The sequence below is a fragment of the Mixophyes fleayi genome, chromosome 9 (genome assembly GCF_038048845.1).
Source record: "Mixophyes fleayi isolate aMixFle1 chromosome 9, aMixFle1.hap1, whole genome shotgun sequence".
NCBI lineage: Eukaryota > Metazoa > Chordata > Amphibia > Anura > Limnodynastidae > Mixophyes > Mixophyes fleayi.
The window spans coordinates 83378993-83451081 of NC_134410.1; positions in this window are offsets into that span (position 1 = coordinate 83378993).

Below are 72089 nucleotides of genomic sequence, written 5' to 3' on the forward strand. Positions count from 1 at the left end.
TTAATTTCTCAACAAATGTTCACATATTCATGTTGGTTCTTTGAGCGCCTTATATTTAGTTGTAACCGATTACATGTTTAGCTGATGTTTCATTCTTATGTTTTATTCACAGACGGGCGGGGGACACTTTCTGTCCTCTTTGCCACGCACCCGTATGTACTGGTTCATTTTGTATTTTAAATACTTTATGCATTCCCAAACTCTGTGCCTTAGTTTAGATATTCAAATAGGCATAATCTGCCTAGTTTTTTGGCTTACATAGGTTTATTAGGCACTATCCTAGTAGGTTTCTCCTCGGCCTCTCAGGCTCGAACCTACTCCCTTACCTTTCTTCTCTATTTCTTCATACATTTTTTTCTTTCCTTTACTCTCTTTTTCCCTCCCTAGTCATCCCCTCCCTCCCTCCTCCCTCCTCCCTAACCCCCTTGTATTGCAGCTTTGGAGACTATTTCTCTATTTCTTGGTATTCCCCCCTAGAATACTGATCATAGCTTTTACGTCACTCTCCCTTAATGTTAAAGGGCACCAGTTCTGACAGCAGCTTATCTTCTCTCTGCTCGGCTGCACCTCAGCCCCCCTTGTTCCTTCTACCATGCTGCTATCTCTTCCTCCTCCTTTCTGCACAACCTCTTCCTGTTACTCCCCCAGCCAATCAGGGCCTTCATCCTCCTCCTGTCAATCACTCCTGGGCACAAGTTTTCAGGAGCACAATTACCCCTTGTAGCCCTGCATTTTAACAGCGCTGATGCACTCCTCTGTGCTGTTCAACTGGGCTTTGGGGCACCACATTTACCCCATGTGCGGCAGCAGCTGCTGCCACCACTGAGGCAGTGGAGATCACCAAAGGAGGAACAGAGATGTCTACAAAAATTACAGTTGAACTCACTGGGACCAGCAGCTGAACTATGATGGTATTTAGTAGATACTCTAAACAATAATATATTGTTCATATGGTCAATGGTGTGATGACTGCACTACCTTGTAATTTCCCACTCCCTTCACAAATGTTTTACTCTTATATTTGTGAGATGATTATGTGGGATGTAGAACTCAGAGCTGATATAAAGTGCAGCCATCACTTACTGCAATACACATGCCAAGTCATTGACAATCCTTTGGGGCATGACCTTCAGTGTACTCTGCAGTGAAGGTCATGGCACTTAGAATTTGTGTTTTTAGGAGTGAAATCATCTGGATCTTGTCAAAATTAATCAGGTTGCAACCACTCAATGGATGCAGTAGTGAGGTTTTAACATAAGTGCCTTTTAATTAGATATGTTAACTGACCCCTGTGTTCTGGTTTTGGATCTGGATTAACTTCGTGTTTTGGTTTTGATTTTGAAAACTTGCTAAAATATGCTAAAAACACATAATTTTGCTCTTTTTTGTTCTTACATTATTATTATCCTCAATAACACTAATTTCAAGTCATTTGCAGTCAATTTTGAATAACTCACAGGTCACAATATTATTTTTATACACTTTCTATCAAAGACTGCAGCAGTTCTTGCGAGTGATAAGAAGGCCATTGTCATGCCTAGGTATAAGACCAAAAAATCCACCTCTTATGTGTGGAATTATTTTTACCCAAATTCTGACAACAGTTGTCTAGCCATATGTAGCATTGTAAAGCCACAGTTAGTAGAGGTAGGGAACTTAACCATCTAGGATTCTCATCCATGTTACGCCATTTGAAGCGAGTTCATGGGAAGCTCTTTAGAAAATCAGAAACTTATGCTAAATAAAATAACAGCAAGCAGTCCAGCATCAGCTACCTCCCTTCTCTCATCTAGATCCCATCACCTTCAATCTACACCCCCAACACTTTCATCATCAATATCCTCACAATTGATCCGAGTTAGTCCTGCATCCAAGTTGGTAATGCGAGATGACTCCTCCCCTACCCAGGACTCCTCAGAAAAATCCTTGATCGTTAGGCCCACTGCTGCTGCTCCTGCTGCAGTGGGTGGATCTTCAACCCAGAAGCAGACCAAGAAGAAGACTACTAGTAGTTTGCAACAATTGGTTGTTAAACAATCCTTTGCAAGAGGAAGCAAGTATGAAAGCTGTCACTCAGTCGAAAAGCAGATCACAGATGCCATGGCGACCATGCTAGTATTAGATCTGCTTCCAATATCCACTATTAAAGCAGCTGGTTTTAGACAATTACTTGAGGTCTTGCGTCCCCGTTACCAAATTCCATCACAATACCATTTTACTAGAAAAGCTATTCCTCACCTCTACCAGAAGTTTAGTAAAAATTTAATTATTTGGCTACAAATGCCCTTCTACCCACTGTACACTTAACCACTGATATGTGGACAAGTGGTACTGGGCAAACTAAATATTATAGGAATGTGACAGCCCACTGGGTTGCTGATTCACCTTTACCAGCAGGAACAGCAGCAGCTTGTACCCAAGTACGTCACATTTTTCAGAGGCAGGCTACTCTGTGTATCATCTGCTTCACTAAGAGGCATATTATTATTAGTAGTAGTAGTAGTATTAGTATTATTATTGTAGATTTGTAAGGCACCACAGTGCTCCACAGTGCCGTACAGTAGGGAAGACAAGGACATATATAAACCAAGACATACGTAAAGCAAGAACGGACAAGGCAGAAAAAATGAATGGAGACATCAAAACAAAGGGTATGGAGGACCCTGCTCATTAGAGAGCTTACATTCTAAAGAGGAGAGGGCACAGTTGAAACAAGAGTAGCGAGTGTGGCTTGGAGTAGAGATTGGGATAGTTGTGAGGGTGCATTAGTGTGAATAGTGTTATCGAGGATAAAGTCACCTCTAAAAAAAAATGGGTTTTCAAAGAGCATCGAAAGATCTGAAGGCTGTGGGAAAGTCTGAATGAGCAAGGTAGGGAATTCCATTAATTGGGAGCAGCATGTGAGAAGTCTTGAAGGCGGAAATGAGAGGTGGTAATCAGAGAAGAGACAAGGTGCCTGTCAGAGGTATACCGCTGACAACCTGTTTGAAAAACTAAGGGATGTCATTGCACCATGGCTTATCCTGCTTGAACTCTCCTGAGGATATGTGATTTCTGATAACACCACCAATATTGTTAGAGCATTACAGCGGGGGGAATTCCATCGAGTAGGTTGTGTGTTGGAGAGCTCCTGCAAAGCCAAATTAGCTTCCGTTTGATCCAGCAAGGATGGAGGATCCTGGGGGAGGCGAGGAGGAAAGCCCCCAGGCTCCCAGGCCTAGTGCCTCCAGATGGCCCAGCTTAGATCCAGGGTCTGGAGTGGGTTCCACTCCCAGTCAGCCAGCCTAAAATGAACTTGCCGGACCGATTCTCTGGAAACAGGTCAGCCTTCCGTAATTTCAAAGAGAGCTGCAAGTTGTACTTCCGTCTGAAATCACGTTCCTCTGGTTCTGAGCAACAACGGGTAGGGATCATCATCTCATTACTCCAGGGCGACCCTCAGTCCTGGGCCTTCTCTTTGCCTTCAACAAGCCCAGCCTTGCGGTCCGTGGATGCTTTTTTCCGAGCTTTGGGATTATTGTACGATTGTACGATGACCCCGACCGGGTAGCCTCAGCTGAGTCTCATCTCCGAGCGTTGAGGCAAGGACGTCGCTCCGCGGAGGAATATTGTGCGGAATTCCGACGATGGTCCACTGATAGTGCCTGGAACGATCCAGCATTGCGAAGTCAATTTCGCTTAGGACTTACCGAGCAGATCAAGGACTCCTTAGTCCAATATCCGGTATCCAATTCACTGGAGGAGTTGATGCAACTCGTCATTAAAATTGATTGTCGGATCAGAGAAAGGAAGACTGAACGGGATTCATCCATACCTGTTGACCTATCCTTCAGTTCCTGTACCACTCTGCCCGACTCCTCTGAACCCATGCAGGTGGGCGCTTACCGCTTGCCTCCAGATGAACGTTCCAGGAGACGCTCACTAGGTCTCTGTATGTATTGTGGTCAACCTGGCCACTTAGTACGTTTGTGTCCCAATAAGTCGGGAAACTCCAAAGCCTAAGTGCAGGCGAAGAGGTGTGCTTAGGTCTTCAGATTATCTCTTCAGAGAATTCCTTGTTAGTGCCTGGACTATTGGCCTTCCGTGGTAAATCCATGGATCTGTCAGCATTTCTGGATAGTGGTGCAGCTGGCAACTTCCTGGACATAAATTTGGCTCGTGAGCTCAACATTCCGGATATCAAGCTAGGGTCAAGCATTTCCACCTGTGGCTTAGATGGTAACCCCTTGCCCGGGGGAAGAATTCTTGCCAGGACTCCAATGGTTCGGTTGTCTGTAGAAGCCCTCCATACCGAGGAACTCTCCTTTTACTTAATTACCTGTCCCTCTGCTCCATTGATTCTGGGGTATCCTTGGCTTTGCAGTCATAACCCCATTATTGACTGGAAAACAGGGTAAATTGTCCGTTGGAGTCCCAGGTGCTCTACGTCCTGCTTGACCCTGCCTCTTAGAATTATACAGCCTAGTCCAGAATTGTTGCCGGTACCCTACCAGGACTTCAGTGATGTTTTTTGCAAGAAGAAAGCTGATTCACTTCCACCACACCCGGAATATGACTGCGCATCTGAATTGGTACCCGGTTCTAAGTTGCCCAAAGGGCGTTTATATTCACTATCCCTTCCTGAAACACAGGCCATGGAACTATACGTACAAGAAAACCTGAAGAAAGGGTTCATTCGCCCTTCTAAATCTCCTGTAGGCGCAGGTTGTTTTTTCGTTTCCAAAAAAGATGGCAGCCTGAGGCCTTGCATCGATTTCCGTGGACTGAATAACATCACGATTAAGAACATTTATCCTTTACCCTTGATTTCTGTCCTGTTCGATCAACTGAAAACAGCTACTGTATTCTCTAAGATTGACCTCCGAGGGGCCTACAATCTTATCCGAATCAAGAAGGGGGATGAGTGGAAGACTGCCTTCAATACCCACTCGGGACATTACGAATATCTCGTAATGCCATACGGTTTGTGCAACGCTCCGGCAGTCTTTCAGGACCTGATTAACGATGGATTACGTGAGTTCTTAGGAAAAACAGTTGTTGTTTATTTGGATGACATCCTAATTTATTCTGAATCCTTATCTCAGCATCGTCAGCACGTCCGCCAGGTTTTATTGAAATTACGAGAACATCACCTGTACGCAAAACGGGAGAAATGCGAATTTGAGGTGTCCACAGTGGCGTTCCTGGGTTACATCATCTCCTCATCAGGATTCGCAATGGATCCCGCCAAGGTGCAGGCAATTCAAGATTGGGTCCTACCTACTAACTTGAAGGCGATCCAAAGATTCCTTGGGTTCGCCAATTATTACCGAAGGTTTATTGGTTCATTCTCCTCGTTAGTGGCTCCTATCACTGCCCTCACTCAAAAAGGAGCTAACCCAGCGGAGTGGTCCGCAGAAGCACTGGCAAGTTTCTCAGCTCTCAAAGCTGCCTTAATTTCCGCTCCAGTCCTTAGACACCCTGACCCAGGACTTCCGTTCATTGTGGAGGTGGACGCTTCGGCTGTCGGTGCTGGTGCCATTCTCTCTCAGAAAGACCCACAGAGTAAAAAGTTACATCCATGTGCATTTTTCTCGAGAAAGTTTCTGCCTGCGGAATGTAATTATGACGTCGGAAACCGTGAATTATTGGCCATTAAGTTGGCATTGGAGGAATGGCGACATTGGTTGGAGGGAGCTGCACACACCATTACCATCTTCACAGACCATAAAAACCTCCAATATATTCAGACCGCAAAAACTCTGAATCCTAGGCAGGCTCGCTGGGCCCTATTCTTCACCAGATTTAGGTTCATCATCACATTTCGTCCAGGTTCAAAAAATATTAAGGCTGATTCTTTGTCCCGAAGTTTTTTGGCCCATCATCCTCAGTCTCCTGACTCGCGGTCTATTGTTCCTTCAACTTCAATTCATCTCGGACTCACCCAGGATCTGGGAGCCACTATCCGACACTTCCAGAAAATTGCTCCAGTTCAGACACCTCTCAACAAGTTATTTGTCCCGGTTCATCTAAGGAAACCTGTCCTCATAGAGGGTCATAACAACTGCTCTGCTGGTCATCTGGGAATTCGTAGGACTATCGATATTCTTTCTCGCTGGCTTTGGTGGCCCACCTTATCGGATGATGTGGAAGCTTACGTCCGTGCCTGTCCTGAGTGTGCCAGAAATAAATCTGCTAGAAACCGCCCTTCTGGTCTACTGCTACCCTTGCCTGCCCCAAGCAGGCCTTGGTCCCATCTTTCGATGGATTTTATTGTTGACCTTCCAGTATCTGCCGGCCATAACACCATTTGGGTAGTTGTGGACCGATTCAGTAAGATGGCACATTTTATATCCTTACCCAAACTACCGGATGCCAGGACCTTGGCTACCTTGTTTCTGACCCATATCTTTCGTCTCCACGGTCTTCCTGAAGAAATCATCTCGGACCGAGGATCTCAGTTTATTGCACGATTTTGGAGATCTTTTTGCAAGTCCATTGGGATCAGTATCAGTCTGTCCTCGGCGTATCACCCGCAGTCGAATGGACAGACAGAAAGAACCAACCAGTCCTTGGAACAGTTTTTATGCATCTATGTTTCGAAATTTCACGATAACTGGTCCTCTCTCTTGCCCTGGGCGGAATTTGCTTACAACAATTCCTGCCATTCCACAATACACACATCCCCGTTCTTCTGCAACCTCAGATTTCACCCGAAGTCTAACTCTTTCTCTACTGCTGTTCCCAGTGGGGATTCTGGAACACCTGCTTTTACGGCCAGGTTGAGATCTGTCTGGAAAAAGGTGCACTCTGCACTGGGTCAAGCCTCTCAAAAATCCAAGGCTTTCGCTGACCGCCATGTTCTCTGAAAGTGGGGGATCGGGTTTGGTTGTCCACACGGAACATCAAGTTGAGGCAACCTTGCAGGAAACTGGGGCCCCGATACATTGGACCATTTTCAATGGAGAAAAAGATAAATCCAGTGGCTTTCAGGCTGAAACTCCCACCTTCTTTAAAAATACCCTCGACATTCCATTGTTCGCTTCTGAAGAAAGTCGTTGCTCCCAGCAGATTCAGTCAGCCTTCCTCTAGCAGGCCTCGGCCTTTGGTTGTGAATGGAGACCAGAAATATGTCATTGAAAGAATCCTTGACTCAAGGAGGGTCCAAGGCCAAGTTCAGTTCCTGGTGCACTGGAAGGGTTATGGCCCTGAGGAGCGATGTTGGATAGCGTGGAGGCGTCTCCATGCTGGGAAACTCAGTAAAGAATTTTTCAGGAAATTTCCCACTAAACCTGGGTGTCGGGGTTCCTTAACCCCTCCTCGCGAGTCACCGCGGCTCGCTTCCTGGGTCCTCTGGCGTCCCGGCCGTCACCTTGACGACCGGGGCATCATTTCCAGTTCCTGGCCGGCCGTTGCCAAGGCAACGGTCCGACGCTTCTAATCTGGCGCTGCGTCCTGGCGGTACTAGTTGCCGGGCGCATGCGCGCAATTTAACACAGCCTGTGGGCTGATTAATTTAATTAGTATAGGGGCTGTGTGAGGCTCAGAGCTAGGCTCTGATTGGTGGCTTGTGGTATTTAGGGCAGTGAGGTCTGCAGCCTCACTGCCGGTTATAGCGTTCTGCCCTCAGTCCTGCTGCCTGCTTGTTCTCTCTGTTTGGTTATTGCTACCTTGGATTGACTACCTGTGTTTTGACCTCTGCTTGTTCCTGGACCTGAGAACCTTCTCTTCTGACCTTGACCTTTTTGCCTGGATTCCGGATTCTGCTTCTTTGCCTGTGTGTCTGACCCTTCGCTTGTCCCTGGATTTTGTATCTGTGCTAGTGACGTTTGACCTTGGATTCCCTCTTCACTACAGCCCGCCAATCACTCCACTCCTGGGTGCTCCTTTAAGTCAGTATACGTTACTCGACCCTTGGTCGGCCCGCAGCCAAGTCTGTCCCCACCACTAGTGGCTCCAGCAAACACCGGGCCTTCAGAGTAGTCCCCGAGTTTCACTGTACTGGCTTGGGAGTTCCTAACTCCCTGGGGCTTTTCTGAAGAAGCAGGTAGTTTCTGGGGGTCCCCCTTCGGTGGAGGATATAGCTCCTCCCCCTTTCCCGGACCCCTCTCCTCTCCCCACCCCTCCTGTCCCTGTTCCTGATTCCTCAGGAAATCACGGGCCTTTCCCTGCCGCTATCCCCCTTTAATCCCAGATTCCTGAACCAAACCTTACCCTTGCCCATCCCCCTGTCCCCCCCATGTTCCCCCTTCTGGTTCTCCCCCTACTTTCCCTCCTGATTCCCCTCCTATCCCGGGACCTAGTTCTGGAATGCAGCCCCTTGGTAGTCCCTCGCTCCCGTGTAAAGCTGAAGTCACTTTTGGGGAGGTGGCGGGTGGTGAAGTTAGGGAGGTTATAGTTGGGTCGGGGGAGGCTTCTCCCTCCGGGGAAGTGGTGGTTCTCTGGGAGGGGGAGGTTTTACCGGCATAAGTTGTAAGCATTATGGTTCCTCCGATGAGGACTCTGTTAAACCGGTGAAAAAGAAGTGAGCTGATTCCTACCTTCTATAGCTCTAAGGGATGGCTTCCCAGCCCATTAGATTTGCCACTATTAATGTGGCATCTATACTTTCCGAACGAGCTCGTTATATGGCCTTTGATTTTTTCAGCACAGTTGAGGCTGACTTTTTATTTTTGCAGGAGACCAGATTGGGTCAGTTGGCTGACCTTCACAAAGCCAAGAGGGAGTGGAGGCGCGGGCCCTCCTACTGGTCTCTTGCAGCTGAGCCATATCGTGGGGTGGCAGTGCTTTTTACTGGCATGATAACCATCCAGCGAGTCATAGAACTAGAGGTAGGTAGGTGCATGGTCCTGGATGTCAATCTGAGGGGGCACGACCTGAGGTTGATCAATGTCTATGGTCCCCAAACAAGGTGGGGTAGGAAGTGCCTTTTCGGTACGATACATACATACCTTTTTTCAGCCCGGCAGAAAGTCTTTGGTGGTGACTTTAACACCGTCATTAGGACCAAAGACAGAGGAGGTTCAAGGACTTCTCTGGGCTATGACTTCTCTTTTCTAGTTAGCATAATTAGGCAGGCTGGTCTGGTAGATGCACATATTTGCCATTACCCAGACCACACGGGGTTCACCTACTTTAGAGGTAGCTGTAGGTCTATGATAGATAGGTTTTTTTGTTAAAGAGAGCTCAAAAACCTTGGCTCCGGAGCTGAGGCCAGTAGAGTTCTCTGATCAAGTTTACCTCTCTATGTCCTTGAATGCCTCGGAGACTCTTCGGAAGGGTAGGGGCCTCTGGCACCTGAACTCTAAGCTCCTTGATGAGGAGGTGATAAGACAGTCCTTTAGGGACTTCTTTGAATCCCAGGAAACTCTTTTGGAGGCAAGTTGGAGTAGGCCTGAATGGTGGGAGATGCTGAAGAAGATGACCCGGAGCTTTTTCCACGGCCTAGTAGCTAGAAATAACTTGTTAAAAGAAAGTACCTACTTGGCACTGAGAAGAAAACTTAGATTCTTGATTTCTGGCCAGGGGGATAGTGGGGAGATCCCCCGGGTGAAGGCTCAGATGAGAAAGATACAATATGACCGGTATGCTTCCTTGATTCTGGAGAGGGACTAAGGGAAGTACCATTCGCCCGACCCCTTCCAGAGCTGTAGGAACTCGGTAGATATTAAGGAGGTGAGAGGTTTGCGCAATGCTGAGGGTGTCCTTAGGGAGGATAAGGAGGGCATCCTTGGTGTCGTGCGGTCTTTCTACTCCGATCTCTTATCGGAGAAGTCACTTGAGAGAGAGAAGATGGACAAGTTTTTGAGGGAAACTCCTGGCCTTGGAGATTTTAGCGGCCTGCTTGAGTCCTTGGGCAATGAAATAACGGTGGACGAGGTCAGGATGGCGATAGATGGTTTATCTATCAAGAAAGCCCCGGGCCCAGATGGCCTTACATCTGAGTTCTTTAAAATATTTGGGGACATCCTGGCCCCGCATCTCGTGGAGGTCTTTAATGAGAGCCTGGGCAGAGGTTTATTACCTCCCTCCATGAGGGTCTCTGCCCTTATCTTGTTGTCCAAGGGGAAAGATCAGTCATGTATTGTTAACTGTCGCCCCATCGCTCTTCTCAATACTGACAGGAAGATTCTGGCGAAGGTACTTTTTAATAGAGTGATGCAGGTTTCCGGACGGTTACTCTCTCCTTCTCAGCACTGCACTGTGGAGGGTCGAAGCACTTTCAGTGCTGTCCTGGCGGTGCGGTAGGCCTTTGAGCGGTGCGGTAAGGTGGGGGAGGTACCTTTTAGCATTAGATAAGTCGAAGGCCTTTGATAGGGTAAATCATAAGTACCTTTGGGCTCTGCTTCTGTGGTATAGTCTTCCGGTTCGGGTGGTGAATTGGCTCCGTAGTATTTATAGGCAAGCCGAGAGCTTCCCTCCTGTGAATGGTTGGGTGGGTCCATCCTTCGAGGTCAGCTCTGGAGTAAGACAGGGTTGTCCCCTGAGCCCCCTCCTGTATGTGTTTGCCATAGATCCCTTCGTCAGAAGGATTGGTGGCAGCTCATTGGGAGGCGTGCTGTTGGGTCCGGAGTGTCTTTTGAAGGTAGTGGCCTACGCTGACGATGTTACTGTTGTCTTGTCGAGTTCCGCAGAAACTGAGGAGGTAACAACTCTTGTCTACGGGTATTCCGAGGCCAGTGGCTCGTTAGTAAACCAGGAAAAGAGTAAAGTTTTCTGGATGGGGGAGGAGGGTTGTGAATTCAACCTTCCATACAGTCTTCCCCGGGCTAGTGAGAAGATCAAAATTTTAGGGATTCATTTCGGCCCTGGCGATTATGTCAAGCAAAATTGGGAGTTAAGACTGGAGAAGCTTCCCGGAAGGTAGAGAGCTGGAAGAGGTGGAAACACTCTCTTCGGGAAAGGGTGGACCTGGTCAAGACCTTCCTGATCCCGGTATTCCTGTATATCAGCTATGTGTGCCTCTTGCCAGAGTCTTTATGGTCTAGGGTTTATGCAGTTTTCTTCCAGTTACTCTGGGGGAATAGGCTGAACCTGGTCAAGCAGGCTGTGACCTACCGACTGAGGAAGGATGGTGGCCTGGGTATGATTAACCCAATGCTCTTCTTTATGTCAACTTTTCTGAAGTTACACCTGAGTAGTCTCCTAGTTGGGACCCCTCCTCAGTGGGTGGGGGCTTCAGAGTATGGGTGGATCCCTTCCTCAGTGCATGATATGGGGGGGGGCGCTATGAAAAGTTTCAGGGTCCAACATGGGAATCTCCCAACCTACGTTTCCTTGGGATTGAAGGTGACAAGGCGTTGGGGCCTGGGGGCGTGGGAAGTCGGGAGCTCTTCTAGAAGGGAGCTAGAAGAGTGAGTCCTGCACTCCCACTTCTGGATTCCGCTGTCACTGAGGGGATTGCCCTAATTCAGGGAGAATCCCGTTGAAGCTTTGGGACATTGCCTGGCTCTCCTTTCACGGGAGACTTTACGTGAGAGGGAACCTCAAGTACAGAAATGATGATGATCGTGGTTGCCCACGGGAGGAATGTCTGGGGGTGGAGGAGACTATGGACCATTTCTTGCTTCAGTGTCCCTTTAACGAAAAGGTTTATAAAAGAGTTTCCAGGTCGCTGGGGATCCCCTGCCTTTCGGGGCTTAGTTACCCTGAATGGGCCAGGTGGAGGGTTTTTGATTTCTGCACCCTTTTTTTAGTCAGTCTAGTGGTCAGATATTTCACGTGGAATGCACGGTGTCAAGTGTCCATCAGGCATAAAATCCTTCCCTGTGAAGAGGTGGTGGGTAACATTCTCCACGAGGTGTGGAAACTGGAGGGTATGGAGAGATGTCGGATGTCCAATGCCAACTGGCTCAGGCTGTGGAGGGGCCTGAGACCTTCTTAAGGAGGTCAAAGTCTGGCGCTCTCTTTTCTAAATGGCTTTTCTCGCTGTCTTTTCACTCCCCTAGATTTTGAAAGCTAAGTATATTTTCAAGTATGGCTTACATGCACCCACAGCTTGTTTCTTTGTGGTGGTGTTTGTGTTAGTAAGTTTAAATACGTTTGGAAATTAGTTTCGGTTTAGTGTTGGCTCCCTCTTTTTTTATGTGTTTTATCTTTTTGTATATTTATATTTAGGTTGAGGGACTTTCCTGTGAGCAAATAGCCCCCCTTTCTTTGGTCTTTGAGTTTAAACCTGATATTTTAAGAGAAGAAGGTGCCACCCTTGTAGAGTTTTTGTAATAATGTGTTGCAAGATCAATCAATAAAAATATTTCCATCACATTCCCTGTTTTGCTCACACAATCAACTTGGTGGTACAGAACTTTTTAAAAAATGACAATGACATGCAGGGGATGCTGTCTGTGTCCCGAAATATTTAGGGTAATTTTTGGGATTCTGCAACAGCATGTAGGAGAATTCAGCAGCTGCAAGAAGAATATAATTTAGGGGGAATGTACTTTAGTCCAGCGCAGTGGAGAATTCTTTCCGTGTGCTGAAACCACTCAAAGTAGTCACCTGTGAAGAGAGTGCAGACAATGTTAGTTTGAGTCAAGTAATTCCCTTAATTAGACTTTTTGAAAAGCAGCAAGAGAAGTTGAAATAGGAAATGAAACAAAGCAATTCCACTAATTATGTTGGACTTGTAGATTAAGTACTTTATTCGCTTCGCCAGGATCCAAGAGTTAGCAACATCTTGAAATTGGATTATTACATTTTGGCAACTGTGCTTTATCCTAGCTATGTCTTTTCTTTCTTTCCAACTGACCCAGATCTCAAGAGATGCAATGAGCTCCTGGTCAGCAAGCTGACAGCTAAAGTGGTACATGACACAATGACGTCTCCTCCATCAGTTTCTCTGGAAATTGCTGCTATGAAAAAACTTAGCATTCCCAAGACACCCAGTGGTGATGCAGATGAGTCTGCACAACATTCTGACATTTGGTCTAGTCTAAAAGAATTGCCCAAAAATCGTGTCAGCTCTTCCGTAAAATGAACTACAAATTCCATGAGGAAGGCCATTACCGGCAATTACATCAAAGTCGACATACTTCAGTGATGGAGGATTCCAGCGGGGATGAATTAGTATTGTTTGAGGATGATGTACACACTGATGAGGGTGAATAGGATGACAGTGTAGATTGCAGGTGCTGAGATCTAGCTGAGAGAAGGGAGCAAGCTGATGCTGGTATGCTTGGTAATATTTTGGGTAGAATGGCACGTTGGCAATTTTATGTTTTTCTAAAGTAAACTTTCACCTTTATTAGAGAGGTGTTTTTTTCTTTACAATGGTACAAGCTTTTTATTTACATTTTTGTTTCCCTGACTTAAAACCACTATGCACTTGAACATAGACTTAAGCACATGAGGTAGAGTGATTAGTATCATCATGACTGAGACTGGAGAGTAACAAGAACAATGCCACCCCTCCTGTTTCTGTATGAGCTATGGCACAATAGAATGTCACTGGAGACTTTTAAGAACACTGACAGCAATATTATTACAATTTCTGTTTCAGCACTGAACCCTGCCACCTCTCCTGTTTCTGAGTGAGCTATGCAGTAATATGTAACTGCAGATTTAGACCAAGACTACCAGCCCTATTATTTCTATTTCAGCAATGGCAATAAGCAATGGAGCTGTCCTCTTTTTGTTTCACCTATATAACACAGTACAATGTGACTGCAAATTCAGAAGACCAAGCCTGCCAGCCTCTAGTATTTCTATTTCAGCAATGACAATTAGCAATGGAACAATGGAGCTCTCCGCTTTGTGTGTAACCTATATAACAGCCTACAATTTGATTGCAAATTCAGAAGACCAAGACTGCCAGCCCTAGTATTTGTATTTCAGCAGATATAAACAAAGGAGAGGGCGCAAATAATTGCAGTTCTATTGTTACCTGAGAAGTAATGTTTATAGCTCTTCTCGTGATGATATAATGCTAACTTTGTGGCAATCAAGATATAGTAGAAATCTCCACACATTAATGATTAAAAGGAATCTTACCCTGTCTTGCCCTATCGTGGGGTCCGGGATTCAGTCTGTTAGTAATCCTGCATGGAGAACTCAATCTTCAGCGTGTTGCCGCACATGCAGTGCGGAGACAATGTAATGAAATCACAGCTACGGTGGGTGGGACCACCGATGCCAGTAAGTGGCCGGCTAGCAGACAGGGAAGTAATGTCTAGCCAGATGTAGGTGGTGGGGATTTTTGTGTACTGTTTCTAATATGATTGCTAAACCAGCGTTGGAACTGTTTTACCATCCTGACAACTGCCAATAAACAGTTAAATGGTTCAGTATACCTGTGTCGGATTCCTGTGAATGCTGTACTTTCTCACATTTAGGGCTAGATTTACTAAGCTGCGGGTTTGAAAAAGTGGGGATGTTGCCTATAGCAACCAATCAGATTCTAGCTTTCATTTATTTAGTACCTTCTACAAAATGACAGCTAGAATCTGATTGGTTGCTATAGGCAACATCCCCACTTTTTCAAACCCGCAGCTTAGTAAATCTAGCCCTTAGTGTCATCGTGGGATCTATAGGACAGTTAAAACACAGCCGTCCTCCCAGCCTCCAGACGCAAAGGTGGTGAGTGGAGTCTGTTAAAAACCACTATAATACATGAAACTGTTTTAATGCTTTATTTCAAATGTATTGCTGTGAAGAGACAAACCGTTATACTAGGAACTGATTAGCAGCTGGTTTGGTTGCAAAAGAAAGCAAAAGTTAAACACTGCTGGTCATTACCACACTTTTTAAAGATTCAAACTGTGAGTTGGGTGTGGTCCATAAAAACTAATAAAAAAATAATAAAAATTCTGGTTTGTTTGCTATGTATCAGTGAAGGTTTTAAAGCACGTCAGCTGGAAAAAGGGGGTTTAAAAACAAACAAAAACAAATGTATTTTTATGGAAATTGTAGTACCACACCTTGTGGGTCACTCAGTTGTGAATTGGGTGTGGTCCAGAAACTTTTATCGTTTACCTGAATGCTGAGAGAAGCTAGGTCAGGGTTTCCCAAACCCAGTCCTCAGGGCTCCCCAACAGTGCAGGTTTTCCATAACTCCTTGCTGGAGCACAGGTGTAGTCATTACTGACTGACACATTGTAACAGATCCACAGGAGGTCCTAATTATGTCAAATGTGATCCAGAAAACCACCACTGTTGGGGAGCCCTGAGGACTGGGTTTGGGAAACCCTGAGCTAGGTTTTATTTCCCAGCACAAACTCCTGTGTGAATGGAAGACATTTTAAGAACCCTAGTGAATGTTGCAGCAGTGCAGGAGGAAAATACCCGACTTCTCCGTGAGGAGATCATTCAGGGGAGACGGGAAAGAGAGGCTCCAGCTACTGCCACGCTACAGAAATTAACTTCTGATGATGACGTGGAGGCATATCTAATAGCCTTTGAGCTTGCCGCCACCCGAGCCAGGTGGCCAACTGGGTCTTGGTCCGAATACCTGGCTCTTTATCTCTCAGAAGCACAGCGAACATATATATATAGACCTAAATGAGGACCAGGCTGGCGATTATCAGCGGCTGAAAACTGCCATCTTAACGAGGGTTGGAGTCACCATAGCAGGGGAGCCCCAACGATATCATGACTGGAGGCTCTCCAAAGATTTACCGGTTCGGGCTCAGCTTGCTGAACTTGGTAGAACACTAAAGAAGTGGTTACAGCCAGAAAAGAACACTGCGGGAAGAATTCTGGCCATTGACCATTGTATCCGGGGTATGGACAGAGTGCTCCAAAGGTGGGCACTGCAGGCGGATCCTCAGTCATATGAGGAATTGGCTGCTGTAGTGGAGAGATACAGCTCCTTGCAGCATATGCCCAAACCTCCGTTGCCCGCTCCAAAGTTAGTGCCTTGGTCAAAATCTGGAATATGGAACAGCGGACCGGATGTTGGTGAGGAGAGATTGCTTGATAAAAAGGCAGCCAAACCTGCATTAAGTCCAATCTGCTTCAAGTGCAAATAGCCTGGGCATTTGAGGGCTCAGTGCCCAACGTTAGTAGAGCTTATGGATTGTTCACTAGCACACACACAATCAAGCTATCTGAGCTGCTGTACAATGAGTCTGGTTACTGGGAAGTCCTGCTTGTTCCATGTGACTGTGTTTGTGAATCACCATCTGATGCTGGCTCTGGTAGATTCGGGTAGTGAACTGTCCTTGGTTTCCAACTCCATATTACCGGAGCAACTGACGCATAATCTGCCCAAAGTAAAGGTACTCTGTGTCCATGGGACTGCTGAGAAATATGACAGGACTCTTTTGCCTATTACTGTGAATGGACAGACAATAACAGTGGTAGCGGCCGTTGCCCCAAAACAGCCATACCCTTTAATCCTGGGCAGAGACTTTCCGCTGTTCAAGCAGATCCTCCAGGAGCGAATCCAGCCGGACACGTCGGCAATTGAAGCACTGGCGGAAAGTACAGCCTTGATGGAGGGAACAGAATATGGAAAGCACCAGGATCTACTATGAAACCTGAACCGGACAATTCAGGAAAATACACCTTCTAAGAAGTGGGAGCATAGACAAAGAAGAGCTGCACAAGGTCCAACGCAGAACCAGACCCTGGTATCGTTCGTTCGCGAGACCTCGGGTGAAGGGGCTATGCCTCCCAATGAGGACTCAGACTGGGCAGGATTGTCTAACTTGTTTCTACTAAGATACTTTGGCCGAGACCAACTTGGAGATGTTGCCTTAGTTAATGTCTATAAGAATGTGGTTGAGATTAATGGGGTAGAGAAGGCTAACAAACCTGCAGAAGTTTTGCCTATTATATGGTAAAGAATGATCTGTTGTATAGAGTTGGTAATGTACAGGGTAGAACTGTAGAGCAATTATTAGTGCCGCAAATCTATACATCACTTGTTCTCAAAGTGGCACATACACCTCTGTGTGGGGGGCACTTGGGGGGAAGATAAAACACGGGAGCGGAAATTGCTCAGGTTCTATTGGCCAGGAGTGTACGAGGCAATAAAAAGGTTTTGCCAGACGTGTCCAGTATGTCAGAGAACATGTCCGAAGCCAGACTATCGGGCCCTGCTCGTTCCCATCCCTGTGGTGAAGACCCTGTTTGAGCGTATTGGTTGGATATGGTAGGCCCATTAGAGAAGTCGAAATAGAAGAGGGGTGGGCTACCACGCTCCCTTTCAAAATAGGGGTGAGTGATGCTGCCTGGCCATTAGAGAAGTCGGCCTGCGGCCATCAGTATGTATTGGTCATAGTGGACTATGCCACCAGGTATCCCAAGGCTATACATTTGCGCAATATAAAGTCCAGTACAATAGCAAAAGAACTCCTTATCTATTTTACCAGGTTGGGTATCCCCAAAGAAATCTTGACTGATCAGGGTACTCCCTTTATGTCAAGTCTAATGAAAGAGCTATGGAGTTTGTTAAAAGTAGAAACGTTACACACATGAGTATATCACCCGCAGACTGACGGGTTAGTGGAACGTTTTAATAGGACACTCAAACATATGGTGAGGAAGGCAGTGGCGCAGGAAAAATGTGACTGGAATGTGCTATTACTCTATTTAATGTTCGCATTGAGGGAGGTGCCTCTAGCATCTACCGGGCTCAGTCCCTTCATATTTTTGTATGGCAGGCAGCCAACGGGCATTCTGGATGTTCTCAAGGAGGGCTGGGAGCAACAGAGTCCAAAAGAACCCAACGTGATCCAGTTTGTGTCCCAGTTGTATGACAGGTTGGGGAAGATCACCCCTTTGGTACAACAACATATGCATGAGGCACAGGTGAGACAAAAAAGATACTATTATAAGTCAGCTGTAGTTAGGGTTTTCCAACCAGGTGACAAAGTTCTGGTCCCTGTACCCACACAAGAGAGTAAGTTCTTCACCCATTGCCAGAGGCCAAATGAGGTGATTGAGGCTGTGGAACCTGTTAATTATAAAGTCAGGCAGGAAGGCAGGAGAAAACCTATTCAGACATATCATGTCAACTTGCTGAAACCTTGGCATGATAGGGAGGAGCCACAAGCTGCATTGGTAAATGCAGTTGCGCAGGAAAACAAATATCCCATGAGGGACGATCTGTCCCCAGGGCGGAGACGACAGACTGAGGAAATGGTTCAGAGGTACCTTGAAGTGTTTTCTGAGGTGCCAGGCAGCACCACGCTCATAGAACACGATATAGTTACACCTCCAGGGGTCATGGCGAGAGTAAAACCATACCGCATTCCTGAAGCTAGACGTGTAGCTGTGAAACAGGAGATTGAGAAAATGTTGGGCCTTGATGTCATTGAGGAATCCAATAGCAACTGGAATAGCCCCATTGTGTTAGTGGCCAAGCCAAACGGGAGTATTCGTTTTGGAACGACTTTAGGAAGTTAAATGAAGTCTCCCATTTTGATATATATCCGATGCCCCGCATTGATGAATTAGTGTAAATCTTAGCCAATAGTCGGTACCTCAGGACATTACATCTAACTAAAGACTACTGGCAAATTCCCCTAACACCATCTGCAAAGGCCAACACAGCCTATTCAACCCCAGATGGGTTGTTCCAGTATAAAGTTCTGCCTTTCGGGCTACATGGGGCTCCACTTTCCAAAGAGACATGAATCATCTCCTAAAACCACACCAGGAGTTTTCAGCTGCATACCTAAATAATATAGTCATCCACTCCCAGGACTGGGAGACACATCTACCCAAAATGGAGGCAGTATTACCCTCGCTTAGGGAGGCAGGTCTAACCGCCAATCCAGAGAAATGTGTATTGGCAAAGCGTGAGGCCAAATACTTGGGGTATTTTGTGGGACAGGGTCAGGTCAAACCCGAAGTTGATAAAATAAATGCTGTCAGAGATTGGCCCAAGCCTATGCGGAAGACCCAGCTGAGAACCTTTCTGGGCCTAGTGGACTACTATCACCAGTTTCTAGCTAATTTTTCCACTAGGGCTTCTCCTCTGACATAACTCCTAAAAAAAGCTTGTCCAGACAAGATGGCATGGTTGGAAGCAGTGGAAGTGGCAGGCGAGGTCTTCGGGTGGCTCTGTGTTTGGCACCAATACTCCAAGCAGGAGATTGTATCTCCAAATGGATGCCTCTGGAGTAGGTTTGGGTATTGTGCTGTTGCAGAGATTTGATGGGACAGAGAAACCCATCCTCTATCTAAGCCGCAAACTTCTGCCAGTGGAGCAGGAGTGCCTAGCCATCAAATGGCCACTGAGGCTCTCAGGTACTACCTCTTGGATAGGGAATTCACCTTGGTCACTGACCATGCACCACTGAAATGGATGCACAGGAACAAGGAGTTGAACTCCCGGGTAACTAGGTGGTTTCTGGTGCTGCAGCCCTATCACTTCACAGTGGCGCTTAGGCCAGAGAGTCTGCACACAAAAACAGACGCCCTTTTCCGCCGGTTGGCGACGCTAAGGGGAGGGGTATGTGGCATATATGCCTCTTTGCCACAGTTCCCCTTTAAGGGATCTGATAAAAACACAACCAGTCTGCAGCAGCAGGGTTAAGGATCCCTCGGATCCTCTTTTAGCACACACACACACAGGTGTTCCACATGGGTTTTATTGGTTTGCTGTGATTTGTTTGTAGTGCTTGGGGTGGAGAATAAAGACACAGTATGTGTGGGTGGGACCACCAATGCCAGTAAGTGGACAGCTTGCAGACAGGGAAGTAATGTCTAGCCCGATGTAGGTGGTGGGGATTTTTGTGTACTGTTTCTGATATGATTGTTGAACCAGCGTTGGAACTGTTTTATCATCCTGACAACTGCCAATAAACAGTTAAATGATTCAGCATACCGGTGTCGGATTCTTGAGAATGCTGTACTTTCTCACAGTATATAACACCGTACAATTTGACTGCAGATGTACACCAAGCCTGCCAGCCCTAGAATTTGTATTTCCGCAATGACAATTAGCAATTGAGCTCTTCTCTTTGTGTGTAACGTATATAACACAGTACAATGTGACTGCAGATTTACACCAAGCCTGCCAGCCCTAGTATTTGTATTTCAGCAATGACAATTAGCAATGGAGCAATAAGCTCTCCTCTTTGTGTGTTACCTATATAACACTGTACATTATGGGACTGCAGATTTAGAAGACCAAGCCTGCCAAACCTAGTAATTGTATTTCAGCAATGTAACAGATTCTGTATACTTCTACTACTAATCTTGATTAGAGCTGGCTTACCTGAGGTGTGGAGTCTAACGATCTCCCAAGAACCGCCGCAAGGCTGGGTGGGCTTCGCTGCCAGGAGTCGCAGGTCGCGGTCCTCAGGTTCGCCCCAAGATGTAGTACAGCGGAGTGGAGCGGAGGTTGCGGAGTCAGACAAGCTGGTTCGGTACACAGGAATGGAGTCAGGCAGAATCAGGAGGCAACTCGGAGTCAACAAGCCAGGTTCGGGTCACAAGAACAGAGGAATGGTCATCAAGCCGGGTCGGTACACAGGGATAGGAGAGCCAGAGTAGTCAAACAGGCAGAGATCAGCACACAGGAAGACACAGCAATCCACGAAGCACAGGAGCCAGGAATAGGTAAGTGTTGCTCTGACACTCAGCGAGTGTCAGAGTAAGGTTTTTATCCTGACAGGGATTCAAAATCCCCGGCTCTAGGTTAAGGTCATGTGACCGCCTCCGGGTGCGGTCACGTGGTCTTGGATGCGGAAGTGCGGCTTCTGGAGCGGCGGGGTAAGTCCGTTACAGTACCCCCTGCCATAAAGGTGGACCTCGAACACCTAATAGGGTTTTAAAGGAAAGTTTTTACGGAATAATTTAAGTAGACGGGAAGCATGCAGATCAATGGCTCTTACCCATGAGCGCTCCTCAGGGCCGTAACCCTTCCAATCCACCAAGAACTGTATAGCACCTTGAACTTTACGAGAATCTAGGATAGTTTTAATCTCGTATTCGACTTGATCCCGATCCACAACAGGAGGAGGAGTTCTAGATGAGGTGGAGAATCTGTTGGTTACCATTGGTTTTAACAAGGAGACATGAAAAACATTGGGTATGCGTAAAGAGGGAGGCAGACTCAATCTAAAGGCTACGGGATTATTAATCTCAGAAATAGCGAATGGGCCAATGAATTTGGGAGCAAATTTTTTACTGGGAACCTTTAAACAAATGTTTTGGGTGGATAGCCATACCCTGTCACCGACTGAAAAACTTGGGGTCACTCTCCTCCTTTTATCGTAGAATTTTTTGGAACGAGTGGTTGCTTTCTTTAAATTTATCTTGGTCTGTTCCCAAATAGCGGAGAAGTTACGAAACAGAGAGTCCACTGCCGGAACTTCAGAACATGTGATTTGCAAAAAGGTGAGTAGTCTAGGATGGCAGCCATAAAGAACAAAAAAGGGGGAGTTAGAGATGGCCTCATGGAAATGGTTGTTACGGGCGAACTCGGCCCAAGGGAGAAGGTCCACCCAGTTATCTTGGTTACTTGAGATATTCTTAGAAACTTCTCTAATTCTTGGTTAGTTCTCTCTGTAGACCCATTGGACTGGGGATGATATGCGGAAGAGAAGTCAAGCTTAATTCCGGACTTATTGCAAAAAGACCTCCAAAATTTTGATATGAATTGTGATCCACGATCGGAAACAATATGTTGAGGACAGCCATGGAGGCGAAATATTTCTTTAATAAAAATATCGGCTAAGGAGGAGGAAGAAGGAAGGCCTTTAAGAGCAATAAAGTGGGCTGTTTTAGAGAAGCGATCGGTGACCACTAGCACCACAGTACAGGATTTGGAAGGAGGAAGGTCTGTGATAAAGTCCATTGAGATCTGTGACCACGGGTAATCAGGAATGGGTAATGGGAGCACACATCCATAAGGCTTTTTCCTAGAGGTCTTGTGTTGAGCACATTTGGAACAAGCAGAACCAAATCTCCTCACATCGTCCAGTAAAGAAGGCCACCAGTAACTTCGGGACAAGTCCCAGGTCTTGCGGATGCCGGCATGCCCACAGAAGAGAGAGTGATGAGCCCAGCTAAGGAGTTGAGCGCGTAGACGTGGAAAGATGAATGTTTTGCCCGGAGGACAACCCTTGTTCAGGTGTGTAGTTGCCAATACTTGGCAGGGGTCTACAATGAATTTATTGTCTTCCAAGGGTTCCATGTCGGCTGGATCAAAAGAGCGAGATAAGGCGTCTGCCTTCGTATTCTTGGATCCAGAGTGAAAGGTGACGTTGAAATCAAAGCGTGAGAAGAATAAGGACCACCTTGCTTGCCGAGGGTTAGACATCGGGCAGTACGTAAGTAAAGCAAATTCTTGTGGTCGGTATATATGGTGATTGGAAATTGCGCCCCTTCTAGTAGATGTCTCCATTCGGAGAGAGCCAGCTTGATGGCCAGGAGCTCTTTGTCGCTAATCCCATAATTCCTCTCAGCAGGTAAAAAGCGACGGGAAAAGAATCCGCAGGGATGAAGTTTGCCCGAAGGGCTTCGTTGTGACAGTACGGCTCCAGTACCAACGGAAGAGGCATCTACCTCCAGGACAAACGGACGTGAACAATCCGGCTGTTGAAGAATGGGTGCAGATGAGAAGAGAGACTTTAATAATATAAAGGCTTGGATAGCCTCAGTGGACCATATACTAGCATCAGCAGATTTATGGGTCAATGCCATGATGGGAGCCACAAGAGAAGAATAACCTTTGATAAATTGACGATAATAATTGGAGAATCCTAGGAAGCGTTGGGTGGCCTTAAGACCAGAAGGTTGGGGCCAATCAAGTATGGCTTTCAATTTGGTGGGGTCCATCTGCAGACCGGTGCCAGAAATAATATATCCCAGGAAAGGAATTTGTTTCTGCTCGAAGGTGCATTTGTCTAATTTGCAAAACAGCTGATTTTCCCGGATACGAGAGAGGACTTCCAGTACATGACTGCGATGAGATACTAAATCTTGAGAAAAGATGAGGATGTCGTCCAAGTAGATGACTACGGATTGATACAAGAGGTCTTGAAAAAGCTCATTCATAAAGCCCTGAAAGATGGCCTGGGCTTTGCATAACCCGAAGGGCATGACCAGGTACTCAAAGTGGCCGTCTCGGGTGTTGAACGCCGTTTTCCATTCATCCCCCTCCTTAATGCGTATGAGGTTATACGCTCCTCTGAGATCAAGTTTAGAGAAGATGGCACCCTTAATCCGGTCAAACAATTCGGAAATCAGTGGCAGAGGATACCGATTTTTAACGGTAATGGCATTCAGGCCTCTGTAATCTATACAAGGGCGGACGCCCCCCATCTTTCTTTTTTACGAAGAAGAAGCCAGCCCCAGCTGGGGAGGCAGACTTGCAGATGAAGCCCCTTTTTAGATTTTCTTGGACGTACTCCTCCATAGCCTTAGACTCCGGGAGGGAAAGGGGGTAAACCCGGCCCCTGGGAATGGGTTTACCAGGTATCAGATCAATGCCACAATCCCAGATTCTGTGAGGAGGAAGTCTAGTGGCCTCTTGTTGACAAAAAACATCAGAGAAGGTTTGGTATGGTTCAGGCAAAAGAGTCACAGGAAATTCTTCGGAACATCTGGGACTATTCGGAGGAACCACTTTCTGAAGGCAGTGAGAGAAGCAGGACTGTCCCCAGGACAATATGTGACCTGATTTCCAGTCTAAGGTGGGAGAGTGGAGACGAAGCCATGGAAGTCCTAGGATGACTGGGTTGGTAGATTTCTGAATTACTAGAAAAGAAATCTTCTCCCGATGAAGCGCTCCTATCTGAAGCAGGAGGGGAATGGTGCGTACCAGAATGGACCCCTCAGGAATTCTTCCCCCATCAATGGCCAGCAGAGAGATGGGTTGTTCCAAAGCTTGTGTGGGAATAACGAATTGTTTAACTATTGCGGCAGAGATGAAATTTCCTGCGGCTCTGGAATCAAGAAGTGCCGACTGCGGGAAAGTCTTTTGTCCTAACTGAAGGGAAATGGGAATAGACAGGCAATCATTACTACCAGGAACTGACTGACACTGAGAGAAGAGGCCCAACGATACAGCTCCTGAACTCATTAGGCCCTGTAGTTTCCCGGGCATTTAGAACAAGAACTCAGAAGATGGCCGCCCTCCTCACAATATAAACACAACTTGTTCCGAAATCTCCTCTCCCTTTCTTCGGCTGACAGGCAGGTCCTCCCCAGTTGCATGGGCTCTTCTGGAGGAAGAACAGGGGTTTTGAATTTGGGGGCCAAGCGAATCATACTACGCCGAGATTGTTCCTTCTCGGAATTACGTTCCTTAAAACGCAAATCAACCTTGACATAGAGAGAGATAATATCATCCAAAGACGTAGGGAGTTCCTGAGATACCAGCTCGTCTTTGATCCGGTCTGAAAGGCCCTGCCAGAATGTAGCTACTAGGGCCTCATCATTCCAGCTAAGTTCAGAGGCCATAGTTCTGAAGTGGACCGCGTACTGTCCCACAGACTGGTTTCCCTGGCGAAGACGTAATAAGCCGGAAGCGGCATTGGACACCCTTCCTGGCTCATCAAATATTTTCTTGAAAGTGGACAAAAAGACGCTGAAGTTATATAAGGCTTGACCGGACAATAAAGAAATCACATAGGCCACTTTCGTTTTTTCGGAAGGGAAGTTCCCTGGTAATAGCTCAAATTGTATGGAGCATTGATTTAAAAATCCTCTGCAATATTTGGGGTCCCCATCGAACTTTGGTGGGTTAGGTATCCGTAACTGCGAGGAAGAAGCTGCTGCTATGGCCTGAGGTTTAGGGGCCACTGCCGGCCCAGGTGGTCCACCAGCCACTAGGGTGTTCTGGACAACATCCAACCGGGTTGATAGACTATTGAGGAATTTTAAAAGTTGCTCTTGGTTAGCCTCTTGCTTATCCATCCTTCCCACTAAATGCTCCAACAGATCTTTAGCTGCGGCATCCATGGTCAGAGCAAACTGTAACAGATTCTGGATACTTCTACTACTAATCTTGATTAGCGCTGGCTTACCTGAGGTGCGGAGTCTAACGATCTCCCCGGTGTTCACCAAGAACCGCCGCAAGGCGGGGTGGGCTTCGCTGCCAGGAGTCGCAGGTCGCGGTCCTCAGGTTTGCCCCAAGATGTAGTACAGCGGAGTGCAGCGGAGGTTGCAGAGTCAGACAAGCCGGTTCGGTACACAGGAACGGAGTCAGGCAGAATCAGGAGGCAACTCGGAGTCAACAAGCCAGGTTCGGTACACGGGTCACAAGAACAGAGGAATGGTCAGCAAGCCGGGTTGGTACACAGGGATAGGAGAGCCAGAGTAGTCAAACAGGCAGAGATCAGCACACAGGAAGACACAGGAGACTGGAAGACACAGCAATCCACGAAGCACAGGAGCCAGGAACAGGTAAGTGTTGCTCTGACACTCAGCGAGTGTCAGAGTGATGTTTTTATCCTGACAGGGATTCAAAATCCCCGGCTCTAGGTTGAGGTCATGTGACCGCCACCGGGTGCGGTCACGTGGTCTTGGATGCGGAAGTGCGGCTTCCGGAGTCGCGGGGTAAGTCCATTACAAGCAATGACAATTAGCAATGGAGCAATGGAACTCGCCTGAATGTCACTGTAGACTCCGAAGAACACTGCTACCCCCTCCTCTTTCTATTCTACCTATGGCGCTGTCCAACTGTTCTGCAGACCGTGCTACCCCTTCTGTGTCTCTCTGTGAAACGGCGCCGGATCGCCGTGGAGGGTGGTAATTATAGAATCCAAAACTCGCGAGATTCGAGATCCGACGGCGTATGACATTTTGCCTCATTTTCAATTCCGAAAAAGCTTGAAAGTACCGAGTCGGCTCAGTACTCGGATCTGCTAAGTTTGGGTGTGTTCAGTTCTCGGCGAACCGAGCCTGCGCATCTCTGCTTTTAATGTCATCACTGCAGACAAGTCTTATCTGGGAAAATCAGCTTAAGTGATTTTCACCAGAGGATTCAAAAGGGAGATCCAAGTTGCTCTATTCACTCTGGACTGGTGGGATGGACACTTCACTCACTTTGTCAAGATTATTTTCTATGGAACGACATGGGGAAATAAGCACCAGTATAACTCAAAAAACAAGAGCAACTATAATGCATCCTTCTGATTACTGTGAGTTAATGGTTGATGGTAGACACCAAGCATGACATACTGGATGCCGTGAGTGACTTGCCTTACATTGCTTTCCAGGCTGCTGACATTACCTAAGAGAAGCTAAGACAATGGATAGGACAGGGAACTATTATATATGGTTCAATCTTAACTCATGCATATTCCACCAGTTTTATATTTAGATCTTGGAGGTGTGTGCAGATTTCATATCTGAAATCCCTCCCCTTATCATTATGGTAGGGAGACTTTAACTTGACAGTAATACTGATAGTAGTACTGATACATTAATCTGCTAATTACCATAATAGAAATTGTCTGACAGATTAGTTTCAAATATGCAGTGTTTGCAAATGGTAGATGTTTGATAAAGCCATCACTGTTTTTTTGTATTCTTCAGACACCTTTGATGCATTTCCAAGAATACGTCTTACGCATGCCTCCCCAAGTTTGCTGCCCTTTGTTAATTTAAGTAATTTGTTCCCCAAAACACTATTGGACCACTTGTCATCACTCGTAACACTAAACTTTAATTCCCTTTTTAGGCTAAGGGACACATCAACCCTTTTTAGTTCAAGTTTCCATCAATATTCAAATTTATTGTCGGATATCACCAGTTATTTTGCCATTAATTCCTCCACAACCAACCCACATATGATCTGGGATGCTGCTAAAGTTACCATGAGGGGTTTGGAAATTGCGAACTCCTCATGGTAAAAGCAAAAAAGATAAATTGGGGATTTCCTGACCCAAAAAATTTAAGAATCTGAAAAAAAGTATGTTACTAAAATTTCCCCTGAGAATAAAGAGGAGTGACAATGTGCAGTGCAGAGACATGCTCAACCGCTGAAGAATGATAATGATAAATACCTTGCCCGATCCAATCCAGATTTGAATGTTTGAATTCGGAGAAAAGGCTAGCAAATGGCTGGCAATACTTTGAAGGAAGACAACCTCTATTCTACGAAGTTTGTTAAACAAGGAGGTACTAAAAAAATTACAGCTCTAAAAGGAATGACAGCTCTTTTTTTTTTTTTTTTAAATTCTTTATTTTGAATGGTCAAACAGGAAAAGGTATATACAATACGAAGTCAAAAGTTTACAAAGTATACATAGAAGGGCATTAACATTGTAATGTAGTCTAAAGAAAAAGTTTTTTTGACAACATGAGAGATACATTGACCATATTTTCCTTTTATACTTTTGTATAAATGTAAGATACAATAATGGAAAAAGTAGAATGGAAGGGGGAGGGGTGAAGGAGAATTAGGAGGGAAGGGAAAGGGAAGACCACAAAGGTTGATGCATGAGTGTAATCGGAAAGGAGGTGAGATTATGAATGTTAGAGGGTCAGGGGATGGTGGGACGGGGACCGAATCCTGCCCGCCGCACACGGGTCACAACGGAGTCATTAAGGGCCAGAGGGGAACGAGCGTGCTGCGAACTGCCAAGGAGCCCACACTTGGTTGAAAGCGTAACCTCTATCATGTAAATAGTACGTAATTTCTTCCATGGCTGCTACGTGCCAGATTTGCTTTTTAAGGGCAGAGAGAGATGGAGAAGAGGTACGTTTCCAATTAAGGGCTATAAGGGATTTAGCGGCTGTGAGGATATGTGCAATTAGTTTTCTAGAAAATTTATCAAGGTCTGGGGGAGGATAACAAAGGAGGAAGATCCAGGGGTCCTTCGCCACGGGAGCCTCAAATAGAGTGTTGATAAAGCCATGGATCGCGTCCCAGAAGGGGGTGATAACTGGGCAAGTCCACCAGATGTGTAGCATTGATCCCCTGTGGCCACAGCTCCGCCAGCAGTCGGGTGACGAGGAGGGGAACATTGCGTGGAGACGGGTAGGGGTATAATACCAGCGATAATAGATTTTATAGGATGTCTCTTTTAGTTTAGTCGATATGGAACTCTTAGCTATCCCCAGTCTCATGTCCTCCCAGGCCTCCTCATCTGGGGGGGGGCCAAATCCCTCTCCCAGTCAGCTTCATGTGAGAGTTGTGGATGGATAGTGGATTCAAGAAAGATATAATAAAGTTGTGATATCATACCCCTATCCATAGGGTGAAGTTTGCAAAGCTTTTCGAATGGGGTAAGGGAACGTAGTAGAGATTTGGGTGGTAGGGAACGTAAAACGTGGGTAATTTGGAAGAACTCGAAAGGGTTAAGCACTCGAGCTGGGGGGGGGGAGGTTGGAGTTCTGCTAGCGGAAGCCACTGGCCTTGTTTAGAGAAATCTGATGGAAATTTGAGCCCGGCTTGAGTCCAATGGCGGTGTCGTACCTTGGAGAGGCCAGGAGGAAATATAGGGTTAAACCAAATGGGAGTCAGGGGGGAAAGGGCAGATGTGAGTTTCAATTTGAAGGAGTGAGAATCCCAAATCTTGATATCAAATTTAGTGGTAGGAAGTAATTTGGATGGAGGGGGACGGTGTATAGGGGATAGACCCCATAATGAGGTGAAATCAGGGAGAGCTAAATGTGCCGCCTCTAGGTCAAGCCATGAGGTGGAACCCGAGGGGGCGTATGATGTAACAATTTGTGAGAAATGGGAAGCCAGATAATATAACTTAATATCAGGTAGTCCCCTGCCTCCACTAGAGATGGGTTTTTTGAGAATGTTGAGCGAGACCCTTGGGGGTCTGTGATTCCAAATAAAACGTGTCAGAGCTTTCTGGATATTGGATAGGAGGATGGCAGGGACCGCAACTGGTAGAGTTTGGAAGAGATATAACCATTTGGGTATGATATTCATTTTAACTGCTATGATCCTACCCAGCCATGAGATGATGAGACGGTTCCAGGATGCCAAATCGGATTGTGTTTTGGAAAATAGAGTTGGGAAGTTTTCCTGATAGAGGAGGTCATAACGAGATGTAAGATAGATTCCCAAATATTTTCTTTTCCTGGTCTGCCATTTGAATTTGAAAAAGGACCGTAACAGTTCGGCCTCCTGAGGGGGGACATGAAGCAGCATGGCCTCTGATTTTGTATAGTTTATTTTGTAATTCGATATCTCACTGTAGGTCTGGAGAATCTTAAAGAGGTTGGGGAGGGAGATGGCCGGCTGAGAAAGCGATAGCAGGACATCGTCCGCAAAAAGTGAAACCTTAGAGTTGATGTCCTCCACCTGCACGCCCGAAACGTTAGGATTAGATCGAATTTGGGAGGCCAATGGTTCAATTACTAGAGCGAAAATAAGGGGAGAGAGGGGGCAACCTTGTCTCGTACCGTTTTGGATGGATAACGAATTTGAAGGTGTGCCGTTGATCAGGACTTTAGCCGAGGGCAAGGAATACAGTGCCAGGACGCCGGTGAGAAAATCACCAGTGAAGCCAAAGGCCTCGAGAGCTGCTCTCATAAAACCCCAGGAGATCCTATCAAATGCTTTTTCAGCATCCAGAGAGAGAAGAATAGTGGGGGATCTCCTGGTGTTTGCAATGTGGATGACATCAATGGCTCTCCTGGTGTTATCTCTCGCCTGGCGCCCCGGAATGAAACCCACCTGGTCATAGTGGATCAATGATGGGAGAAATTCATTCAGGCGATTTGCCAGAATTTTAGCGTACATCTTCAGGTCCAGGTTGAGGAGGGAAATGGGTCTGTAGCTGGCGCAGTGGAGTGGGTCCTTTCCATCTTTTGGGATGACTACAATTCTGGCTTCGAGCATTTCAGGTGGGAAGGGGGTCCCTTGAAGGGCACCATTGTACAGAGAGTGCAGGTGGGGAGCAAGCAAGCCCAAAAATTTCTTGTAATAGAATGCTGTAAAGCCATCGGGGCCTGGGGATTTGCCACTTTTTTGTGACTTAATAGCGAGTTGGATTTCCTCTATTGAGATTTCTTCATTAAGCTGTTGAAGGGCTTGAGGGGATAGCTTAGGGAGTTTAGATGTAGCAAGGAAGTCTGAGATCAGTGTTGCGTTGGAGTGTTGTGAAGAGGGGGGTGGGCCTGTGAGGTTATAGAGGGCGGAATAGTATTGTTGGAAAGCCTCTCTAATAGCAGTGGGGTCGTGGTGAAGTTGGTTGTTGGAATCCCGGATTGCTATAATGTTTTTGTGGGTCCTGGCTGAGCGAAGCCGTGCCGCTAGGATTTTGTCCGCCTTGTCTCCCTTTTCATAAAAGGATTGACGGAGCCATTTAAGGCGTTTGGCTACTTGTTTGGAAAAAAGGAGATCAAGTTGGGCCTTGGTTTCGCGGAGGGCTAGTAAAGTGGCAGGGTCTGGAGTGGTTTTGTGTTGGGTTTCTAGGGATTGAAGTTTGAGGGATAGATCGTTAGTCAAGGTGAAAGTTTCTTTTTTCTTCCTAGAGGCAATGCTGATTAAGTGTCCCCTCAGGACTGCCTTATGTGCCGTCCAAAGAGTAGTCCTAGAGATCTCTGGGGTGTCGTTGAGTTCGAAGAATTCTTCAAGGCGAGCCCCGAGCTGGGAGAGTATATCCACGTTGTGTAATAGAGAATCATTGAGGCGCCACGTCATGGGGCGGGGGCGGTTTGAGAAGCCGCAGAGGTCTATAGAAATTGGAGAGTGGTCAGATCAGATTATCGGATGTATTCGAGCCGTCTGGAGTCTCAATGCTAAATCATGGCTGAGCAGGATCATGTCTATTCGTGAATAAGAATGATGGGGTGGAGAGTAATATGTATAATCACGCGCAGTCGGTTCTTTCACTCTCCAGGAGTCGTAAAGAAGCTGGGATTTCATGAGACTGAGGAGCGACTTGGAGGATGTTGGGTCCGAAGCGGAAGAGGGTGCGGCCACAGGGGTGGAACTGTCCAAGGAGTTATTCAAGACAGTATTAAAGTCTCCCGCTACGATAAGGTCTCCCTGACGCAGGCGGGACACTAAGACATCTAGTTTTGAGAAAAAGCGGTTCTGGTGTTGGTTGGGAGCATATACATTAACCAGGGTGTAAAGTTTATTATTAATTCTGCCTACTAAGATAAGGTACCTACCCTCTTTGTCTGCTAGGGAATCAATGGGTTCGAAGGTGAGATGGCGGGCAAATAAGATTGTAACTCCCCGTTTTTTAGATGTGTGATCACATGCATGGTGTGTATCAGGATATGCTTTTGAACGGAGTTCGGGATGGGAATTGTGTTGGAAGTGTGTTTCTTGAAGGAAAATTATATCGCCCGAATAGAGTTTGAGGGTAGTGAAAAGCTTACCCCTTTTCTGAGGGCTGTTCAGCCCTTTAACATTAAATGAGAGGACTCTAAGACCCATGTGCAGCGAGGAGGTAAAAAATCAGGAGATGGCTTGGTGCAGTGCGGCTGGTGGGTGAATGTTTCATGTGGTCAGTTGGAAGAAGGGAAAGGTTAGTAATGGGGAGAGGGGGGGAAAGGGTAGGAAGTGGGTCACACGGCAAAGTAGGCCGGGACCAGTGGTGCCGACATCGGGAGGGGTTACTATGTGCTGGGGGAGCACATAGGTCAGCATAGGAGCTAAGAGCTCCAGGGGAGCGTGGTGAGGCATCCAGTAGACGCATCACGCAGACCAAAGAGAACGGGTCAGGGGGGTGTCTCCCCTTGGGGAACCTGAGATAGAGACATTGGAACTGGATTAAATGTGGGTATTGGGCGAAGCAACCTGGGAGGGAGGTAGGGATAATGAAATTGTATAGTATTATAAGGGGTGGGAGTTGAGGTGAAGTATAGGAGGGGGGTGGTCAAGAGTGTGGGAGGGAAAGGTCAAAGGTATGGCGAGGGGTAGGAGTATGGAGCAAAACATAACAATGTAAGTAAACATTTTAACATTAAGCATGGTAGAGTAGCATCAAGTGGTATTGCAGTAAAATACTAGAACCATATAACGATACATTTTACAATTGCTCCTGGTAAAGTGGTATCAATTGATAATGCAGTAAAACAAAGATTAGTAAGTAATTGGGTGGTCTCATGTAACAGCCCCCATTCAAAGCAGGTCAGGTATGTAAATAATGCAGGAGGATTAGACAAATGAAAACGTGGGCAATCAGAAGGCACGTGTGGTGAGGGTCTGCAACACAGGAGCACATAGCAACGATGCTAAAAAACGGTACTAGTAACGGACATAATGCAGAACAGTTTGAGGGACTCCAGGTCCAACCGCCCCGTCCCCCACAGGAGGAAAAGGGCCAATAGGAGCCAGGGCCCGCCAGTTAACGCTAGATAAGACTAACATACCTATATAATGATATAGGAAGTAACATATAAAACAATAAGAGGTAAATATCATAGAATAAAGTAGTGTTCCTGTGTGAACCTCTCAAAATGGGGGGGAGGGGGACCTCACCGGAAGCGAAGACCCCGAGCTATACATAGGCTCTCTCCAACGTGCAGCACCTAGGCTGGACATCAGAGAGAAAAAAAGAACACATAGTGTAGAAAAAAGAACAACAAAACCTGATAAGGGTAATCAAGTCCCGGAAGCTTCGTTAGGCGGTGGTGATGATGCCGGTACGGTGGTCCATTCAGTGTTGGGAGTTTGACGTGGCGAAGGTCTTGCTGTTCTCTCAGGAAGAGAGGATGATTCGGATGTGGCTGGAAGACCAGTAGTGATTCCAAGTTTCGGAAGCAGGGATTGGGCTTCAGAGAGAGTTCTGGCCATAAGCATTGAGCCCTGATGCCATATCAGGATGCGAAAGGGGAATCCCCAGCGATATTTAATTTGTCGTTGGCGGAGAAGTGTGGTGATAGGCTTAAAGTCTCTTCTTTTGGCTAGGGTGAGTGGGGAGAGATCTTGGAAGATTTGAAGGTTAGCGTTGTCAAAGGTGATAGATTGAAGGCGGCGGACTTCTCTCATGACGTCTTCTTTCGCCGTAAAGTAGTGCATTCTAAGGATGACGTCCCTGGGTTGGGATGGATCCTGGGAGCGGGGTCTCAGTGCCCGATGGGCTCTATCTAGGAGAAGGAGCTCCTCGGGAGTCGAAGGTGAGAGCTGGGTGAAAAGTTTCTTGAGATAAAGGTCCAAGTGAGCGGGTTCAACCTGTTCCGGGATTCCGCGGATTCTCAGATTGTTGCGTCGTGCTCTATTGTCTTGGTCCTCCTGCCCTTCCTGAAGTTGGACAATATCTTGGCGGATTTGGTTGAGATCCGTTTCATGTGATTGTTGATAAGTTACTACTTCTTCCACTCTGTGTTCAAGATGATCTGTTCTATCACCTATGCCAGCAATGTCTGCTTTTAGTGAGTGGAGGGCTTGGACCGATGCTTTGACATCCTTCAGTTCTTTGAGGAGGGATAGGAAATCTTGGCGAGTCATAGGAGAGCAATCCTCAGTGTCCGGATCCGAATCAGAGTGTTCACTGGATCTGGCCAGAGTTTTCTGTTTGGAGAGATAAGGAAGGAGATCGCCTCCCAGCGGTTTTTTACCTCCTCTGGGCATCGTGGTAGAATAGGAGGGAAACCAGTTGAAGAAATGGTGGGTTAGGAGGTTTGGTTGCTTCGTTACATATGGTTCAGGGCCCAGGGGAGTAGAAGGGCATAATCAGCACCCAGGCATCCGCAATTCGTAGGGCGGAAGAATTGAAGGGAAACGTGGGAGCTCCCACATTGTGAGGAATTTGACAGCCAAGGCCCCTCTTAGTATGGGAAGTCACCACATAGTACTGGTAGCACACAATGTGTGTTAGTAAGTTGAGCTGTGGTTAAAGTAGGGGCTACCAAGTGGGAGGGTAAACTTTAGGTTGGTGCTATTATTTCTCTGGTAATATGCAGAAACTGGAGAGACTTATAGGTATATATGTATTATTCTTTAGGAAATTACAGAATACAATGCCAGGTATTGGCCACTAGGTGGCAGCACTGGTTTTGAAAAGTGCAGATAGTCAGGCAATTTGATTGTATAGATCTGGTTGATCTGAGTAGTATAGTGACAGTGGATATTTATGACCCTCCGGACCCTTATCCTCAGCAGGGGGTCTTACAGAATTGTGGGGTAGCCAGCCTCAGAGAGGGTCACTTCTACATTTGGTGAAGAGGAGATTCTCAGATCTACAGAGTTTGGGGACAGAGGTTAAGCTGCTGGAAGGATCTTCTTTACACAGTACACGAGTGTGCTGTTTTGTCAGTGATCCAGGCAGAAGGAGGGAGCAGTCACTCACCACTTATTGGAGGGCAGGGGGAGATCAATTTTGCGGCAGCATCTCAGGAGCAGGTCCCAGATTGAGTGTGGACATCCAGGCTGCACAGCCCCGCCGGACGCTTCAGAGGGGATCCTAGATCCAGAGGAGAAGGAGGCTGACACAACAATCTAGGGGTCCTGAGGGAGGAAACGCTCCCGCGACAAGATGGCGTCTGCGGGGACCGGAAAAATCGAGGCCCCGGCTTTTCAGCGCGATTTAGGCCTCAGAGGTGCTGGATGGCCTGGGAGCACGGCGGGCGTCTCGTGAGTGGAGCGGAGCACAGCGGGTAACTCCGGTAAGTAGCGGGAGCCGGGAAGGTGGGGTTGTGGCTGGTGGAAAGGCTCACAAGGTGCCCAATTAGGAGGTTTTCCCCGGAGCTCCAAATCCGCGCGGCCGTCCGATATGGCTGACAGGCCGCGCCCGACAGCTCTTTTATCTGACCCACTTGGCAACAATTCTAGATTTAGATTATATACTTTTAACACTATTAATTGTGACACTAATTTAGGACAATTCCAAAAAATCTTTAATTTCCCAGATTAATTTATACACATAGACAAATACTGGATACCCCAATTGTGATTAAGGAGTTACTTGAGGCCTTTAAATCTTCTCCACCTGGCAAAGCTTCTGGAACATGTGGCATACCAATAGCTATATATATATAAAAAATGTTCTCACCTTCTAGACCCTCAGTTAATTGAGTGTTTTAAACACTTCATTAAGATTGGGGGGCACTTTCTCCTCCATTTTAGGAGCTCTTGTTTTACCAATTGTAGCTCTCATCACTTTATTTCCTTAATTAAAACTGATACTAAAATTCTGGCTAATAGACAGTGGCATTATTTACAGTATAATTCCTAGAGATAAAATTGGCTTTATACCAGGGAAATGTGCATTAATCATTATTAGCCTATTATTGTCTATTTTACTACTCCACATGAGCTTACAGGATCCTGTGTTGTCGTTTAACTAGACACAGCAAAGGGCTTTGACTTGATCGAATTAAGTTACTTATGGTTAGTTATGTCTAAATTCGATTTTGCCCCTCAAATTATTTTCAGCAGGATTTCCATCCTCCTCCTTCAAGCTCCATAGATGAACAGGCAATGATGTTAGTATTAGATGTAATGAAGATATCAAAAGATTAACTATAGGTGAACAAGAAGAAAATGAGTGGTATATGCTGATGATACACGTCTTTTTTTAAATAATCGCTATAGTTTTCTAGACTCTGCTTTACAAACAATTTATACATTTGGAACATATTCAAGCCTTAAAATTATCCAGGATAAATCCCTTATTGTTACTCATAGATACTTTCCCCTCTAAACAGATGCTGTATATATAAAAATATGTAGCACTGCTAACGCGAGCAGGCCACAAATCTGCTTTAGATACCTCATAAAAATGAGGTAGACACAAGTACATTTACAGAGGAGAAGGTCCTAACAGAGCTCTCAAAACGGAATGGGGCCAGATGAGATACATCCAAGGATACTAAAAGAGCTTAAGGGCGTGCTGGTAACACCATTAACAGAATTCTTTAATCAGTCACTAGCTACAGGAGTAATTCCAGAGGAATGGAAAAGAGCACATGGCACATGTAGTCCCACTGCACAAAAGTGAAAGCAAGGAAGAGGCAATCAACTACAGACCAGTGAGCCTTACATCAGTAGAAGGGAAATTGATGGAACCACTCTTAATAGAAAGAGTTCTAGAATATCTAAAATCCAGTAATTTACAGAATCACAAACAGCATGGATTTACAGGGGGGAGATCATGTCAAACAAACCTTATTGACTTTTTTGACTGGGTGACTAAAATAATAGATCAAGGGGGGCCGTCGATGTAGCTTATCTAGATTTTAGTAAGGCTTTTGACACTGTCGTACATCGCAGACTGTTAAATAAACTTGAAAGCTTGGGATTGGATTCTAAGATGGTTGAATGGATAAGATATTGGTTGCAGGATAGAAAACAGAAATTTATTGTAAATGAAGTGCAGTCACAGGAGGGAAAGGTTACCAGTGGAGTACCCCAAGGATCTGTAATTGGACCAGTGTTTTTTAATATCTTTATTGGAGACATTGCAAATGGTATTGAAAGGAAAGTATGCCTTTTTGCAGATGACACAAAGATATGCAACAGGGTAGACACACCACGAGAGATAAAACAAATGGTTGATGATTTAGGTAGACTAAAGGTCAAGAGAGTGGCAACTACAGTTTAATGCCAAATAAAGCAAAATCATGCACTAAGTTCTCAAAAACCCAAAGGCTAAATATAGTATTAATGGCATAATAATGGAAACTACTGAAGAGGAAAGGGATCTAGGAGTCACTATTTCAGGTGACTTAAAGGCAGGTAAGCAATGTAACAAAGCAATGAGGAAGGCAAGTCAGATGCTTGGTTGCATAGGGAGACAAATCAGTACCAGAAAGAAGGAAGTAATAATGCGACTGTGTAGGTCATTGGTACGACCTCATCTAGAATACTTTGTTCAATTCTGGAGGCCATATCTCCAGAGGGATATAAATACATTAGAGACTGTACAAATAAGGGCAACTAAAATGGTGCATGGCCTACAGCACAAAACTTACCCAGAAAGACTCAAACATCTTAATATGCATAGTTTGGAGCAGAGAAGGGAAAGGGGGGACATGATAGAAACTTTCAAATATATCAAGGGTTTGAACAAGGTACAGCAGGGAAGCATCCTTCAAAGGAAGAGAAGTACTAGAACACGAGATATCAAGTATTTGTGTGCTTCATGAAAAAGCAGCCAGTATTATGTGCAACTTAATATATTAGTTTGCACCCCTTGCATTGTAACATGGTTTGTCCAGGATCAAAGTTACTCCTTTTTGTTGTTTTGCTCTCCTTAATTACTCAGGCCCTATAAGCTGGACTACTGTGAGAGATCCAATGTTTTTATATTGTTCAAGTGGTTGGACTGAGACATTTTTTAGTTAGATAGGGATAGTTAGTTAGGGTGATTGGACTTAATCAAACCAAGAGAAAGCAGCAAAAGTCTTCCGTTATACATGCAATATTTACAGAGTGAACATAATTTATTTGGCAAGGAGCCTATTATATGAATTTGGACATTGTCTTGCACTTCAGTCTGCAAACTGCTTGATATTGAAGCTGAAAGAAGAATGGGAGTATATTCCAACTAACTAATGATAACACTGCATATCCATATAGATATAAATGTATTTGCTTCTGGACTGTATTATTATTTTTAGTGTTCATAGATGTTTAAAGTGATTTAGAGAGATATCTGTTGTGAAAGTCAAATAATTCTATGAAGTAAACTAGATTAATTAATATTGTTTTACCGTGTGATTAGTATGCCACGCGTAATGACGCAATCGCACGGATTAATAACAGACACGTTTACATTCGGACTTACACTTGTAAATAATATACAATCCACATTTATTTATTAGTATAATGTATTAGAGATCATTTATACGTAGATAAAACTATAGTAAAGGTACCTAAGGCTCAGGATATAGGAAATGTATAATGTTTAATGTCATTTTGATCTGCATATTACCATCAGGAATCCGCTACTATCCATGAAGCGATCGCTTCCTGCAATCGCTAGTTATGCAAGATAAAGGATTAATGCTCAAATTGACATTGTGTTTGGAATGCAAATAGGTTGGTAAGAACTGGATTAGGTCAGTTTTCTTAGGCAGGCACAACATGTGCTCAGCTGTTGGAGTGAGCTGGCCACACCTTATCAGAGGAATCCTTTGAACTGACCTATGATATGCATTATAGTGGACTGACCTGAACCCTAGACAAATGAAGAACTCTCTAAGTGTTATAGTGACTACATCAGTGTTTTCTTGTAAACTGAAACTGCATATAAGCAAGCTTCTCTGGGCCATTGTTCTCTACCTTCCTGACTGCAGACTACATGGACCTGGGCCCATGTGAAGCACTACCAAAAATGTAATGTATTTGGTGTTTTAATATTTTCCTGTTTATTATAATATCTTTTATGCAACATAATAGTTTGCTGTAAATCCTGCTATATTTTGCAAATAAATATTTTTGTACGTTGGATGCACAATAATCGCATTGGGCAATGTTTATTGGTAAGAGATAAAATGAACATAACACTGTATGTAGCTTTATATCAATATTTTAGCATAGTAAGTATTATAAACGTGGTAATAAAGGTACCTCTAATTTATAATATATCAGAGAGATCTAATTTAGGTGTTATGTACCAAATGTTGTAGCATGCTTTTTGTTAATTTTATGTGATTTTATTGTTCACACTATAATATTCTATTTTTATATGAAATTCTGAAGACCAATTTGGCGTGATAATATTTCCATTGTGTGTGCCTGAGGTCCAGTGTAGGGGGGCAAAGGGTTCCTTGGTCTCTCTCTGGTGTTACTAATAGAGCACTACCACACGAAGAGCCTACAGTACTTAGACCAAGGTGGAGGCACTGCGCGAAACTGAATACAAGGTAAAGAGTCAATTTGCAGACAGGGCACACAAAGATTAGTACACACACCCTAGCCAAGGTAAGGGGTGTTACACACATATATATATATATATATATATATATATATATATTTATATAGTGGCAGAGTTACTGGAATGAGGCTAAATGGCAGAGATATGTTACCCAGGCTTCCTGCATTGTGTACATTAAAACACCAAGTATAATGTGTAGATGTGCGGGAAAAGCTTCCCACAGAGTGTTTCCATGTGATAACAAAACATGGTAAGGATCCCTGGTGTTATGTATGGAGAAAGAGAAGGGTGGGCTCCATACCTAAGGCCCAGTCCAGGTCTTCTGATCTTCCAGTCTCTAAACAGACTGATCAGGAGTTGCACCTGGGTGGTGCCTGTTAAAATACAGCTAGAATGTGCAGTCAGTCTCTCAACCTGGGAAGCAGGCCAGATGCCTCCCGAGAGACTCTGCTGTGGTGAGCAATGATATGTTGAGTGTGTGTTTGGACACAAGGTCCAACACTTGAGAGATGGTGTCGCTAAAATGTATTAGCTAGTAGCCAGACGGCTAGGATTTTGTTTATTTTGTGATCTGTTTGCAAGCTGGTGAATAAACTAGCTGTGGCTTGTAACCTGAAACCTCTGGAATTGAGCGGCTTACTGCTGCTGTTCGCCGCCATCTCCCCCAGGAGATAGTACCTATTCCCCTGATGGTGTCACAATATATATATGAGAAAAAACAGATGAAGAAGGACGGCGCCTTCAGGTGTAGACACAGGATAAGAATAGATAAGAATAACAGTGCAATATAAATTCAGTCAGTAAGAACAAAACAACCCAGAGTGTATATTTCTGAACAGTGCCTCTAGAGGACACCACATGTAGTTCATGTATCCCATATATATAGAAAGATAATAGTGAAGTCCAATAGTGACAGCACCAATCAGCGTGTATCAATATAGACATTGAACACCGTGCAGTGTGGTAAATAATATGGAATTGCTCCAAGATAACATAGGTACCAAATGTGAAACAATAACCAGCTTCTCTGTATAATGGCTTCTTGGTCTTTCCGAAAGGCCACTCAGCTGTCTCTAACCATGCCTTCTCCGTCCACAGAGCTATGATGTTAAACCGCTTAAGTGCTGAGTATGTTCTTATAATAATAATTATATCTGCATCACCATTCTTTACAGTATCTCAACCGCTCACAGAAATAAAGTAAATGCTCACAAAAAGGAAATAGGTCACTGTCCAGATAACAAGTGTTAACCAGGAACTAAGCACACTAGTAAATGTCAGAATGGAGTGCGTTGTAGGAAGTGTGATGTCACAATATCAAGTGTGATGGCACAGTCGTGCCCTTATATTAAGGTTACATCTAAAAAACATCATTTTGCCATAGGGAATCTGGGAGAGGGGGGGCATGGTGTTTGAGGGTCTACATCTTAAAATTTATTAAAGCTATTAAACTGAAATTTGGCATGCGAATGGAGAACTGTCCACAGGTGCCATATGTGAAATTTCAGAAAAAAAGAATAAAAATGACAATTTAGGAACAATCTAAAGTTCAAAATGTCCCTCTCAGTGACGTCAGATAATTTATTCACTGCACTGAGGGGGAAGGCGGGAAGTTTAAAACTGCTCTGTGCATCACCAGCTGAGAAAGAAGTAATAACTGTGCTGAATTAGCAGCATTAGTTATAAGTAAGTTATAATCGCTCCCCCTCTCCTCCGTCTCGCTTCTCATTAGCTGCTCTGCTCCAGGTGATGTTTCAAATGTGCACTGGACCGGCGACGGATGATCAGAATACAATTGTGTCGGTGGCTCTCCGTATACCAGCTGCTCTGCGCCAGACCAGTCCGCACATATTTGAAGTGCTGGGAGCTGCACAAGCCTCCTGGATCTTGGCATCGCTGTGTGTGTTGCTGTGCGTGGGATTTCTTTTGGAACTGCAATACATAAGGAACAGCGTCGTCTGGCGACAACACATGCGATTATTTTGGGTGACAATAGATCTGGAGTATCCGTCACTATAAGCTTTCTGCCAGAGCTTCGCTACCGTAATATGAATGAGTGGGGCATCAATCGGTGATTGTTATTCCACTTGAGGGTCATGCATGCTCGCTATATCCTTTGTCACGCTGGTGCATTTTTTTTTTTGTCCAGGCCGTAAGTTCTGGTCAAAGTTTTAGCTTTTGAGAGGTCCAGCACAGTGAGACAGGCAGCCCCCAGCCCCCTACTGATCTTATAACTCACCCTGCATGCACATCAATTTACCCTCAGTCTTTGTGACATATTGCATTTTTTGTTACCTACATCTACAACAGTGGTAGACATAATGTGGATCTGCAATTATTGTGGAAACTAAAAGTCTCGAAACAATCTTGCTGGGCCTTGTAGTTCTAAATCAGATGGAGAGCCACAGGTCGCTTAAACCTGATCTTTAGGAAAATAGGCTTAAAAAATTCTACATCAGCTAATACAGTCAACCAACTTTAATTTTAATTATTGCAATGTTGACAAAGTACTAAAACGGGGTTTCAGAATAGCAAAAATGTACACGATCGATGACGAGGTTAATTTGATGTTATCTGTGATTAAACTAAGAATGATTTTCAACAGTTCCAGCTTAGAAATACAACATTGATATAATGGACTCATAGTAAATCTGAAGATTCAAGTGACCCTGGTTTCGTGAACATAACTGGTGTAAAAATACAATCAGTAAAAGTTAAATACCAAAAATACCCCATTGTGTGTGTGTGTGTGTGTTCCGTGTATGTCTGTAATATGAATCATTATCAGGAATCGGTTGCTCTGGTTTACAAATTTAAATATGACGTTGACTATTTTACTGAAAACAACGAATTTTGACCAAATCTGATTATTTAGAAAGAGACAGTGAATTGTCATATAGTGGTAGTATTACATTACATTAAACACAGTCTTGAACTGTAACATATACTACAATAATTTAGTATAAAGCAATCGTTACGTTTATTTATTTATTTTTTTATCATTACACGCTATGGGATGGGATTCCGAACTAATTCATTGATAATTAATTGCAAATATTATCGAATAATATATATATATATATATATATATTGTTAAGAGCGTTTTGTCGCTATCCAATAACGATTGTCGAATCTCGATTTGTGTTTCCAACGCACAAATATTTATTCTCAAAAAGTAGCTGAATAATTCAAGCAAAATAATAATAAGTACAGCCGTTACTTATCGCAGGCGCTCTGGATCCAGTGAACAGTCATTCAGTCCTGAAGTCTGTGGTCTAGGTGACTGAACACTAGATGAGGAGCTGCTGCTTATATGCAAACAGAAATACAGTAAAAAAATGCAAAGGTGTGGCTTGCTTCTATTGGTCCAGGTTTCAGGAGGGTCCAGGGGGTTGCCGATCATAGGCTAGTTTAAGTTTAGGAATCCAAAGGAGGGGGTCATCTCTCCAGGGGATGGGTTCTGATCTTCCTGCCAAGATTTCTAATCATAATAGTCCATAATTCCTTAACATCAATAACCTGCGTATGCACTCTGCGATCTCTTTGCAGAGTGAACCGGACAGTCGCAAATGTGAAGGGGATTAGTATGATACCACACATGACATGATTCCTTCAACGTGTACCATATGTTTTACTGATATGCATATAACTTATAATATTACACATGAACTCTACTATATTTCGACATAAATAACTATGTGCTGCAACTACCATTAATGTGTACTATTTTACAAATGTGAGTGTTTGTGCGAATGTATGTAAAAGCGTAAATATTGTTTGTGCCACGTGTTGCGGCCGCGTACGCCCTTTCACGCAGTAGCGTGCCATACGCATCTTTTCAGACAAAGACAAACCAAGTTTGCTCGATTTTAATTGAAATGACTTTATCCAATTTGCTGACTTCGGCAGCTCCACCCTTTGATAGTGTAATAAGCTATCACCTAATCACTGTTTCAAGTTCAGGGTTATACAACACTTCTTCACATACCATGATCTCGGTATTTTGCACCACCCTTTCAGTCTCGTTCTCAGTGTTTCTACTAGAAGACTGTTTTCCACACTTCAACACAGTAGGAACACATTTGACACCTAAACCAATTGCTAAGATGATACCCAGTATAAGGAGAAGGAGCTTACCTACACTAGCAACCATTTCCTGCACCCACTCCCCCAGACTAGAGAACCATTTCACAGGGTTCAACCATGAGAACCAACCTGCCACCTTTTCCACGATTTCATATAACGAATTATGGTTCCTTCGAAATTCCCACTTCAGTTGCAGAATTTCATCCATCTATAACCTCCTTAGGGTCATCCGTATTATTGGTGATGTATGTGCAACATTTTACACCGAACTGGGTGGCCAGTCTCACGCAGTACCCACCAGTAATAGAGGTGAGATAATTAAGTACCAGTCTATGTTGCACCAACTCCTTCTTGCATGCTTGTAGATCCCTTTCAGTATACCTGAAAGTGTCATCATACATCTCGGTGATATTGTCTATTAATTTGGCTAGGTCTTGGATATATTTAAAGTTTAACGTCCCCCGAGAGGTCCTGGTGAGATCTAGAGCAACCATAACTTGGAAACCCGCGGTTTCACTAATCAATTTTGTAGCTATGGGTTCCTCACCAGGAATCAAATTTTTCTTGTCACGGTGTTCATACTGTGTGTGTATGTATGGTGGTGATGTAGTCTTGTGAATACCAACCAGTTCTTCATGAGTAATAGTCATGATTTCAGAAACCAGTTTAGCTAAGAAACACAAGCCCTTGGAACTCGGAGTCACCCAGGAATAAGCTTTCCTCCCACAAACAAAGTACACATCATCAGGGAGAACATAACGAACAGTATGTCCATTAATTATATCACACAGAGTTTTGATAAAACTACCCATGCCTAGTGTCTCCATTTGCTCAAGACACGTGTCAGCATGGATGACATTCTTACAATTATCTATAGAGACTTTTCCAATGGATACTTTCTTATGTTTGGTTATACGCCCTAATTTGTGACTTCCATCAACATTCCTGCTTATTGGTGGCCTTAGTCTCCCTCCAAAATAAGCGTGGCGAGCCATTGTCTGATCTGATAGGTCAGCTTCCCAATTCTCCAGACGCTTTGCATGAGAGATATTTAGGCACAGCAAAGATCTGTCTACAGAGTATTGTCGAAGTTTAAGACTAGGGGACCTAGTGTTATTGTACCTCCCCTCTATGGGCCTCCCACCACTCAATTCGAGTACTTTGGAGATGTTTAATGGGAATGGCACTAGTCCTATGTTATGCTGCCCCTGTGGCACGTGAGAGCACACCCAGCACTCGGTTTGGTTTAGGACCTTACCCACCAAGGAGTGATAATCCTCCAGAGGATGCCCGCCCACATTCAGATTACCGGTGAACTGGCATCGCTGGATGCATCTTTCTTCAACTAGGGAGTCACAGAACTTGCAGATACAATACTCATCAGACAATAGCCTCTCACACTGTCTCCAAGTTCCCGAGCTAGCAGACCTTTTCATAACCCCTGGACCAAGCTTGATGATGGACTGCTCTGGGTATTCTAATAACTTTTCCTCGATCTCCATTTCATCCGTATCACTGCCAGAACCTTCCTCTATCCTCCATCCTCCTTCACAAAAATCGAATGTTCTAGAAAAAGTAAAAACAAGGAAAATCCTGGAACAAACGAAAAACAAAAACCACCACTCCATAGCTGGAAAGATAGTTCTGATGCAACGTCTCTGGCTCAGGTGTCTTGACTGCGGGCCTTAGGTCTCCCGAAACAGATTTACGAGTGACAGATCTGTGTCGTCGGTTTCAGTTTTATCTCGCACTTTCTCCGGGTTATTGACTATCCTGCAGTGGGTGGAATGGACCCAAGTGTCTCTTTCTGCAACCTTCAGTGATGTAGTACTGGTCAGCAGCACTTGGTACGGGCCTTCCCAACGGTCTGTTAAACAACCTGAACGTAAGAAATTGCGGATCATAACATAGTCCCCAGGTTCAACATCATGACAGTTCATTTCTGCCATACCAGGTGACAGCATTTTGAGTTTTTGTTGTTTCAGCTGTCTGCTCATTTTTATAAGATATTGCACAGTCACTTAATTATTACACTTTAAGTCGTCTTGCGGACTCACGATCAAATGAGATTGTGGGCCGAACAGTATCTCAAAGGGGGACAGATTAAGAGGAGGTCTAGGAGTGGTTCGTATGCTATGGAGGACTAGTGGCAAAGCTTCAGGCCACGCTAACCCAGTTTCAGCCATTACCTTACCAAGCTTGTTCTTAATGGTACCATTTACTCTTTCCATCTTACCACTGGCTTGTGGTCGGTAAGGGGTGTGAAGTCTGCTACTGATTCTCATGAGTTTACACATATTTTGGAAAATATCACCAGTAAAGTGGGTACCCCTATCACTTTCAATGATTCTAGGGATACCGAACCTACACACAAGTTCTTGTACAATTTTCTTTGCAGTGAACACAGCAGTATTAGTGGCTGCGGGATATGCTTCTACCCAACCGGAAAACACATCAATACATACTAACACATACTTTAGATTCCTGCACGGTGGTAATTGGATATAGTCAATTTGTATTACCTGAAAAGGTCCGTCTGTAGGAGGGATGTGGGATGGCTCAGTTAGAATAGTTTTCCCGACATTTTCCCTCAAACAAGTAAGACATGACATTGCTTTCTTACTAGCCTGAGAGGAAAATCCAGGAGCACACCAGTATGCTCTCACCAGTTTGCACATACCTTCTTTACCGAGGTGAGTCAGACCGTGTGCTGCTTTAGCCAGGCTTGGATAGTATGTTCGGGGAGCTACAGGCTTACCTTGTCCATCCCTCCAGAGTCCCGAGGACTCCTGACCACATCCCTTTGCCTTCCAGACCGCCTTTTCCTGTAGGGAACACAAATCTTGCATTTCAATTAATTTCTGCATGTCTAATGTCTGAAAAACCATCATAGTCTCGGTCGATACAGTCATAGGTTGCCCTGCTGCCCATTTAGCAGCTTCGTCTGCCCTGTTGTTGCCCAATGACACCGGGTCTTCTTCAAAGGTATGGGCTTTGCACTTTATGACGGCTATAATTCTGTATAACTGTATCGCTGTCAGAAGTCCTTTTATGTGTTGTGAGTGTGCCACTGGCGTACCTGCTGCTTTCATAAAGTTTCTAAGACGCCAAAGGGCCCCAAAATCATGCACTAACCCGAAGGCGTACCTAGAGTCAGTATATATTTTGTCTAATTTACCCTCTGCCAATTCACACGTTCTCGTTAATGCTACTAGTTCCGCCACTTGGGCTGAGTGAGGTTGGCCAAGGGTTTAGCTTCTACCACATCCTGATCGTCTACAACAGCGTAACCAGTACATAGCTCTCCCGTCTCTGTCTGTCTATGACAACTCCCGTCTGTATAAAACGTAAAATCTACATTTTCTAAGGGGGTGTCACGTATGTCGGGCCTTGCAGTAAAGGTCTGGTTCAGGTGTTCCATACAATCATGCGTATCAGTACTCTTGCCTAACTCATCATCAACCAGGGTCTCCTCACCTCCCACCCTTTGTGTCTCTAGAGACACATATGGAAGTTATGTAGCTGGATTTAAGGTGCTACATCGTTTGATGGTGATGTTTGAGGGTGCCATCAGAGCTAGTTCCCACTTTGTGAATCTAGCTCAAGAAACTTGTCTGGTTTGAGCTGAATTTAACAGAGCTGATACAGCATGGGGTGTATAGACAGTTGAATTATGTCCTATTACTACGTCCTCGCTCTTACTTACCAGAAAAGCAGTTGCTGCTACACTTCTGAGACATGTTGGGAGTGATCTAGCCACAGTGTCCAATTGTGCACTGTAGTATGCTACCGGTCTGCTAGCGTCACCATGTTTCTCTGTGTGAGGACACCTGCTGCACAACCCTCAGCTTCCGTACAGTATAGCTCAAACAGCTTTTCATAATCAGGTATTCCCAATGCAGGTGCTCTAGTCAGACTATCTTTAAGATTAAAGAATGCTTGCTCTGACTCTTCTGTGTGTACAACATGTTCTGGTTTTGAGGAAGAGACTAGTTCCTGCAATGGTAATGCCAGAATAGAAAAACCTGGGATCCAGGATCTACAGTATCCACACATCCCCAGGAAAGTACGAATCTGCTTCTGGCTCTGCGGCAGAGTCATGTGTTGTATGGCCTCAATTCTGTCAGTCGTCAGATGTCTTAGCCACTTGGTGAGGCAGTGTCCTAAGTATTTGACCTTAGTCTGACATGGCTGTAATTTATCCTTTGCCACCTTGTGCCCTGTTTGTGAGAGATGGAGCAACAACAATTTAGTATCATGTAAACATGACATAAAAGAATTAGAGCACAACAACAAATCGTCCACATATTGAATTAGAACAAACCCATTGCAGGGTTGAAAGGATTGCAAACAGTCATGTAAGGCTTGGGAGAAAATACTGGGGCTGTCAATGAACCCCTGGGGCAGTCTGGTCCATGTGTATTGCACTCCCCGGTAGGTGAATGCAAATAGGTATTGGCAGTCAGGGTGAAGAGGGACTGAGAAGAAAGCAGAACATAGATCAATGACAGTAAAATGACTAGCAGACGGTGGAATCTGCATGAGGATGACAGCTGGATTCGGCACTACGGGGAATTGGCTCTCAACAACTTTATTAATTCCCCTTAAGTCCTGGACTAATCTATAGCCCCTCCCCCCACTCTTCTTCACAGGGAAAATGGGACTATTTGCTGTGCTGGAGGCACGAATTAAAATCCCTTGTTGCAACAGCCTCTCAATAACAGGATATACCCCTAGTTCCACCTCTGGTTTTAATGGATACTGTGGGATTCTTGGAGCTATCCTACCACTTTTTAGATTTACCATGACAGGGGCTACGTTTGCCATCAATCCAGTGTCCTGTCCATCTCTGGTCCATAGTGAACCCGGTATTTCCAGCAACATCCCCTTTACTTGAGATGGACTTTGTTCTATAACAGTAGAGTGTAACATTAACCTTTGAGGGGTGTCCAATATATCCTGTACCTCATGCGCGACCTTGTCTGGTATATCTAAGAACACACCATCTGGGGTACAGTATATGACACATCCCATTTTACATAACAAGTCTCTCCCTAGCAAGTTAGTAGGAGCTGCTGCAGCTAAGAGAAACGAATGCTTAGTATGCAGGGGCCCGATAGTAACTTCTGTGGGTTTAGATATAGGATAATGTAACACTCTTACCGTTACCCCCATAGCTGGAATAGTCTTACTGGTCACCTGTAGATTAAAAGGAGAGGTTATCACAGATCTGGCCGCCCCTGTATCTACAAGAAAAGTTTGTTTCCTACCAGCTATGTCAACTATCATTGTTGGTTCTTCTCTCAGACTCTCAGTTAACCTCACTGGCTGTAGACTACAGGTATGACCTGACCCCTAGCGCTGACTATCGCTTTCCCGCACAGCATTTGCTGCTATAATATGTGCGGATAAATGTGAGTCTTCTAGTCTATGTGAGTTCTTCCTTGGAGTATATCTATGTGTGACACCTCTAGGGTTGTATCTGTCCTTTTTACAATCCCTCCTAACGTGTCCTTCGTCATTACAGTTGAAACATCTGATTAACCTATGTTTCTTATTATGTGGGTTGTATGCTGGTGGTCGTGTATGCATCCACTCTAGAGCCTGTATACTCACCGTCACTAACCTATCTCTTTTCTCTTCCTTCTTTCTAAAAATGTTTTTGTCATGCTCCACAGCAGACTCCCTAAGATAATCTACGGTGATGCCTCTCCAATTAGGTAATGTGGTTTGTACTCTGGTTTTTAAATTTTCCCTAAGACCATCCATTACTACTCCTACAGCTACTTCCCTGTGATGTGGGTCCTCACCTATGTTTGATATCCCAATGAACCGTGTTATCGCTGCTATAGCTCTAACGAAGTAATCTGATGCTGTTTCACTATCTTTCTGTTTGATGGTGAAAATTTTACTCCAATTCGCTACTACTGGAAAATAGATGGCTAAATGTTTGACAATCTGTTCTATATTCTCTTGATTAATCTCATCTGTCAAGGTGTCGTCTTCCTCCAACGAACAATCTTTAATGAATTGTTGTACGTTAGTATTGGGAGGAAGACACGCCCTCAACACTACACGCCAATCCTTATCGGTTGGTTCGTGTGCATTTCCTAAGTCTTTAACAAACTTCTGACACTTAGCCAACTCTTTTCTAGGATCTGGAAATTAAGTCATAATGGAACGTAATTCTGATCTAGTCCAAGGAAAATGCATTGTAACATTTCTTAAAGGAACTACACCATCCTTATCCGCCTTCCCATTGGGAACTGATATTGTGTGGACTGGATACGTACCCACTGGTTCACTATCTTCAGGGTTAGCCACTTCAGTACTTTGAATATTATCTCTCCTAGTGGTCACACTACTCTCACCTATCTTTGCCATTGCCCGCTTTCCATACTTACGCTGAACCTCTAACATATTAACAGCATGGGCAATGGCTGAAATTACCGTGGGTTCATCCTCTTCTTCAGAAACACTTACTTTAAATTGATTTAAAACAGGATATAACTTAGCAATTTCCTTTTTTTCATATTTAGTAACGGCTGTACTTACTCCTCCCGCCACATAGGGTGGCGGGGTCGCGCTTGCGCTGCGTTCTCCACACTTCACAATGGCTACTTCCGTTGTGCGCATGCTTTTTGCCATGCCTACTTCCGCTATGCACTCGTTGCTCTGCCACATGTTGCCTTCCATTTGCCACAATTTTAAACAATCATTATGTTTGTTTCTCACTTTTGTTGACTTAAATCAACCACACTTTATCCTTTACGTTATTTAGTACCTCTGCATTAAAACTCCCTATTGTTGGGAAAGACCTAACACACTCTTTGGTCATCTCGACCCACGTGTCACAATATGCAGTTGCGTACGCACCATATTTCTTGCACATAAGAAACCGTGCTGAACCAATAGCCCCTTCCTTAGGCAGTACACTGGCCATCTCAAGCGTATGCTTAACACCAATGTTTAACAGTACCAGTCTATGCAGACCACACTACCAAAAACACTTTTAACCCTTTGCTACAAACACTCGACCGCTAGAGATCTCTTACTGGCCGTGGATGTATGTCACGGGCACTAGGAGTCTTTACCCAGGGATCACCAGGTGATAGGCTTACCAGAGCAGTATAGGTGGTAATATGGTACTCTGGTAGCAGGGTGATCACGGAACAGGAAATAGCAGGTGATGAGATGCTCAGGAAAGTCTATGACTAGCAGCACTGGCAATATGGAGGTAGTAATACACGAGGAACTGTATGGACAAAGGACACGTGAAGGTAGTCAGTGGTCTGCGGTAGCAAGTTGTACCACTGCTATAGTGAGGAGGAATGTCCAACAGAAACGAGGGGGTGATGAGAGTCAGCGGTCTGCAGATAGCAAGTTGTACCGCTGTCTGAGTGAAGGAGTGGAATCCAAGTGGAGGTATCCGGGTAGTCAGTGGTCTGCGATAGCAAGTTGTACCACTGCTATGTGAGAGGATACTGGAACAGGTGATACAGGAAACAGGGATCAGTGGTCTGCCTTCAGCAAGTTGTACCACTGAATATATATGTGAGGAGGTGCACGGGGAGAGACTGCAACACAAGATATACACGGGCACCTTGACTTTGAACCACAGTGATATGCACAATATAAATGTATAGATGACTGAACAATACTGCCAATATAGAAAGTCTCTTGAAGTAGTCCAGCATAAGATAACACAGTCAATGATGGCAATAGACTCAGCGGATAGCACACTCCAGAGGAGAACCAACACAGTCCAGCAAGGTATGCAATACACAGCACAGTCAATGAGAAGTATGCATACCGTGGTTCAGGAGGCAGTCAGACAGGAGTGCAGAGATACCTGAACGGCAGGAGGCCGGCAGGATGCGAAGTCCCTGGATGGGTGAAGCGGTGGTCTAGTAGGTGCAGCGCACGGGTAGGTAGACCAGCAGGGAACACAGGAAAGCGTGGAGAGCGGATCAGCAGTAGATGGATGAGTAGTGCTGAGGAGTAGCAGCAGCGGGTCTCTGCGGGAACACGGAGGTAGCCAATAGCAACCAGCAGGTGCAGTAACGATGGGACACGGGAGAGCAGAGTTGAACAGGCACTGTTGATCACGGAGAATAGCGGGTAGCAATAGTGGAGGCAGACTCAAGGAAACACGGGAGCGTTGACAAGGACTGAAGACTGAAGCGCACAGAGGCAGCGGATAGGAATCAGCCAAACAGTCACGATGAAACACAGACGGGTTGCAGGTTGAAGACTGTAGTGCACGGAGGCAGCGGATAGGAATCAGCTAGCAGTCACGATGATGAAACACAGACGAGTTGCAGGTTGAAGACTGTAGTGCACGGAGGCAGCGGATAGGAATCAGCTAGCAGTCACGATGATGAAACACAGACGAGTTGCAGGTTGAAGACTGTAGTGCACGGAGGCAGCGGATAGGCATCAGCTAACAGTCCCAATAATAAATGGTAGAGTAGAAGTGGTTAGAAGACTGTAGTGCACGGAGGCAGCGGATAGGAATCAGCTCACAGTCACGATGATACAGTAGATGGTAGAAGTGGTATGGGAACCACAGTAGGAGAAGTGGTTTGAAGACTGTAGTGCACGGAGGCAGCGGATAGGAATCAGCTCACAGTCACGATGATACAGTAGATGGTAGAAGTGGTATGGGAACCACAGTAGTAGAAGTGGTTTGGAAACCACAGAGGTAGAAGTGGTTTGGAAACCACAGGAATCAGCTGGGCTGAATAAACGAGGAAACACAGGAACACCTTCAGAGACTCATGGGGAATGAGACTCCAAGATCAGGCAACGTGGTGTTGACCACAGGTGCTTAATATAGGGAGGTTGCCTGATCTGCCAATGAAGTTAAAGGAACATACACTGAAGGTTTGGAAAGGGCTGCGCATGCGCAGTCCCTCAGGATAGAGGACGTCCACGGTTCCTAATAGTCCGGGAAGAAGCACTCACAGTCCGGTGAGTGACAGTACCCCCCCTTTTAAAGGTGGGCACAGAACGCCTGGAACCGGGCTTGTCCGGATTTTTGGAATAAAACTTCTTCAGAAGGGCAGGAGCATTAAGATCTTCAGCTTTGATCCATGAACGCTCTTCAGGACCAAAGCCCTTCCAATGAACGAGGAAACGGAGGACTCCTCGCGAAATTTTTGCATCCAATACCTCAGTAATCTCGAAATCCTCCTCCTGATGAACTTGAACTGGCTGCGGTGCTGAGGAAGGAGTCGAGAAACGGTTGATGATGAGAGGTTTGAGCAAGGACACATGGAAGGCATTGGAGATCCGAAGATTCTTAGGAAGAAGAAGTTTAACACATACTGGATTGATAACTTGAATGATCCTATATGGACCAATAAAACGAGGGGCGAATTTCATAGATGGAACCTTCAAACGAATATTTTTGGTAGATAACCAGACACGATCTCCAATTTTTAGTGGTGGAATAGCCCGCCTCTTCTTATCTGCGAAAGACTTATATTTGTTAGATGTCTTCTTTAAACAGGTTTTGACCTGAGACCAGATATTTTTGAAGGTCTGACAAGCAGTCTCCACAGCAGGAACTTGGGTGGGCGGGAGGGCAGGAAATTCCGGAAAAGACGGATGGTGACCGTAGACCACAAAGAATGGAGTTTTGGATGATGACTCATGGTACATGTTGTTATGGGCGAATTCAGCCCAAGGGAGCAATTCTACCCAGTTGTCTTGGTTGGCTGAAGAGAACATCCTAATAAAAGTCTCAAGATCTTGATTGACTCGTTCCGTTTGTCCGTTAGATTGCGGATGGTAAGACGATGAGAGTGCTAATCGTATGCCCAAGGTTTTACAAAGGGCCCGCCAGAATCTGGAAACGAATTGTACTCCTCTATCTGACACAATCTCAGACGGACATCCATGGATGCGGAAGATTTCTTTAATGAAATGTTCAGCCAGAGTAGACGAGGAAGGTAAACCGGACAGAGGGACGAAATGAGCCATCTTCGAAAATCTGTCTACCACTACCCAAATAGTATTGTGATTCTTACTTGGTGGCAAATCAGTAACGAAATCCATACTAATATGGGTCCAAGGCTTGGACGGAATGGGTAGTGGTCGCAGCAACCCTGCTGGAGTTCTGCGGGAGGATTTGAACTGAGAACATAAATCACAGGAAGCAATAAACTCTTTGACGTCTCTCCTCATTGAAGGCCACCAGTAACTACGAGAGAGAATCTCAAAGGTCTTATGTTCACCGGCGTGTCCAGAAAAACGAGAGGCATGGAACCACGAAAGGATTTTCCTCCTCAGAGTAGGAGGCACGAGGGTCTTCCCAAATGGTAGCATTTTGGTGGATGAAGCAGCCAGAGAAATACATTTGGGGTCTAGAATAGCATGGTTGGGAACCTCTTCTACATCAGAGGACGTCACAAAAGCTCGAGATAGAGCGTCAGCTTTCTTGTTCTTAGCAGCTGGTTTGAAGGTTATAATTAATTCAAAACGGGAAAAGAAAAGAGACCATCTTGCTTGACGAGGGTTCAAGCATTGAGCAGATTGCAAATATGACAAGTTCTTATGATCCGTGAAGATCGTCACCGGATGGCGAGCTCCTTCCAACAAGTATCTCCATTCCTCTAATGCAGCTTTGATGGCCAGCAACTCCTTGTCCCCGATAGTATAGTTTTTCTCTGCGGGCAGAAGACCCCGAGAGTAGAAGGCACAAGGATGTAATTTTTGTTGCTCCGAGCGTTGGGAGAGAATAGCTCCTAAGCCCACATTAGAGGCATCTACTTCTAGGAAGAAGGGGAGTGTCACATCAGGTTGTCGCAGAATGGGAGCAGACGAGAAGGACTCTTTGAGGATTTGAAAGGCTTGGAGAGCCTCAGATGACCATTGCTTAGTATTAGCCCCTTTCCGAGTTAAGGCCACAATGGGAGATGCAATGGATGAGAAGTCTTGAATGAAGCGTCTATAGTAATTGGCAAAACCTAAAAAACGCTGGATGGCACGAAGAGTAGTTGGCTGAGGCCAATGTAGTACAGCATTTACTTTGTCTGGATCCATCTTCAGGCCAACTCCGGAAACTATATACCCCAAGAATGGAATCTGGGGTAACTCGAATGAACATTTTTCCAATTTACAGAACAACGAGTTTTTCCGTAGTCTGCAGAGGACCTCTGCCACATGTTGGTGATGAGAAGGCAGGTCCTGTGAGAAGATCAATATGTCGTCCAGGTAGACAACGACACATACATATAATAAGTCCCGAAAGATCTCATTGATGAAACCCTGGAAAACCGCGGGGGCATTACACAGCCCGAAGGGCATTACTAAATATTCGTAATGCCCATCTCTGGTGTTAAACGCGGTCTTCCATTCGTCACCGGAACGGATTCTAATTAAATTGTAGGCACCACGAAGATCCAACTTAGTAAATATCCGAGCTCCCTTGATGCGATCAAATAGCTCAGTGATCAGCGGAATGGGATACCGATTCTTGATAGTAATGGCGTTGAGTCCACGAAAATCTATACAAGGGCGTAATGATCCATCCTTCTTTTTGACGAAGAAGAACCCAGCTCCAGCGGGAGAGGTGGAAGGTCGAATGAACCCACGCTGGAGATTCTCCTGTATGTACTCAGATGTGGCTTGAGTTTCAGGTAACGAGAGAGGATAGACCCGACCCCTGGGAGGAGTCTTGCCAGGTAGAAGGTCGATCGGACAATCCCAAGAACGATGAGGAGGAAGACGTTCAGACTGAGCTTTATCAAACACATCGGCAAATGAAGCATACTGAGGAGGGAGTCCCGGGGAGGAAGATGAGATGGAAGATTGCTGTACTTTAAGAGGAATAACTTGAGAGAGACAACGATGGTGACATTCAGGCCCCCAAGACGTAACTTGAGGGGTGCGCCAGTCAATCTGGGGAGAGTGACATTGAAGCCATGGAAGGCCTAAGACAATCGGACTTGTCGTAACAGGAAGAATTAAAAACGAAATTTCTTCATGGTGTAGTACACCAATCTGAAGGGTTACTGGAGACGTACTCTGGGTGATGAGACCATTGATGAGACGTGATCCATCTATAGCCGTCACAGTAATGGGTGTTTTTAAAGTGATCACTGGTAGGGACCATTGATTCACTAGTGATTTAGAAATGAAATTTCCTGCTGCTCCGGAATCAATCAATGCCTGTGACTCAAAGGATTTGGTAGCAAAGGAAATCGTAACATCGAAAGCGCAGACTTTAGATTTCATAGACAATGGAGAGGACTCCAGGGACCCTAACTTCACCTCTCCAGAACTAGTTAGGGCCTGGCATTTCCCGATTTCTTAGGGCAAGAACTGAGCATATGTGTGGAATCAGCACAATAGATACAGAGTCTATTCTTTACTCTTCGTTTCCTCTCTTCTAAAGATAATTTGGAACGTCCTATCTCCATGGGAATCACAGAAGGTGAAACTGGACGAAATTGAGGGTTTAAACGAAGAGGTGCTTTAGCAGAAGTTGTTTTCTCAGATTCTCTTTCACGAAATCTCATGTCTACACGATGGCAAAGAGAGATCAAATCTTCTAGTGACGAAGGAAGCTCTTGGGTAGTCAGTGCATCTTTAATTTTATCGGAGAGCCCCTGCCAGAAGGCGGCAACTAATGCTTCAGTGTTCCACTGAAGTTCAGAGGCTAAGATCCTAAATTGAATGACATACTGTCCTACTGTATGGGAGCCTTGTCGCAAACGAAGAATGCTGGAAGCAGCGGAGGTCACACGACCTGGTTCATCGAACACACTTCGGAACGTGGAAATGAATTTGGCACTATCTTGTAGAATTGGATCGTTTCTTTCCCACAGAGGGGAGGCCCAAGCCAGGGCTTGTCCAGAAAACAATGAGATAAGATAGGCCACTCTGGAACGATGGGTAGAAAAATTTTGAGGTTGGAGTTCAAAATGGACTGAACATTGGTTAAGGAAACCTCTACAAGTTTTGGGGTCCCCGTCATATTTTGACGGAGTAGGCAGGTGAAGCGTAGGAGCTGTAGACACCTGGGATGGCACTGGGGAAACGGAGGAAAGCACAGGAGCTTCAATACTAGCTGTAACAGTCTGTCCAGATGTTCCTTGGGAGGTTAACGATTGGTAACATTGAAGTAACAGCTGTTGGCGAGCATCCTGTTGCTCCACACGGCTGACCAGATGCTGCAGCATCTCTTTAGCAGTAGGTTCCGTATCTGGGTCTGTCATGGCCTGATCTTACTGTCATGGGCACTAGGAGTCTTTACCCAGGGATCACCAGGTGATAGGCTTACCAGAGCAGTATAGGTGGTAATATGGTACTCTGGTAGCAGGGTGATCACGGAACAGGAAATAGCAGGTGATGAGATGCTCAGGAAAGTCTATGACTAGCAGCACTGGCAATATGGAGGTAGTAATACACGAGGAACTGTATGGACAAAGGACACGTGAAGGTAGTCAGTGGTCTGCGGTAGCAAGTTGTACCACTGCTATAGTGAGGAGGAATGTCCAACAGAAACGAGGGGGTGATGAGAGTCAGCGGTCTGCAGATAGCAAGTTGTACCGCTGTCTGAGTGAAGGAGTGGAATCCAAGTGGAGGTATCCGGGTAGTCAGTGGTCTGCGATAGCAAGTTGTACCACTGCTATGTGAGAGGATACTGGAACAGGTGATACAGGAAACAGGGATCAGTGGTCTGCCTTCAGCAAGTTGTACCACTGAATATATATGTGAGGAGGTGCACGGGGAGAGACTGCAACACAAGATATACACGGGCACCTTGACTTTGAACCACAGTGATATGCACAATATAAATGTATAGATGACTGAACAATACTGCCAATATAGAAAGTCTCTTGAAGTAGTCCAGCATAAGATAACACAGTCAATGATGGCAATAGACTCAGCGGATAGCACACTCCAGAGGAGAACCAACACAGTCCAGCAAGGTATGCAATACACAGCACAGTCAATGAGAAGTATGCATACCGTGGTTCAGGAGGCAGTCAGACAGGAGTGCAGAGATACCTGAACGGCAGGAGGCCGGCAGGATGCGAAGTCCCTGGATGGGTGAAGCGGTGGTCTAGTAGGTGCAGCGCACGGGTAGGTAGACCAGCAGGGAACACAGGAAAGCGTGGAGAGCGGATCAGCAGTAGATGGATGAGTAGTGCTGAGGAGTAGCAGCAGCGGGTCTCTGCGGGAACACGGAGGTAGCCAATAGCAACCAGCAGGTGCAGTAACGATGGGACACGGGAGAGCAGAGTTGAACAGGCACTGTTGATCACGGAGAATAGCGGGTAGCAATAGTGGAGGCAGACTCAAGGAAACACGGGAGCGTTGACAAGGACTGAAGACTGAAGCGCACAGAGGCAGCGGATAGGAATCAGCCAAACAGTCACGATGAAACACAGACGGGTTGCAGGTTGAAGACTGTAGTGCACGGAGGCAGCGGATAGGAATCAGCTAGCAGTCACGATGATGAAACACAGACGAGTTGCAGGTTGAAGACTGTAGTGCACGGAGGCAGCGGATAGGAATCAGCTAGCAGTCACGATGATGAAACACAGACGAGTTGCAGGTTGAAGACTGTAGTGCACGGAGGCAGCGGATAGGCATCAGCTAACAGTCCCAATAATAAATGGTAGAGTAGAAGTGGTTAGAAGACTGTAGTGCACGGAGGCAGCGGATAGGAATCAGCTCACAGTCACGATGATACAGTAGATGGTAGAAGTGGTATGGGAACCACAGTAGGAGAAGTGGTTTGAAGACTGTAGTGCACGGAGGCAGCGGATAGGAATCAGCTCACAGTCACGATGATACAGTAGATGGTAGAAGTGGTATGGGAACCACAGTAGTAGAAGTGGTTTGGAAACCACAGAGGTAGAAGTGGTTTGGAAACCACAGGAATCAGCTGGGCTGAATAAACGAGGAAACACAGGAACACCTTCAGAGACTCATGGGGAATGAGACTCCAAGATCAGGCAACGTGGTGTTGACCACAGGTGCTTAATATAGGGAGGTTGCCTGATCTGCCAATGAAGTTAAAGGAACATACACTGAAGGTTTGGAAAGGGCTGCGCATGCGCAGTCCCTCAGGATAGAGGACGTCCACGGTTCCTAATAGTCCGGGAAGAAGCACTCACAGTCCGGTGAGTGACAATGTATTTGCTCAAGCCGCGTCCACTCGCTTCCTCTCGTACCAAACGAGGACCCCTAACACAGAAAATATCACTGTGGGACCCAAGGGCTATCAGCTCCTCGATACCCTGGCTAAATAAACCACAAAAATCTGTTGAGTTTATTACAACTGGTAGCACAAAGTCGATACAATCGACCAACCTTTCCAATGTAATTCCTCCCCGCTGCCTTCCCAAGTTACAATCACGGCTTTCCTTGCCGTGCGGTCCGATCGCAACGTTTACAAATACTAACTATGAATGGCAGGAGTAATACATAAAAATGGAAATGAAACCATGCCATTTATTAATACTTGGTTGTCAGAGGAAGAAGTCCAAAGGCGACTGAAGAATATTAAGATAAATAAAGCTCCAGGTCCAGATGGCATACACCCAAGGGTCCTTATGGAGTTAAACTCGGAAATAGCTAGACCGCTATTCTTAATTTTCAGAGATTCAATCTCATCAGGCTCAGTACCAAGGGATTGGCGAATAGCAGATGTGGTGCCGTTGTTTAAAAAGGGGACGAGATCACAACCAGAGAATTATAGACCTGTAAGCCTGACATCAATAGTGGGGAAACTACTGTAAGGTATTTTAAGGGACAGTATTCAGGATTACTTGGTACGCAATAAAATTATTAGTGGGAATCAACATGGATTTGTGAGGGATAGGTCATGTCAAACTAATCTAATTAGTTTCTACGAGGAAGTTAGTGGGAACTTAGACCAGGGCAGGACAGTAGATGTGGTCTACTTAGATTTTGCAAAGGCCTTTGATACAGTGCCACACAAGAGGTTGGTTTACAAAATAAGGGAACTGGGTCTAGAAATCAAAATTTGTACTTGGATCAAAAACTGGTTAGAGAATAGGGAACAGAGAGTTGTGATAAATGGAACATTTTCTAATTGGTCAAAGGTCTTAAGTGGAGTACCTCAAGGTTCCGTGCTGGGACCACTTCTTTTTAATATATTTATTAAAGACCTTGGTGATGGTATAGAGAGTAAAGTTTCTATTTTTGCAGATGACACTAAACTCTGTAAGGTAATAAAATCAGAGCAAGATGTAGCTTCTCTACAGAGGGACTTAAATAAACTGGAGGATTGGGCGGCTAAATGGAATATGAGGTTTAACACAGATAAATGTAAGGTTATGCATTCAGGGATCAAAAACAAGAACGCAATCTATAAATTAAATGGAATTAATTTGGGAGAATCTATAATGGAAAAGGATTTGGGAGTGCTCGTAGAGAGTACACTTAGCAATAGTGCTCAATGTCAAGCAGCAGCTGCAAGGGCAAACAAAGTATTGGCATGCATAAAAAGGGGCATAGATGCAAGGGAAGACAGTGTAATTTTGCCACTGTATAAATTAATTGGTAAGACCTCATCTTGAATATGCAGTACAGTTCTGGGCACCACTCTATAAAAAAGATAATTTGGAACTAGAAAGGGTTCAGAGAAGGGCGACAAAATTGATAAAGGGTATGGAGTCATTAAGTTATGAGGAAAGGTTAGCCAGTTTAGGCATGTTTACCTTAGAAAAGAGGCATCTAAGGGGAGATATGATTACTATGTACAAATACATTTGGGGTCAATACAGAGAGCTTTCATGGGAACTTTTTACCCCAAGGACCATACACAGGACACGTGGTTATCCCCTAAGGTTAGAGGAGAGGAAATTTCACAACCAGCAAAGGAAGGAGTTCTTTACAGTAAGGGCAGTCAAGATATGGAATTCATTGCCAGGGAAGGTTGTGATGGCAGATTCAATAGATATGTTTAAGAAAGGGTTAGACAAATTTTTAGCGGAAAGGTGTATCCAGGAATACGACCGTTAATTTAAAATAAAGGATAGTAGTGGATATAGGGTAAAAATTGGATTGCAATATTGAGTCTGGGGGGATTTTCAAAATTGAAACGGTTGCCTACTCTGGATTAATTTCAAATATAAGTGCAGGATCGCAGGAGATCCAAAATAGGTTGAACTTGATGGACTGGTGTCTTTTTTCAACCTCATCAACTATGTAACTACTATGAATAAGCGTTGCGATGGCTCTTGGGAGCGCGTGCGAAAACTTCCTTTGTTTTCACTCCCGGTATACCTGCCCCGTATACCGTCCTTCAGTTGGGCAACCTGCCTCGTCAGACAGCAACTGAGCACCTCAACAATAAACAGTGTATCTACGTCACAAAATCACACACTATACACCTTTTCTGCGCAGAAAATCAAAAGTTACCAACAATAGTAATAATAACTCAGAGGCTTTCACAAGTAATTATAGTATGCACATATAATAACTATCAAAACGATTGTTTAACCACGTGGCAAATCTACAGGAAGTTCACATACGCTAAGCAGGAAGTACACATACGCTACGCAATACAATATATCAAAACGCAATATGACAGAAAAAGAAACAGTTTTCTCTTTTGTCCCTAGATTCTAGTTAGCGCAACTTCAGATCATGCAAAACGGACATTTGGTTTCACAAGACAGAGTAAGATTCAGGTTTTGAACACATTGCGTTCTTACCCATATATGACGCGTCTCCACCCTTTGTTGGGGAACCAAAATCCATTGGTCTTGCGTATTGTCCGGTCAACGAAACCTCCGCTGCGAGCCCCCAAATTGTTAAGAGCGTTTTGTTGCTATCCAATAACGATTGTCGAATCTCGATTTGTGTTTCCAACTCACAAATATTTATTCTCAAAAAGTAGCAGAATAATTCAAGCGAAATAATAATAAGTACAGCCGTTACTTATCGCAGGCGCTCTGGATCCAGTGAACAGTCATTCAGTCCTGAAGTCTATGGTCTAGGTGACTGAGCACTAGATGAGGAGCTGCTGCTTATATGCAAACAGAAATACAGTAAAACAATGCAGAGGTGTGGCTTGCTTCTATTGGTCCAGGTTTCAGGAGGGTCCAGGGGGTTGCCGATCATAGGCTAGTTTTAGCTCAGGAATCCAAAGGAGGGGGTCATCTCTCCAGGGGATGGGTTCTGATCTTCCCGCCAAGATTTCTAATCATAATAGTCCATAATTCCTTAACATTAATAACTTGCGTATGCACTCTGCGATCCCTTCGCAGAGTGAACCGGACAGTCGCAAATGTGAAGGGGATTAGTATGATATTATTATTATTATCCTTTATTTGTTAGGCGCCACAAGATTTCCGCGGCGCCGTACACCATACAAATAGTACATTATACAGGGTAACACAGCACAAAACAATAAACAAAAATACCAGTACTTCAGAAACTCCAGCCAAGTTAAAGCAATAAATATGGAGCAGAAGAACAGGTGAGGAGACAGGAGGGAAGAGGGCCCTGCTCATTTGAGCTTACATCCTAAGGGAGGGAAAACAGAAAGACACAAGGGGAGCCAGATGAGGCAAAGGGAAGAGCGAGTGGAGGTGAAGGGGTTATGTGGATGGTTGGTAGGCTTTAAGGAAGAGGGGGGTTTTCAGTGCACGTTTGAAGGAGCACAGAGTAGGAGAGAGGCGGCTGGAACAAGGGAGGCCATTCCAGTGAAGGGGGGCTGCACGGGAAAAGTCTTGGATTCTGGAGTGGGAAGAGGTGATAAGAGTGGAGAGTCGGCAATCATTGGCTGAGCGCAGGGAGCGAGCAGGACTGTAAATGGAGAGGAGGTTAGAGATATAGGGGGCAGTAGAGTGGGAGAGAGTCTTGTAAGTGGTGGTGAGGAGTTTGAAAAGGATTCTGTAGGGGAAGGGGAGCCAGTGTAAGGCGAGGCAGAGAGGGGAGGCAGATGAGGAGCCGCGTGAGAAGATGAGTCTAGCGGCCGCATTGAGTACAGAGCGGAGGGGGGAGAGATGGGAGTGGGGGAGACCGGTGAGGAGGAGGTTGCAGTAATCCAGGCGGGAGATGATGAGTGCGTGTATGAGGGTCTTGGTGGCATCCTGAGAGAGAAAGGGACGGATGCAGGCAATGTTGTGTAGTTGGAAGCGACAGGCTTGGGCAAGTGAATGAATGTGGGGGGCGAAAGAGAGAGAGGAGTCAAGGGTGACCCCCAGGCAGCGGAGTTGGGTGACAGAGGAGATGGTGGTGTTGTTGACGACAATAGAGAGGTCGTGGTGGGAAGGGAGTCAGGACGGAGGAAAGACAATGAGTTCCGTTTTCGAGATATTGATTTTGAGAAAGCGCGCGGACATCCAGGAAGAGATGGCGGTGAGGCAGTCAGACACGCAAGAGAGGACGGCGGAAGAAAAGTCAGGAGAAGAGATGTAGAGTTGAATGTCGTCAGCATGCAGGTGATACTAAAGACCGAAGGAGGAGATGAGAGCACCAAGGGAGGAAGTGTAGAGCGAAAAAAGTAGAGGGCCAAGAACAGAGCCCTGCGGGACACCAACAGGGAGAGGGTAGGGGGGGAGGAAGAGCCGGATGTGGATACAGAGAAGGAGCGGTTAGCGAGGTAAGAGGTGAACCAGGTATGGACAGATCCGGAGAGGCCAAGAGAGAGAAGAGTTTGCAGCAGGATGGGGTGGTACACAGTGTCAAAGGCTGCAGAGAGGTCGAGGAAGATAAGAAGGGAGAAGTGACCCTTGGATTTGGCCGATAGGAGGTCGTTAGTAACCTTGGCCAGGGCAGTTTTGGTGGAGTGGAGAGGACGGTAGTCGGATTGGAGGGGGTCCAGGAGGGAAAAGTCGGAGAGGTGACTGGCAAGGCGGCTGCAGACAATCTGCTCAAGTAATTTGGAGGCAAAGGGGAGGAGTGAGATAGGGCGATAATTGGCGAGAGAGGTGGGGGTCAAGATTAGGTTTTTTAAGGATAGGAGAGATAAGGGCGTGTTTAAAGGAGGAGGGGACTACACCAGAAAAGAGAGATAAGTTGAAGAGGTGAGCGAGGTATGAGTGGGAGAAAGAGAGCGAAGGAGGTGGGAGGGGATGGGATCAAGAGGACAGGTAGAGGAAGGAGAGGAGAGGATAAGGGAGCGAACTTCTTCCCCAGTTGTGGGACGAAAGGAGCTCCAGAGTTGGTTGTTGGAGGGAGGTGAGGCAATGAGGGTGGTGGGAGAGGGGGAGGAGGAGGTGTTAAGTCGGATGGCCTCAATTTTGGAGGAGAAAAAGGTGGCAAAGTCAGTAGCAGAGAGGGAGAGCGGGACAGGAGGGGGGGGGAGAGAGGAGGGAGTTAAGGGTGGCGAAGAGGCGGCGGGGGTTGGAGGACTGGGAAGAAATGAGGGACTTGAAAAAGGATTGTTTAGCGAGGGAGAGGGTGGAGCAGAAAGAGGAGAGGATGAATTTATAGTGAAGGAAGTCAGCCAGGGAAGGAGATTTCCTCCAGAGGCGTTCAGCAGTGCGAGAGCACCTTTGGAGGAAGCGGGTAAGTTTGGAGTGCCAGGGTTGAGGAATAAGGCGGCGACGGCGGATAGCGGAGGCCGGGGCGACAGCATCCAGGGCAGTGGAGAGGGAGAGGTTGTAGAGAGAGGACGCCTGGTCAGGACAGGCCAGGGAGGGGAAGGTTGATAGGAGAGACTCAAGAGAGGAGGAGAAGGAGGTATGGTCAATAGCATCAAGGTTGCGCCTAGTTAGGGTGGCTTTAGGCGAGGGGGGAGTAGGGGAGGAGGACAGAGTGAAGGAGAGGAGATAGTGGTCAGAGAGTGGGAATGGAGAGTTAGAGAAGTCAGAAAGATCACAGAGATTAGAGAAAACAAGGTCAAGGGAGTGACCAAGACAGTGGGTGGGGGAGAAGGTCCACTGGGTGAGACCTAGAGAGGAGGATAGGGAGAGAAGTTTGATGGTGGCGGGGTCGGAACGGTTGTCAATGGGGATATTGAAGTCGCTAAGTATGATGGAGGGCAGGTCAGAGGCGAGGTGATGGGGGAGCCAGGCAGCGAAGTTGTCAAGGAAGAGGGAGGAGGGGCCCGGGGGATGGTAGATGACAGAGACACGGAGGTGGATAGGGGAGAAGAGACGGATGGAGTGAACTTCGAAGGAGGAGAAGGAGAGGGAAGGTAAGGTAGGAATTACCCGAAAAGTGCAGTTAGGGGACAGGAGGAGGCCCACACCTCCTCCAGGACGCTCATCCGGCCTGGTGAAGTGGGTGAAGGAGAGGGCAGCAGGAGAGGCAGTGTCAGAAGAAGTAAGCCAGGTTTCAGTGATGGCAAGGAGATTAAGTGATTTGGAAATGAAGAGGTCATGGATGGAGGATAGTTTGTTGCGGACAGACCTGGAGTTCCAGAGGGCACATGAGAAAGGGAGGGAGGGAGCAGGGGAGATGCGGATGAGATTATCAGGGGTGGTAGGGCGAGGGGGAGGGTGAGAAGCGGGGTAGTGAGAGTTGGGCAGGATAAGAGGGCTGGGGGAAAGGATAGGTATAGGAAAGGTACAGGGCGGCATTGTAAAATGCAAGAACAAAGGCAGAGGCGAAGACAATATGAAATGCAAAAAATACAGTGCAGTAAAACTAAAATAAGTGCAGATGAAGTGAAATAGAGCAAATAAAGGTATGGTGCAATAAGTTAAAATAAAGTACAATACAATACGGTACAAAATTATAAAATTAAAAGAGGTAAAAAGATTAAGAACTTCTAGTAAATGCAATTGAAAGAAAGTAAAAGAAGTAAATGAGGGCTTCAGAGAGCTGGTACCAGGTGTGAGGTAGGAGAGTCCAGGTTGGAGAGATCAGAGTCCAGAGACCGGGGAGGTGAAGTGCAGGGCCGATCACAGCAGATAGTCACTGTAGCAGTCCGGACCAGCGATCAGGATCTGGTTATGCAGAGGTCCAATTGGTGGCAGAGATGGGGCCTGTGTACCAGAGCAATGCCAGAGACCGGGGAGTGTGAGCCAGGCCAATGTGCGGGGATCAAACGGCGGGGGACGAGGCGGGTAGACAGGCAGCTGGCACAGGAAGAAGTAGCAGGCAGCGGGAGACGAGATGGCGGCAGACCAGGCGGCGGAAGAATCAGGACGTGGCAGGCAGAAGACAGCAGGTAATGGAGGGTCACGGATCCGTAGTAGGTAATGGAGGGTCACAGAACTGGAGTAGGTAATGGAGCAGGTCACAGAACCGAAGGTATTAGAGCAGGCCACGGAGGTAGTGGAGTAGGCCGCAGACTCGCAGGAACAGCCGATCGGAGGTAACTGAAACCGGAAGCAGCTGAAAGGCCCAAGCCGCGGCCTAGAGTAGGTGGAAATGGCGGCGGCCGGCAGACAAGGCAGCAAGACCAGAAACGCCCAAGAAGTGCATCTCAAGGTAGCCGGGAGTCAGGTAGGAGGACCAGGATGAGCGTCCATCAGCACAGTGGAGGCCAAGCGGTGAGTGGAGGATGGGAGGTAGAGGCCGGGTAGATCGAAAGCTGAGGCCGCAGTCTGTGGTGGTATGCGGTAGTCGGGTCAGGCAGGATGCGAGGGTACGAGGAGGACTGGGTGTGTTTTGTTATTATTCGACTGGCTGAGAGAGTCAGTCGAGGACAGCGGCAGCGTGAGGAGGCATCTTGGGGTGAGACAGGGCACCAGGCAAGGCTCCAGTAGAGAGCTCCGCAGACACGTCTGCACACCTCAAGTTCCGGAAGTAATGATGGGGTGGGGAGAGAGGAGGGAGTTGAAGGTGGAGGGAGAGGGGGAAGATGTCATGATACCACACATGACATGATTCCTTCAACGTGTACCATATGTTTTACTGATATGCATATAACTTATAATATTACACATAAACTCTACTATATTTCGACATAAATAACTATGTGCTGCAACTACCATTAATGTGTACTATTTTACAAATGTGAGTGTTTGTGCGAATGTATGTAAAAGCGTAAATATTGTTTGTGCCACGTGTTGCGGCCGCGTACGCCCTTTCACGCCGTAGCGTGCCATACGCATCTTTTCAGACGAAGACAAACCAAGTTTGCTCGATTTTAATTGAAATGACTTTATCCAATTTGCTGACTTCGACAATATATACTAGACATGGGCGGGCTCGGTTCCCCGAGATCCGAATCCATCCGAATTAAGCCTATCCGAGTACCGAGCCAAGCACGCTGGGTACTCTCCTGCCCATTCGGATTCGAAATCGAGGCAAAACGTCATTGTGACGTATTTGTATTTCTGAGCTCGGTTCTCGCGAGATTTGAAAAGCATAAATACCAGCCTCCACAGCAATCCATCGCCATTTGACAGAGGGAGAGAGCAGGGTTAGGTCACACTGGCTAGATCAGCGCAGGGACAGATCAGTATTTGGACTAGAGATGCTCACTGACCCCCGTGTTTTGGTTTTGGATTTGGTTTTGGATCTGGATTACCGTCGTGTTTTGGTTTTGGTTTTGCCAAACCGTCATTGCGTGTTTTGGTTTTGGTTTTGTTTGGTTTTGCTTTGCTAATTTGTCTAAAAATCAATGTTTTTGGGCCTAAAATAACCAAATTTAGTGCTCCACCTGTTTCTTGGATAAGTAATGTAATTGTAAAGCTAATAAATTATCCAAAAAACAGTTTAATTCTTGGTAGGCCTTCATTAATTCTACACACAAACCAGATTGTCTTCCTCTCCATCTATGCATATTGGCAATGCAGCCATCGTCTTTGGGTGTATATTACACCCTACACTTATAGTTAAATATGTAAAGAAATGGACAAAGGCAGTTTGCTTTCTGTCTCTCTAGGCCCCCCTCCACTTGTCGAAAATACATAAAATTCAGCCGTTATAGACTGTACAATATTAATAGACATGGACAAAGGCAGTTTGGATTCTGTCACTCTAGGCCCCCCTCCACTTGTCGAAAATACAAAAAAATTCAGCCATTATAGACTGTACAATATTAATTGAAATGGAGAAAGCCAGTTTGGTTTCAGTCTCTCTAGGCCCCACTCCACTTGTATAAAATACCCAAAAATTCAGCCATTATAGACTGTAGAATATTAATTGAAATGGAGAAAGCCAGTTTGGTTTCTGTCTCTCTAGGCCCCCCTCCACTTGTATAAAATACCAAAAAATTCAGCCGTTATAGACTGTACAATATTAAGAGAAATGGACAAAGCCAGTTTGGGGTCACTTTTTCTAGGACACCCTACCCTTAAGGAGAAATTCCCCAAACAGCAGCCTTTCAAGACGGTACGTGATATGGAAATGCCCTAAGTCCCTTTTCTCTTTGGGGGTAGATTGCACCCTACACTTACATAGAAAGTTTTAAAAAGATGTTATCATCATCATCTTGTATTGTATTTTCTTTATTTTACCTGCACTTTCATTTTCTCCTCTCTAATCTCTACGGCACTTTACATTGCTATTGTATTGTATTACTTTACATTGTATTTTCCTTATTTTATTTACTTTACATTGTATTTTCCTTATTTTATTTGCATCTTAATTTATCTCCTCTTTAATCTTTATGGCACTTTACATTGCTATTGTATTACCTTACACTGTATTGTGTTTTACTTATTTTATTTGCATCTCAATTTATCTCCTCTTTATTTATCTCTTCGGCTCTTTACATTGCTTATGCCTCTGCCTTTTGCACTGCCTTTTGTTTTTGCTCCATTCCTTTGTCCTTCTCAGTCCTATCTTTTGTCAACCCCCTCTCTCCCTACTATGCCTCCCCGCTCTCGTTCCATTCCCATACTCTTTCCCCGCCCTACCGCTCCCGATCCTCCCCGCCCTCCCCCGCGCACTGCCCATCTTGCTAACCTCATCCCCATCTCCCCCCTCTCCTCTCCCCCTTTCTCATGTGCCCTCTGGAACGCTAGATCAGCCCGCAACAAACTGACTGCTATCCACGACCTCTTCTTATCCAACTCTCTTAACCTTCTCGCCATTACTGAAACCTGGCTGTCCAACTCTGACACCGCCTCCCCCGCCGCCCTCTCCTATGGTGGCCTCTCCTTCACCCACTCCACCAGACCTGGGGCCCGCCCAGGCGGGGGGGTGGGCTTCCTCCTATCCTCCACCTGTACTTTTCGTGTCATTCCCCCTGAACCCTCCCTCTCCTTCTCCTCATTTGAAGCTCACTCCATCCGCCTCTTCTACCCCATCCATCTCCGTGTCACTGTCATCTACCGCCCCCCTGGCCCCACCTCCCTCTTCCTTGATAACTTTGCTGCCTGGCTTCCTCACCACCTCTCCTCCGACCTCCCCTCCATCATCCTCGGTGACTTTTACTTCCCCATGGACAACCCCACCAACCCTGCTTCCAGCAAACTGCTCACCCTCTCTTCCTCCCTAGGCCTTACCCAATGGACCTCCTCCCCTACCCACTGCCTTGGTCACTCCCTTGATCTTGTCTTCTCCTACCTATGTAGTCTCTCTGACTTCTCCATCTCTCCCTTTCCTCTATCCGATCACCATCTCCTCTCCTCTCTCTCCTCTTCTCCTGCTCCCCTCCCCCTACCCAAACCTACTCTGTCCATACGCAACCTCAACGCTCTTAACCCGTCCACTCTGTCCTCCTCTCTCGATACCCTCCTTTCTCCCATTTCCTCCCTGGCCTGCCCCAACCAGGCGGTCTCCCTCTACAATCTCACCCTCACCTCTGCTCTGGATGCGGTCGCCCCTGCCCACTCCGTCCACCCTCGCTGCTCCAAACCCCAACCCTGGCACTCCAAATTTACCCGTTTCCTCCAAAAATGCTCCTGTACCGCTGAACGCCACTGGAGAAAATCCCGCTCCCTGGCTGACTTCCTCCACTTTAAATTCATCCTTTCATCCTACTGCTCTGCCCTCTCACTCGCTAAACAATCTTTCTTTAAATCCCTCATCTCGTCCCAATCCTCTAACCACCGCCGCCTCTTCGCCACTTTCAGCACTCTCCTGGCCCCACCCCCTCCTCCCTGACTGCCTCCGACTTCGCCTCCTTTTTCTCCTCTAAAATTGAGGCCATCCGACTTGAAATCTCCTCCTCTCTCTCGTCCTCCCCCCCTCTCCTCTGCCCTCCCCCCTAACCACCTTCCCCTCTACTCCTTCCGCCCCACCACGGACGAGGAAGTCCATTCTCTCATCTCATCCTCTCCCCCCTCTACCTGTCCCCTGGATCCCATTCCCTCCCACCTTCTTCGCTCCCTTTCCCCCACCACCTGCTCCCACATCTTTAATCTTTCCCTCTCCACCGGCATCTTCCCCTTCTCATTCAAACATGCTCTCGTATCCCCCATTCTTAAGAAACCCAATCTTGACCCCACTTCTCCCTCCAACTATCGCCCCATATCTCTCCTCCCCTTTGCCTCCAAAATTCTTGAAAGGCTTGTCTGCAGCCGTCTCTCCTCCTACCTTTCTGAACATTCCCTCCTCGATCCTCTCCAGTCTGGTTTCCGCCCCCTTCACTCCACTGAAACTGCCCTGGCTAAAGTCACCAATGATCTCCTCTCTGCTAAAGCCAGGGGCAACTTCTCCGTTCTCATCCTCCTCAATCTCTCTGCAGCCTTAGACACTGTCGACCACCCCCTCCTCCTCCACACCCTCCAGTCCTTTGGCCTCTCCGGCTCAGTCTTGTCCTGGTTCACCTCTTACCTTGCTGACCGTTCCTTCTCCGTCACCACCTCTGGGTCTCTCTCCCCCGTCCACCCTTCCAGTCGGGGTCCCTCAGGGCTCTGTTCTGGGACCCTTGCTCTTCTCTTTATACACCTCTTCCCTGGGTGAACTCATCAGCTCCTATGGCCTCAACTACCAACTCTACGCCGACGACACTCAACTATACCTCTCCTCTCCTGATCTCTCTCCCTCCCTCCTCTCTAGGGTGTCCACCTGCCTCGCTGCCATCTCCTCCTGGATGTCCTCTCGATTCCTCAAACTTAACCTCGCCAAAACTGAACTCATAGTCTTTCCTCCCCCTCACACCTCGCCCCCTTCTGACCTCTCTATCACTGTCGACAACACCTCTATCTCCCCTGTCCCCCAACTTCGCTGCCTCGGTGTCATCCCCGACTCCTCTCTCTCCTTTGACCCCCACATTCTCTCTCTTGCTAAATCCTGCCGCTTCCAGCTGTGTAACATCGCTCGCATCCGGCCCTTCCTCTCCCAAGATGCCACCAAATGTCTTATTCACTCTCTGATCATCTCACGCTTGGACTACTGTAACCTCCTCCTCACTGGCCTCCCCCAATCTCATCTTGCTCCCCTTCGATCTGTTCTTAACGCAGCCGCTAGGCTCATCTTCCTCTCTCGCCGCTCCTCGTCGGTCTCCCACCTCTACCAATCCCTTCACTGGCTCCCCTTCCCCTTCAGAATCCTCTTCAAGCTCCTCACTCTTACTTACAAGGCCCTCGCCAACTCCACTGCACCCTACATCTCCACCCTCCTCTCTATTCATGGTCCTTTCCGCCCTCTCCGATCTGCCAATGACCGTCGCCTCTCTTCTCCCCTGATCACCTCCTCCCATGCGTGTATCCAAGACTTCGCCCGCGCTGCCCCCCTCCACTGTAACAAGCTCCCTCCCTCCATCAGAACTTCCCCTAATCTGTCCAGTTTCAAACGGGCTTTAAAAACCCACCTTTTTCGTAAAGCCTTCCAGTCTCCCACTTAATTACCTACCTTTTCTTCTGCTTCTTCCCCTTCATTCCCCTTCCCCTATCCTCCATTCCTCCCTCTCTCCCCCGTGTCTCTCTGTCTGTCTACCTCACCCCTTAGATTGCACGCTCCTTTGAGCAGGGTCACCTCTCCTTCTGTCTCACCACTGTTAACTCTGCTCTCCAGCAACCTTGTCGTCCTCCTCGAGGACCCTCTTCCCCCTGTCCCCTCCCGCTCCCTCCTCTCCCCCCCTGGGGGTCTCCCTATAATCCGTGCCCTCCCTCTTGGGCTCCGTCGTATGCAGACCTTCCCCTCTCCCCTCCCCCGCCCTTGCTGTGCTTTGAGCTCACAGAGTTACTGTGCTTATTGTTTACTGTACTGTGCTGTCTCTCCTTGTATTGTAATTTCGTTTGTCCCTGTACGGCGCTACGGACACCTAGTGGCGCCCTATAAATAAAAATTAATAATAAAAAAAATAATAATCTTCAGCTTCATCCTCACCCTCATCAGTGTGTACATCATCATCACAGACTATCAATTCATCGCCGCTTGAATCCACCATTGGAGAACAGTCAGTGCTTGGATGTCTTGGATGGTGAAGGCCTTCCTCGTGGATGATGTAGTTTATTTTTATAAACATCCTTTCCTCCACATTTTTGGGAAGTAACCTTCTACGGCGATCACTGACTAAGTTCCCTGCTGTGCTGAACACTCATTCAGAGTACTCACTGGAGGGTGGGCAGCTTAAGTATTGCAAACAAGTTTGTACATGGGTTTCCAAATGGCCTGCTTTTCTTCCCAGTAAGGAAAGGGACTGTCTGACATTTCCATATCAATTACCTCTTGAAAGTAATCCTCCACCACCCTTTGCATGTTAATACTCATATTGAATGGAGTTATGGGCAAGGTCACAGATTTTTTTAAAAAAATCCTTCTAACCAGCCCAGATGTTAAACTGTTCTGGTCTGCCCTCTGCGTCCTCCCTGCTTCTTTTTTGAAAATTAAATTTTTATAAGCAGCTGCTGCTTGAGAAACTGATGGAGGACACGTCGTCACGCCAAGGCCCAGTTCAGCGGATAACTTGCTGAGCAATAGCTCCTTGCAAAAGTTCACATCTCGTTCATTTTGAAGCAAAGACTCAATGTAGGTCTTAAACCTTGGATCAAGCACAGTGGCCGAAACATACTGATCCCAGCTCAAGATCTTAATAACTCGAGGATCATTGTGAAGCGAATTAAGTACTTGATCGACAAGGCCAACATACTTTGCGGAATTGCTTGCTTTCATCTCCTCCCTCAGTTTCTCAAGCTGCTTTTCCAATAGTCTATATAAAGGAATGACTTGGCTCAAACTAGCAGAATCTGCACTCACTTCACACGTCACAACTTCAAATGGTTTCAGCACCTTGCACAGCACTAAAAGGATTCCCCACTGTGCAAGAGTGAAATACGTGCCCCCTCTTTTCCCAATGTCATGGCATGTGCAATACACTTGGATGGCTTTGCGCTGTTCCTCCATCCTCTGCAGCATGTACAGGGTGGAATTCCACCTAGTTACCACCTCTTGCTTAAGTTGGTGGCAGGGCAAGTTAAACTGCTCTTGGAGCTGCTGCAATCTCCTACATGCTGTGGCCAAATGCCTGAAATGGCCTGAAATCTTACGGGCCACCGAAAGCATCTCCTGCACCTCACGGTTATTTCGTAGGAAGCTCTGCACCACCAAGTTGATGGTGTGAGCAAAACAGGGATTGTGCTGGAA